This window comes from Notamacropus eugenii, chromosome 5 (genome assembly GCF_028372415.1).
Source record: "Notamacropus eugenii isolate mMacEug1 chromosome 5, mMacEug1.pri_v2, whole genome shotgun sequence".
Taxonomy (NCBI): Eukaryota; Metazoa; Chordata; class Mammalia; order Diprotodontia; family Macropodidae; genus Notamacropus; species Notamacropus eugenii.
The window spans coordinates 439,618,396-439,690,484 of record NC_092876.1 but is presented as its reverse complement, the minus strand read 5'-3'; positions in this window follow the sequence as shown (position 1 = coordinate 439,690,484).

Genomic DNA, 72,089 nt, shown 5'->3' with positions numbered 1-72,089 from the left:
GGATAACACAACGTCTAGCAGCTTCTACATTAAGGGATTGAAGGGCATGGAATAGGATATTCCAGAAGTCAAAGGAACTAGGACTAAAACCAAGAATCACCTACCCAGCAAAACTGAGTATAATACTTCAGGGGAAAAATGGTCTTTAAATGAAATTGAGGACTTTCAAGCATTCTTGATGAAAAGACCAGAGCTGAAAAGAAAATTTGACTTTCAAACACAAGAATCAAGAGGAACATGAAAAGGTAAACAGCAAAGAGAAATCATAAGGGACTTACTAAAGTTGAACTGCTTACATTCCTACATGGAAAGACAATATTTGTAACTCTTGAAATTTTTTTCAGTATCTGGGTAGTTGGTGGAATTACACACACACACACACACAGAGCACAGGGTGAATTGAATAGGATGGGATCATATCTTAAAAAAATGAAATTAAACTGTGAGAGAGAAATATATTGTTGTTACCGTGTACAATAGTTTGTTTTTGTTTTTGTTTTTTTGTATTTTGCTTTGTATAAATTCATATAACACTTACTGGCCTTTTTTTTTTTCCTGAAACCATCCTGCTCCTCATTTCTTCTAGAAAAATAGTATTTCTATACAATCAGGATAACACAAGATCTAGCAGCTTCTACATTAAGGAATTGAAGGGCATGGAATATGATATTCCAGAAGTGAAAGGAACTAGGCCTAAAACCAAGAATCACCTACCCAGCAAAACTGAGTATAATACTTCAGGGGAAAAAATTGTCTTTAAATGAAATAGAGGACTTTCAAGCATTCTTGATGAAAAGACCAGAGCTGAAAAGAAAATTTGACTTTCAAACACAAGAATCAAGAGAAACATGAAAAGGTAAACAGCAAAGAGAAATCATAAGGGACTTACTAAAGTTGAACTGCTTACATTCCTACATGGAAAGACAATATTTGTAACTCTTGAAATTTTTTTCAGTATCTGGGTATTTGGTGGGATTACACACACACACACACACACACACACACACACACACAGAGCACCTCCCCCATTTTCCCTCCACTGCCAAAGCTTTTCCTTGCCTTTTTCATGTGAAACTGTTTGCCCCATTCTACTTCTCCCATTCTCCTCCCAAAACATACCTCTTTCACATCTTAGTGTTACTTTTTAGATATTATCCCTACATATTTAACTTACCTTAACTTCTCCTCTGTCTATATGTATATAATCCCTCCTACTACCCTAACACTGAGAAAAGTGTCAAAAGTTACAAATGTGATCCCTTATGCTTTCTCTTTCCTGTTTACCTTTTCTTTCCTGTTTACTAATTCTCTTGATTCTTGTGCTTGAAAGTCACATTTTCTATTCAACTCTGGTTATTTCAGCAAGAATATTGAAAGCCCTCTATTTCATTGAATGACCATTTTCCCTTGAAATATTATATTCAGTTTTTCTGGGTATGTGATTCTTTGTTTTAATCCTACTTGTTTTAGCTTCAAGTATATAATATTATATATATGTATATATATCAAATACATATATATATACATATGTATGTATACATATGTATATATGCATATATATAACCCAGTGATCCCAAACTAGATCTTGTGTTATTCTGATTGTATTTCCACAATACTCAAATTGTTTCTTTATGGCTGCTTGCAATATATTCTCCTTGACCTAGGAAATCTGTAATTTGGCTGCAATATTCCTAGGAGTTTTCCTTTTCGGGTCTATTTCAGGAGGTCATCAGTGAATTCTTTCTATTTCTATTTTAACTTGTGCTTCTAGAATAGCAGGGCAGTTTCCCTTGATAATTTCTTGAAAGATGATGTCTAGGCTATTTTTTCAGTCATGGCTTTCAAGTAGTCCGATAATTCTTAAATTTTCTCTCCTGGATCTACTTTCCAGGTCAGTTGTTTTCCCAATGTGATATTTCACATTTTCTTGTTTTTCTTTTAGTTATGTTTTATAATTTCTTGATTTTTCACAAAGTCATTAGCTTCCATCTGCTCCATTCTAATCTTTATGGGATTATTTCCTTCCATGAACTTTTGGACATCCTTTTTCATCTGGCCAGTTCTGCTTTATAGGACATTCTTCTCCTCATTGGCCTTTTGGATCACTTTTGCCATTTGAGTTAGGCTATTTTTTAAAGTATTATTTTTTTCAGCATTTTTGGGGGCTTCTTTAGTAAACACTTGACTCATTTTTCATGGTTTTCTTGCATCACTCTCATTTCTCTTCCCAATTTTTACTCTACTTCTCTAACTTGATTTTCAAAATCTTTTTTCAGCTCTTCCACCTCCTGATCCCAATTCATATTTTTCTTGGAGGCTACGGATGTAGAAATTTTGACTTTGTTGTTTTCTGTTTATTTACTTTGGTCTTCCTTCTTACCAAGGTAAGATTCTATAGTCTGATTCTTTTTCTGGGTTTTGCTCATTTTGCCAGCTATTTACTTGACTTTTATTCTCTTTGTCAAGGTATTTCTCTGCTTCCAATGCGGGTGGGGTGTGTACTGACAGCTGCTCAATTCCCCCCACAATCTATGTGAAGGAGATCCAGAAACAATTGCTGTCAATGGTGCTGCCCCTGCCTCTACCCCTGCAGCAGCAGAACTTCCTCACCAGGATCCTGCCCCACCTCCATTGCCCTGGGGTTGGGGCCTGACCACTCTACTCTCTACACAGGTCTCACAGGATTGTTCCATTGACCTTCCAATTTGTCCTTGGTGTTTGAAGTCTGGGAACCACACAGATGTTTGAGATTCTGTTCCCCCAAAGCCTTCTCAGGTTCCATCTCTGTGAGTGCATCCCACACTGAACTGCATTCTGTACCCTGTGGTGTAATAGATACCTTCCTGTGACCTTCCAGGCTATCTTGGGGTGGAGATTTACTTTATTCTCTCATTCTGTGGGTTCTGCAGCTCCAGAATTTATTTAGAGCCATTTTTTGTAGGTATTTGACTGAGCTTGGGGAGAGCTCTAGAAAGTCTGTGCTGTTATTCACCATCTTGGTTCTGCCCCCTTCGGTTCATTTTACAAATGAGAAAGCTTAGGCAAACAGGGTTAAGTGACTTGCCCAGGGCCACATAGTTGGTATGTGTCTGAAGTGATGTTTGATCTCAGGAAGATGAGTCTTCTTAACTTCAGACCTAGTACTTTTTCTACTGCACAGCATAGCTGTCTGTGGCCAATGGCTAATGTCTGCCAAAGGCTTTTCAGTTTTACTAGTTATTTCATCAAATATTGACTTCTTACCCCCAAATCATAGATCTTGGAGCTTATAAAGCTCTAGAAAAGTATGGCTATTTATTACTATGTATTGTGTACCTAACCTATTCTATTGATTCACCATTTCATTCCTTAGCCAATATCACATGGTTTTGTTGATTATAACTTTGTAATACATTTGGATATATGGAACTGCTAAGCTGCTTTCCTTAACCTTTTTGTTCATTGATTACCTTGGCATTCTTGACTTTTAATTTTCCAGATGGATTTTATTACTATTTTTTTTACTTCTATAAAATAATTTTGTGCCAGTGTGCTTGATATATCATTGAATAAGTAAATTAAGTTAGGTAGTTTTCTCATTTTTATTACATTGACTTGGCCTACCCATGAGCAATTAATTATTATTCTCCAATTTCATTTTCATGAATTGTTTTTAAGTTTGTTCATATAAGTGACCTATATATGAGTAATTAAATTTTTAGAGCTCTATGTGAAGAGAGTTTTGTAATTATTTTCACATCGTCCCTGAGATTATCTTGTCAGGTATACTGTCAAGTAGTGTTACTTATTGTCTTCACTTATTTTGAATAAGATTCTTCTTTTTATGTCTTCATACTGGGCCTTTCTTCTTTATCTTTTTGTTTGTGCTACATGGAAATGCTAATGATTCTTATGGTTGATTTTACGTACTGAAATTCCGCTCAGGTTTTTAATTACTTCACATATTTTAGCTGAATCTGTAGGGTTTTCTAAGTATACTATAATATGATTTGCAGAGCATGAGAGGTTTTTTCCTTCTTGTCTATTTTTATTACTTAAATTGTGGATTTCTAATACAATATTGAATAGTATGAGTGACAATGAACATCCATTCTTCTCTACTGATCTTATTGGGAAGGTTTCAAAATTATCTCCATTATAGATAATGCTTACTGATGGTTTTAAATAAATACTAGTTATCATTTTGTGTTTTCTAGTGTTTTAATAGGAATGGGTATTTTATTTAGTTAGATTATGTTGATGCAATCACATATTGTTATTATTATTATTAATGTGGTGACTTATACTGATAATTTTCCTAATTTTGAAAAAGCCCTGCTTTCCAGGCATAATTCCCACCTGATCATAGTTTTCAGTCCTTGTGATATACCTCTGTTACACTTTTACTGGTATTTTATTAATTTTTTGCATCAATATTTATTAAGGAAATTGATTTACACTTTCTTTCTATGTTTTTGCTCTCTTTCTTTCTATGTTTTTGTAGGGCTCACCTTTACTTGTTTTCTTCAAATAGTTTATGTAGTATTGTGATTAATTGTTCCTTAAATGTTTGTTAGAATTCACTTCTAAATGGATTTGGTCCTGGGAATTTAATCTTGTGAAGCACATTGATGACTCATTCAGATTATTTTTCCTAAGATAGAGTGATTTCAGTATTATATTTCCTCTTCTGTTAATGTGGACAATTTATATTTTTGTAAATATTAATACATTTCACTTAGATTAACAGCTTCATTTCCACTTGACTGGGCAAAATAACTAGTTCCTTTAGTTTCATCTTTGTTAATGGAACATTTACTCTTTTAATTATTGTTACTGGTAATTTGTTTCTCTTCTTTCTTTTTTTAACCAAACTAAACAATGGTTTATTTATGTTATGCTTTTTTTTCCGGTTAAACACTTCAATTTTTTAACTCATTCATTTTTTCCTTTCAATTTTATTAATCTGTCTTTAATTTTCAGAATTTTTATTTTGAAGCTTAATTGGATATTTTTGTTCCTTTCTTTTTCTAGGCTTTTCTTTTTAGTTTTAGGATATAAATTTTTCCCAAGTATTGCTTTGTCTACATTCCACTAATTTTGGAATATTGTCTCATTGTTGTCATTTTCATTAGTGAAATTATTGACTGTTTCTATGATTTCTTGTCTGACCCACTCATTCTTTAGAATTAGATAGGTAGTTATCAATTAACTTTTTATCTATGATTTCACGCTCATTTATTAAATGCAGTTTTATTGCATTATTATCTGAAAAAGGGGCCTTTAATTTTTCTGATTTTCTGTATTTGTTTTTGAGGTTTTTCTGTCTTCACACAAAATTCAATTTTTGTGAAGGTTCCATGCATACCTGAGGGGGTGGTGGGAATTAGATATAATCCTTTCTATTCCCATTCAGTTTTTTCCTGAAGTCTATTCTATCTTTTTAAAGATTGTTCTTTTTCTTGTTTATTTTTTGGTTAGATTTCTCTAGTTCTAAGAAGAGAATATTGCAGTCTTCTGTTAGAATAGTTTTACTGCCTAGTTCCTTTTGTAATTCACTTGACTTTTCTTATAAGAATTTAGAAGTTCTCTGTGCGATTCTTGTGAATTCACTTAACCTCAATTGCCTCCAAGAAAAATTGGAAGCTCTGCCATTGGGGAGGTATGTTTAGTATTAATATTATTTTATTGCCTATTATGCCTTTTTTTAAGATGACTCTTCCCTGCTCATCCCTTTAACTTAGGTCTATATTTGCTTTTGTTTTGTTTGAGAACATGATCGCTGTACTTGCCTTTTTTACTTCACCTGAAGTATAAAAGATTTTCCTCAAGGCCCTTATTTTAACACTGAGCATGTTTCTCTGTTTCAAGTATGTTTCTTGTAAACTACATATTATTCAGTTCTGGTTTCTAAGTCATTTTACTACCCACTTCCATTTTATGAGTCCATCCCATTCACAATCACAATTATGATTGCTAACTGTATTTGGCTCCAATCAATTTTCTTTTAAATTCTTCTCTCTCACTTTTTATCCAATCCCTCTTCTAAAGTCTATTTTTGTTTGACCATTGTCTTCTTTTATTTGTCCTCCCTATTCTCAGACACTCTCCTCATTTCTTTTATCCTCTTTCCCTCTTCCTTCCCAGTTGGGTAAGACAGATTTTTGTAACCAATTGAATATGCTTATATGCTTTCCCTTTTTAATAATTTAGATGTGATTGAGGTTAAATAATTGCCCATTTCCCCTACCATTTTCCTATCTAACATAAAACATCTTCCTTGTGTGCCTCTTAGCCTTTTATGTGAGATATATTCCTATTTTTATTCTCCCTCTCTTCTCTTATAGCATCTGTCTTTCTTCCAGACCCATGTGTGTATGTGTGTGTGACTACAATTCCATTGCAACTGAAAGAATCTCACCCTTTTTCTATGTATAATCCTTCTAGTTACCCTAATGATGAAAATATTCTTAGAAGATACATGCATCATCTTCCCAAAAAGAAAGATAAACACTTTAACCTCGCTTTATCCCTCATAATTTCACTTTCACATTTTTATGCTTCTCTTGACTCTTATGTTTGAAAGTCCATTTTTTTCTACTTCTCTGTTCTTTTCATCAGAAGTGATTGAAATACCTCCATTTCATTAAATATCTATTTTCCTTTTTACCTAACTACTCTTATTTGGTTTTGAAATAAACTTTTTAGCTTCTAGGAATTTTTGTTTGGCTTGTTTCCAATTCATTTTTTGAGGCTTTTTTGTAGTTCTTTTTTATTTCATTGTCTTCTGACTTTGTGTCTTGATCTTTCTTATCACCATAATAAACTTCATGCTCAGGTTCATTTTTTTTTTTTTGGATTACTCAGTTTTCTATCTTATTTCTTTGATTTGGAATTTTATGTTGATGTTGAGCTCTGTTCATGTTGTGGGGAGGTGGGGAGGGACATTGTATCAAGCTTCATGCTTTTTTGCACTACTGTTTTCAAAGCTGGTCCTGGGGATTTAACTGTTTTCATTGCTTCCAGGTAGTGTGATCTGGGTAGATGTATGGTCACAGTTTCTTTCATCTAAATTCTGATCCTAACTCAGTAAAGTTCCCTAATCATTTGAGATAACAAGGGATGCTACTCCTTGGGGCCTTTCCTTCTTTGGGGAAAGAAGTCATATTGTCATTCAGGATTTCTACTCCCTCTTGACCAAAAGTGCTCCTTTTTGCACTTGAACTATGATCCTAAGTGGATATAGGTAATATAATTTTCAAATAGTTGCCTTTAGTGCTCCTATTTCCTCTTGACAAAAATTGCTCCTCTCTGCCCTTAAATTATGACACAAAACTGAATATAAATGGAATTGCCAAACAATATCCATTCCTATGGCCATGTTAGCATAGGGGCATCCTGTAATGTATTTTTGATCAGTTACCAGGTCTGCTAATCATCTCTGACTTGTGAGCTGTTGAAACTGCTGATGCTTCTGTCACCACCACCTAATTCCATCACTGGTATTTCATTCATATGGTGTCAGCCCAGCCTATTCCCCTGTATCATAAATCTCTCTTTCCAACCTCCTTTGTTGTCTTGGGCTAGACAATGGTCTTTCTCTGACCTTTTGGTAGCTATGCTATTCCAGAATTCAATTGGGAGTGTTAATTTAAAGTTGTTTGGAGAGGAATGCTGGGACAGCTCAATTAAGTGCTTCCTCTACTCTGCCAACTTAGCTCTACCCCCACAAGTCTATGAACACGTAACAAAGTATTTTGATAGCTGTATTTCATGTACTTGGTCTCCTTCCTAATCATATGGGTTTTATTTTATTCATTAAACACATTCTAAGAAGGGATCTTTAATCTTTGCCAGACTACATGCAGACTTTCAGAATCCTCATTCTGGTAGAAAAACCACTTTCTTGAGTACTATTGTCGAATTTACTACTAATTAACCACCTGACCTTGACAAATCCCTTAACTTCTCTGGACTTGTTCCCTGCACATGGGTAAAGAACATTTTATTATTGAAGTTCTAACATTCTTTGATATCTATGAAACAAATCATGAAGTTGATATTACTTGTGACAAGATGATCACAGTCTATGAATCTGTATGATATTATCAGGTTAACATTCCTTAGCCATGATATGTTTTTGCAAAGTTATAATATGAAATAGTTTTCATAACCTGATTATTTAGTTTAATATGACTAAGTCATGCAGCAACACTGTATTTGGTATATCAATTGGAATTCAAATTTTTGATTTGATAATTCCTTTTAATATATATTTTCACTCTGAAATTATCAGCTGCACATCACATTAAGAAATTTTTCATGTTATATTGACTGAATTTGGAGAAAATATTAATAACAAAGTATAAAATATTTTGGATGGTTATATGTTGAGACAGATATAACCTTAATCTTCTTTGTGGAGTCACTAATTTCCTTATCTTTCAAAATGAGGGAATCAGATTAGATTCCATTCAATTAACAAGGAAATTTAAAAGATATTATCTTATCTGATTTTTACAAGGACGATATGAGGTAGATACTTATTCCTTTTTTTTGCATGTAGATGAGTCAAGGCTTGTCCAAGAATGATCACCTTTACCAGAATTAAAAACAAACAAAACAAAACTATCACAATGTATACTAGAATGCATCTAGATTTGGAGTCAGGGGAGACCTTTGTTCAAGTATTGCCTCTCATTCTTACTAGCTTGAGTTTTACTTGCTCTGAAATTCAGCGCTATACAATGTAACCTATGAATAAGGCTTTATCTACAAATATCAGCATTTTCTTCATTTTAACTGAATTGAATAATTTATTGTGGCAGTTCAATCACTTAAACAGCTGGTCCCTAAACTTTGTTATTCTTCCCATAATCAGTTATTAGTCAGTTGTCTTGTATCAGGCTGACCTCAGATGGATATGTCAATGGCCCAGAGCCAGTATGAACAGAGCTTGGTCATGTTCCAATCTGAAAATTCAGCCAGAGAGGTCAGCCTGATATACAGAAGGATGGGGGTGGGGTCTAGGGTTAATTTTCATTGGAGAAGAGAGAGTCTAGATCAAATTAGTTGCAGAAGAAACAAACAGGAAACAGCAGTAAGTGTGTGTCAGAGATAACTAAAAGACAATTTGTTTTCTTATGGTTTCACCACAAGCTGTCCATTTAAAAATGTGCGCTGCCTATGAAGGGCCAAACTTTGCTAATAGTCTCCAGAGTGACAACCATTGTCGATATCAGTCAATTTAGTTAAAATAACCCCTTTTGTGTATACAGAGCCAGGGTACCTAAATATTAAATTTACATGGATCTTCACTAGCAAATAGTAGTATACTTTTTATATAAATATGAAGTAAGAACAGACATGATACCTACCATACCTAGTGTACAGATGATACTATCATTCAGTATTTCAAAAATCAATTAACTCATTAGTACAAGCATTCTCACCAGTGGTATAGAACACAACTTGCCTTTGCCCTCCCAAAAATCCTCTATAAAAGCTCTACTAATCAGTATGAAGATCTTCCTCTTTGAGAGGGGTTCTGAACATTTTTTCTTAGAACTTATACCCTTTTGAAAGTGTGGCAAAACCCATGGACCCCTCATAATAATGTTACAAAGTGCCACAAATGAAACTCATCATATTGAAATGTTATCCTAATATTTAAAAAAATCATGGGCTGTACTCCAGGTTAAGAAAACTTGCCCCATCTATTTACTATTCCATGGGTACCAGTATTCAGTTTTCTCATCTATAAAATAGATGTACTAATAGCACCCATCTCCCAGGGTTGTTTTGAGGTGAAAAATAATATTTGCAAAATGCTTTGCAAACCTTAAAGCATAATTAGTTGCCGGATGTTGTTATTTTCAGTTCAGCAATAGAGACAGCCATCTTCTTCCTATTAGTTACTCTTCATACATGATTATCCTACTTGTCGACTCATTTATTTCCTGATATATTTTACATTATTTCTTGGTGAATAAAAGATGCATGACATGAATATGAGGTGAAAACATACTTTTAATGAGAACTTAAACCTCATATCTTTACTTTTTGCCTCTTTTAATATTGATAGAATATGTTGAGCCAAGTATATTGATCAAGCAGTCTTTCAGGATCTTACCATATGCCTAGGAGTCCTTGCATTGGAGGAAGACTGGTAAGATTCCATTTTGCCCTACCCTAAGTTATTATTTTTAATATAAAGGAAAATATTGTGCTATAGAAGTGGCCAAATGAAGAGCAAGAGAATTATACATGGGTAGCAGTTCACAAAATTTTATTACTACCAGAAGGGATAGAGAAGAAATGGCAACAAAGGAGAGTCTTTTTGTTTAGCTTCCCTAGTTGATGGCAGCGCACAGTGAAGTGGCTTGCAAGCATGGAACTATTTAATGGCTTCTGCACTTCTGGCAAATAATAAACATTTATTAAATACCCACTATATGCTAGGCATTATGCCAAGTGTTGAGGACACAAAGAAAAAGAGACAACTCTTCCCTCAAGGTGTTTACAATCTGATGAGGAAAGACAACATCTGAAAGGAAATTAAAAATTGGGGAGGGGTGGGGGGAACCAGATGGGTACCCATTAATGGGAGATTTTTTTTCTTCCTTACAATAGAAGGCAAGTGGAACTGCTTATGGAGAGTGAAACTCCCAGGAAAGCTGTCAGCCCTTTCTAAATGAAAGCTTTGGGATGACTTAAATGCTCCACCCTCCAGTATTCCAATCAAAGTGAAGAGGCAACTCAGGGTGAGTTGAAAGGGTATAGATCATCGAAACTGAGTCATTCTTCATAATAATAAGAATTCAAGTGATCAGCTTATACTGGAAGAGGTGGAAGTGGTTATGAGGAGGATGTGTTATATTATAGAAGAGAAGTCAAGAACTGCTGACAGAGAATTCTCTTGAAATTGTATGGATACCAATGGAGAATTTGGGCTCTTTTGTGTTAGTCTTTGTGCCTGCCATGTGACTGGTCTATCTTTCTTTTCTTCTTTTCTTCAGATTCACATTTCAGATTATCATGAAAAATTTAGTGTTGGAAGGGATCTTTGAGGTCATCTAGTACAACCCTCTCATGTTACAAGGATGAAAATTAAAACCTATTGAGGCTAAATAACTCACATGAAGACACATACTTATAAAGTATCAGAGACAAGACTCAAACATGAGTGCTCTGGACCTCAAATCTGACATTCTTTCCACTCTAATATGCAGCAGTTCCATTAGTAATATCTATTTTTCTGCTACTTTTGCACAATTAATTGTACATAGTATGTTGCAACTTTTCCACACCCAGCAGAACTGTCTCCACTACCCTCCAGATTATCTTGAAGGACAGTTATTCAGAGATGCTAGTATTCCATGAATCTTAACTATATATTTAATTCATGGGAGAATACTTTTCTCTAAAAGATTTTTCTTTCAGGTGGAAGCTCAAGATCATTAAAAGAATTGATCATACTATAAGTTTTCCAAAGGCAATCCAACCTACCCCCTCTTCTTTTTCAATTCTGACACTAACTCATTATACATTTAAAGTCTTTGTCCACGATATAAATGCTGAGATGCAAGCTCGTCAGATCATCCACTGAAAGTATATCATAGTCTGAATGACAGACACTTTTCATAAACTTTCCTTTTCCTAAATGTATAATTAAAAGGCTTTACAATGTAGCAAGCCTGGACACCACCAGTTTAGTGATATCTGAAAGCACCTGTCAGATCTCACTATCTACAGGGAAATTATTTTTGACTTGGATCCTGTACTGGATGTCCATGTTAGTAGCAAGCATATTGGCTCCTGTTACATTTCATTTCTCCTTTCAATCAATTTTGCAATTCTAAAGACATGATGTACCATGAAATATCATTTGTTAGAGCCTCTCTATTCCCTTCTATTGCCTTTACAAAAAATGACAGAAGACGGTGGAGTAGAAGGTTGGACCTGCTCTACCTCTCCCCACTTAACTCCTAGGAATATTGTATCCAAATTCCAGAGTTGAACTTTTTACATTCATACATGGAAAGATGTTATTTGTCAGTCAGGAGATCTTTTTCAATATTAAGGTAGTTAGTGGGAATATATATTATACATGAATATATGTATGTGAGTATTGGTGTGGGTACATATGTATATATTTGCAAATTATATATGTGTAGGTATGTATATGAACATGTGTGTATGTGTATATATGTATACATATATACACCCATATACACAGATACATAGACAGAGGGTACAGAGTGAGCTAAATATGAAGGAAGAATACAGAAAAAAATAAAATTTACTGTTGAATGGAATGTCCTAGGTATAAGAGAAAGGGAGGGGTAGAATGTAGCCAACTATCTCACATAAAAGAGGTAAGAAAGAATTTTTTCAATAGAGGGGAAGAGGCAGGAAATGAAAGGAAATAAGTGAACCTTACTCTCATCAGATTTGACTTAAGGAGGAAATAACACAGACTCAGTTGGGTAAAGAAATCTATTTTACCCTGCAGGAAGTCAAGGGGATAGGAGAGGGAAGATAATAGAAAGACCAGGAAATTGGGGAAAAGAATCATCAGAAGTAAACATTATTGTGGGAGGACAGGTCAAGGGAGAGTGTGGAATAAATGGAGGACAGGATAGGTGAGAGGGAAACGTGGTTAGTCTTTCATAATATAACTATTATGGAAGCGTTTTGCATTGCTACACATGTATGATCTATATTGAATTGTTTGTTTTCTCAATGAGGGTGGGCAGGGTTGGAGAAAGGGAGAGCATATGGAACTCAGAGCTTTAAAAAATGAATGTTAAAAATTGTTTCAGCATACATGCAAGTGGACAATAAAATATACAGGCAATAGGGTATAGAAATATGTTTTGCCCTACAGAAAATAGAGGGGAGGTGAATGGAAGAAGGAAGTGGTACTAGAAGGGAGAACAGACTGGAGGAAGGAGTGGATGGGGTGCATGCTCTCCTGGGGTGAGGGTGGGGAAATATGGGGAGAAAAAGTTTTAATTCATTTTCTTGTGGAAGTGAATGTTGAGAACTGAAAATGAATAGATAATATATTCAAAAAAAGAAAAATGTCAATTACTAAAATCATAATTTATTTATATAAAAAGTCAACATTCATATGCTCTTATGTAAGTTTGTCAGAAGTGTTGTGTATTATGAAATGTACTATTATGCACACAAATACATGCAAGCATTTATATACACAGGTGTATATACACTTACACATATGTATATATGTATGTGTATGTATATGCATATGTGTGTATATGTAAGCATGTATATGTATATGAATATGTATATCTCAAGCCTCCTCTCAAAACAAAGTCAAGTGCAAGTCATGCCACTATTTCTCTGATTTCAAGGTCCTCTTCTAAAAACAAAGGATGAACACAAAAACTATATATATATATATATATATATATATATATATATATATATATATATATATATATATGCACACACATATATATGCACATATATATATATATATTCCAATAACAAATTATAAGGATTCATTATTTTAACATTTTGTTCAGTCTCTTTGTTTCATGAATTACATTGAACTGAACAACTGCACTCCATACACAAACAAAAAAGAGAAAAAAAAATGAAAGGGCATATATTCTTAAATCTCATGATATTGAAATTTTCCATAAAACATACAATATAACATATCACAATGTACCTTGATCTTTCTCCCAAATCTATGCTGCTTACATCTGCTACCCAGGGAATCAGTGCTTCACTGGCTTTGAAACTCATATTATGGAATACCATGAGTCTGGAATAATCTCCTGACCTTTCAAACTAATAGATTCAGAGACTTTAAACCCTTTCACCTAAAACTGAAAAAGAAAAAAAACAAACAAACACAGAGGCCAGGGACTAAGGCCTGCTTCTCAAAGGGAAATGGTCTCAAGGAATGGTCTCTCAGACACTGGATGTGAAGATATCACTGAGTGGAATAAGTTTAGTGAAGACTTCTCAGATTGTAAGTCTTCTCCCAGGGGTGAGGTAAGACAGAGAGGCTCAAGGTTACAATATTTTTAGAGTTGAATAATTCCACATAAGAATATAAAACTGTGTAGTACATTAGGGTCTCAGTGATTGGATGAAACTTACACAATTCTTCGATGTCTTCATTTCAAAAAGGATTGGTTAGATTTCGTGTCTAGAACGTAAGATCATATTCTCAGCCAATGAGGATAATGGTCAGTGGAGGGAGGTGGGTCTTGCATTAGGGTCTAGAAATATCACTGCTTCTCCTTTGTCTTTGGCTTTTCCTGCTCCAGGTGAACTGGTACAGGATTGCCCCGCTTCTGGAGAATCAAATGAATATACATTCGGTCATCACTTTGAGAGGCCTCTGAGTAATTAATTAGGTAGGGATCCGAGCCATCCCTCACATTACTGAATGAAGTGAAGAGAGATGTTTGAAGCTTGCTCAAAACTTTGTGAAGATGCCTTCAGTTGTCACTATGTAGCATATTGCAATGGTCTCTTTCCAATAATATGGCTAACAATGGAAACATTGTTACAGTTACAGGATGTCTATAAATGTTCCATGGTTTTTCTATGCCACTTTCCTTATATGCCTTCATGAATCACATTTAAGCAGGTTTGCCCCTATATCTATGTGAAGTAGCTGCATCTGCCAAATAAACTAATGTGTCTGTGTGAATGCTCCAAACCCTCACAGCAAATGAAAATAAAACAACACAAAATAAATATAAAAAGCTACAATATGATTTCATGCCAGGCTTAATTAAGGAGATTAAATCAGTTTGCAGAAATTGTAGTGTAAGCAGACAACTCAAAACTTTCCATGTACAAATCGAAACAATTTATTGAGAACTTGGTAGTATTATCACACAGAGTCTTTTGTCTTTGTAAAAATAAATTACAGCACCTTCTTCCACACCTGTGGAGGAGCAGTATCCATGTGCTTCATAAATGGTAGTCTGTTTTATTGTACAAAATAAAACAATCATAACAATAACAATAATAAAATATTGTGATTATTTTGTAATGGTAAATAGTTATAACAATTTTAGTAATAATGAAAAGAATGGGAATTTATATAGCAATTTAAAATTGGTAAAGTGCTTAGTATGTTATTTTATTTGATCATATCCTTTTTGCCATCTCTTGTGGACTTCCAGGATATTTTGAAAATTATGCAAATTTTCTCAATAAGCTTAACATGTAGCTTAGTACTACTCTTGAATCCCAACCCTTTCACCATCTTTGGTAACTTTAATTTTCACAGAGATAATCCCATCCCCTTTCCTTACCTTCTCAACTTCCATGACCTCTATTATTCTTCAATTTCAGGTACCATGAGGTACCTGAATAGGGGACATAACTTACGCCTCCCTATCCCTAGCAAAAGAAGTTTACCTACAGCCTTTGTACAGACCCAGCCTAGCTGCCAGAAGAGTGCATGGGTGGAAAATGTAACTATCAGAGTTGGGAAATAAAACAATGCAATGGAGAGAGATTTCTCAGCCAGAAGCTCACTCAGTACTAAGGTACAAATAGGAGAACCAAATAGGGAATACAGTGGTTAGGGAGATAATTAAAGATTTTACTCAGCAGGAAATCACAGATATTTTGAGTTGGTTTACCCAAATGATGGGAAAATCGTTAACATCTTGGATGGTGAGAATCAGTGATGAAGGGGCCATAGGAATATCTAAAAATGGTGTGGATTGTTTGAAATGTGTAAGTATCAGAATCATTTTGTACAATAAGTTTTTAGAGATTACAATATGGAAGAAAATTAAAATGTGACTAATCTGTTAGATTTAGCTGCAGAAGGTTGCAGTAAGAAGTGTTGTACTGATTCTTTGTGACGTAATGAGAATAAACCCTGATACTCATCAGGGACTATATAAGAAAGTTGAAAGAAGAGGGAATGAAGACTGCCATAATGATTTTAAATGCAGATGCATACTATGATACTCCCTTAGCAGCTGGCTATAGGAATATAACAGGGAAGATGTCTCCTTAATTGGGGAAATATGACATGCTGTTTCAGAGGCTCTGGACAAGATTTCACAGTTAAGTGACTTAGGAGACTAGAGAAAGGTAAATTTCCTCAATAGAGAAGAGTAAATAGCTATCTGTAATGGTAATTTAAATGAGGAGATCTTTCATATTCATTAATATGCCCATGTGACCTGTCTGGGCCACATCGAAGTCTCAATCACATGGAGCCTGAGGTGGGAGGAGTTTGCTGAATGGATGGAACAGGAATAGGTGGAAGTGGAGCAGAACTGAGAGGAAATTAGTGAGAGAGCAGTCAGAAGTGAAGGATAGAGGCAAACCTGCAGCTTTATGTGAGTATGAGGAGGGCATATTGTTTAAGGGAAGCCTATTTGTGGTTTGTTTAATGGAAGCCAGTTTGTGATTTGCTTGAAGGATCTAGTTTGTGGGAAGCCTAGCAGGGAGAAGACTTAAGAATGTTGTTGTTCTCTGCATTGTTAATATGTATAGATTTCTGTTATTATGATAGATTTGACTTTCTGGTGTCTGTTTCAGTATTTTGGTTCTGTCTTCCATGTGCAAAGTCTGCTGCAGTTCACAATTCAGAATTGTACTTGGATGCTCAGGGCTGCCATAGGCGCTGTGAATATCTCATTGGCAGTAAAAATGGTGATGAGAATGGGACTGCAAAATATCAGCTCTCTATTTAGAGCCAGAAAGATAGAGGAGACAGAGGGAAAAATGGATGTCCCAGGGTGGGAGAATTTTTTCGAGGGTGTAATGATGAGGTAGTAATGCCCAAGTCCCACCCTAACACATTGTTTTATATACTCATTTTGTGTGATCCCTGTTAAATTGTTTTAATGTTCTGTTGACACTAATTGCCTAAGATATTATTTCATATGCTTATTTTTTGTTATCCTTGTTAAAGTTCTGTTGATACCAGTAGCCCCACCTACCAGCCTATGTAATGAATATGAAAGATCTTGTAATCACATGTCATGATAATTTAAATGGGAAGATCTTTTCCATTTATTAAAAGGCCCTTGTCTAAATCTAAGTCACATGTGGTGAGAGGAATTTTGAGAACAGGTGGAACAGGAAGAATGGAGCAGAACTGAGAGGAAGTTTGTCAGGCTATTCAGAGGTGGGAAGCACACAAGTAGGCTTGTGAGTTTTTGTTTGTGGGAAGGCCCTAGTGGGGTTGATGAGTGGGGGGAAGACTTGTAAATGCCTTTCTCCTCTGAAGTACTAATGTGCTTTGACTTCTTGGTTACTATGATAGATTTGGCTTTCTGGTGCTGGGATTTAGCTTTCTTATGTCTGAATAAATGTTTTTCTTCTGCCTTCTATATGGATAGTCTGTTATACTTTGTGATTCAGAATTATGCTGACATATTCATAGTCAACCTCAGTACTGTGAATATTTCCTGGGTAATACAATTTGCAGACAGAGTGTGGCAGATTTCCAGGCCAGGCCAGCCTGAAAGGTTGAGAGGAAGGATCTCTTACACTAGGCTGTGGGAGTACAGAGTACACAGGAGGCACCACCAAAGATATGACCATAACAGAGCAGGAATGGCCCAGTGCAGGCTTTATCACCAATGGGAATTCAGGCTCTCAAACCATTAAGCACAGGATAGGAGTCCAGAAAAACTGGGGGAGAAAGAAGCACAGGGATTTTGGCAGATGCAGCAGCTGTTCATGGCTCTGTTAGCCCACATGTTTGAAAGTCACCTACTTAAACTTCTGGGAGTCAAGATGGTGGATTAAACTGTAAGGGCTCTCACCCTCCCTTGTTAACCTTGAAAAAAACAAAGAATATCATCACAGGAAAAATCCTGGGATAGTGGAGCCAGCAGAGGAGATACAGCAGTTTTAGCTCAGGAAGCTAGGAAGACCACCTAGAAGAGTCCCTCTTGCTGTGGATGAAGGTAACCAGTGCAGGACCAGAAGCATCACAGCAATCCCCACCTGAGTGGACCAACAGGAAATTCTGACCAGAAGGGGAGGGTTTGGAGCTGATAACCATCAACACCAGGGCCTCAGGAGTGTCTTAGCATAGTTAGAGGCACTGGGCAGACACCAGTACAGAGGGGATGAGTGCATCCCTAGGGGAGGAGGAGACATCCCACAGTTAGACCACCCTGACACTAGGGCAACAGCAGCCACTGCAGCAGCAGCAACCACTTTTTAGCCCTCAATCTAAAGACCCTGGGGAAATTGAGCAATGATCTGTACCTCAGGTCTGAGTGGCTGTTCTGGGGTGAGGAAGAGAGCTGGTGTGGTGGAGCTGGTGTAGGATCTGGAGTGGGAATCCTACTCATATATCCTGGATAGAAAGGCATACTTGTGGTTGCTCATAAACCAGAGCACAAGCCAGAGAAGGAGGAAACTCCTCTTGCTTGATTGTGCCACTTTGGAGAAACTGAGAACTTACAGATCTTTAGAGTATACCCTCAACTTGATATAGGACTCAAAAAATCAAGTAATTGGCTGAGAAAATGCTCCCAAAAAAGAAAAAAAATAAGACTACAGAAGGTTAATTTATTGGTGAACAGGTATTTTCTTCCATCCTTTCCAGAGAGGAAGAGAAAAACATACCATCAGAGGAAGACAGCAAGGTCAAGATTTCCCCATTGAAAGCCTCCAAAAAAATACAACGGTCTCAGGACATGGAAGAACTCAAAAAGGATATGGAAAATCAAGTAAGAGAGGTGGAGGAAAAATTGGAAAGAGAAATGAGAACAATGCAAGAAAACCATGAAATATCAGTCAACCACTTGCAGAAGGAGACCCAAAAAATGTTGAAGAAAATAACACCTTGTGGGCAGTTTTCCTTGATAATTTCATGAAAGATGTCTAGGCTCTGTTTTTGATATCTTTCAGGTAATCCCATGATTTTGAAATTGTCTCTCCTGGATCTGTTTTGGAGGTCAGTTGCTTTTCCAATGAGATATTTCACATTATCTTTTATTTTTTTTCATTTTTTTGGTTTTGTTTTACAATTTCTTGGTTTCTCATAAACTCATTAGCTTCCATCTGTTCCATTCTGATTTTTAAAGAATTGTTTTCTTCAATGAGCTTTTGATCCTCCTTTTCCACGTGGATCATCCTGCTGTTTAAGGCATTCTTCTCCTCATTGGCTTTCTGGGCCTCTTTTGTCATTTGAGTTAATCTATTTTTTTAAGGTGTTAATTTCTTTAGCATTTTTTGGGTCTCTTTCAGCAAGCTGTTAACTTGCATTGCTCTCATTTCTTTTCCCAATTTTTCCTCCACCTCTCTTATTTGATTTTCAAAATCCTTTTTGAGCTCTTCCATAGCCTGATACCATTGCATAATTAATTTGGAGGTTTTCCCTGTAGAAGTCTTGACTTTTAAGTCTTCCTCTGAAGACCTAAATTATTCCTCTTCATCCAAAAGGAAGGAATGAAATACCTGCTAGCCAAGAAAGGAAACTTCTATTGTCTTATCCTTTTTCCCTTTTGGGGGCATTTGCCCAACCTCGACTTTTGAGTCCTTTGTCAGGGCTGAGCTCAGTGCTGAGATACAGATCAGTGGCTCAGTGACCCCAGGGGCTTTAGGCAGAGGTCACCCAGGGCTGCCACTCAGGGCTGAAATTCAGATCACCTGACATTTTCAAAGAAAAGGGCCCTGATATTCTAGATCCAGAGGGCAAAATAAATATTGAAAGAATACACTCATCACCTCCTGAAATAGATTCAAAAAAGAGAAACTCCTAGGGATATTGTAGCCAAACTCCAGGTCAAGGAGAAAATATTGTAAGCAGTTAGAAAGAAAGAATTCAAGTAATCTGGAAATAAAATCAGGATAATACAGGATCAGGCAACTTCTACGTTAAGGGATCAAAGGGCTTGAAAAATGATATTCCAGAAGTCAAAGGAACTAGAATCAAAATCACAAATCACCTACCCAGCAAAGCTGAGTATAATACTTCAGGGGGAAAAATGGTCATTCATTGATATAGAAGACTTTCAAGCATTCTTGATGAAAAGACCAGTCAAAAGAAAATTTGACTTACCAACACAAGAATCAAGAGAAGCATGAAAAGGTAAATAGGAAAGAGAAATCATAAAGGACTTTCTAAAGCTGAATTGTTTACATTCCTACATGGAAAGACAGTATTTGAAACTCTTGAGCCTTTTCTCGATATTTGAGTAGTTGTAGGCATTAAACACACACACACACACACACACACACACACACACACACACACGGAGAGCACAGGGAGAGTTGATTAAGAAGGGATGATATCTAAAGAATAAAATTAAAAGGTTGGAGAGGAATATGTTGGAATATATTAGGAGGAGAAAGGAAGAAATGGAATGGGGAAAATAATCTCTCATAAAAGAGACAAGTGTAAGCTTATTAAGTGGAGGAGAAAAGGGAGGAAGTGAGAGGGAAAAAGTGAAGCTTGCTCTCTTCACATTTGGCTTAAGGAGGGAATAACATGCTCACTCAGTTTGGTATGAAAATCTATATTATATTACAGGAAAGTAGGGGATAAAGGGACAAGTGAGGTGAGTTTGATGATAGAAGAGGGGACAAATGAGAAAAGGGGGCAATTAGAAGTAAACAGTTGTAGGGAGGGACAAGGCCAAAAGAGGAAATAGAATAAATAGGGGGGCAGCATAAGATGGAGGGAAATATAGTTAGTCTTACACAACATGACTATTATGTAAGTCTTTGCAAAACTACTCATATATAGCCCATACTGATTTGCTGGCCTTTTCAGTGGAGATGGGTAGTGAGGGAGGAAGGGAGAGAAGTTAGAGTTCAATGTATTAGGAGCAAATGTTGAGAAATGTTTTTGCATATAACAGGGAAATAAGAAATAAATTCAATGGTGCACAGAAATCTATCTTGCCCTACAAGAAAAGAGAGAAGATGGGGATAAGGGAAGGGAGGGGTGTGAAAGAAGGAAGGACATATTGAGGGAAAGAGTAATCAGAATGCAAGATGTTATGGACTGGGGGAGGAGAGAGATGGGGAGAATATTTGGAACTCAAAATTTTGTGGAAATGGAAGTTGAAAATTAAAAATTCATAAATAAACACTTAAAATTTAAAAAAAAAACACTTTTAAAAATAGACTAACCCAAATGGCAAAAGAGATACAAATAAGCAATGAGGAGAAGAGTGCTTTTAAAAGAAGAATGGGCAAAATGGAAAATGAGATTCAGAAGTTCATTGAAGAAAAGGCTTTTTAAAAATTAGAATGGAGCAGATAGAAGCTAATGACTTTATGAGAAACCAAGTAATTGCAAAACAAAGCCAAAAGAATGAAAAAAATAGAAGATAATGTGAAATATTTCATTGGATAAATAATTTAACTGGAAAATAGATCCAGGAAAGACTATGTACCTGAAAGCCAAGATCAAAAAAAGACCCTAGATAGCATCTCTCATGACATTATCAAGGAAAACTGCCTTGATATTGTAGAACCAGAAGGTTAAATGAATATTGAAAGAATCCACTGATCACCTCCTGAAAGATATCTAAAAACAAAAAATTCTTAGAATGCTAAAGTCAAATTCCAGAATTCCCAGCTCAAGGAGAAAATGTTGCAAGCAGCCAAAAAGAAACAATTCTGGAATTCTCGAAATACATTCAGGATAATCCAAGATCCAACAGCTTCTACACTAAGGGTTTGAAGGGCTTGAATTATGATATTCCAGAAGTCAAAGGAACTAGGATTAAAATCAAGAATCGCCTACCCAGCAAAACTGAGTATAATACTTCAAGGGAAGAAATGGTCATTCAATGAAATAGAGAACTTTCAAACATTTTTGATGAAAAGGGAAGAGCTGAAAAGAAAATTTGACTTTCAAACACAGGAACCAAGAGAAGCATGAAAAGTTAAACAGGAAAGAGAAATAGTGGGACTTACTAAATTTGAACTATTTATATTCCTACATGGAAAGATAATATTTGTAACTCTTGAGCCTTTTCTCAGTATTTGGGTATTTGGAGTGATTATATACGTATGGACAGAGGGCACATGGTGAAGTGAATAGGAAGGGATGATATCTAAAAACATAAAGGGCTGAGACAGGAATATATTTGGAGGAGAAAAGGAGAAATGGAATGAGGTAAATTATCTCTCATAAAAGTGACAAGAAAAAGATTTTTCAATGGAGGGGAAAAGGGTGGAGATGAGAGGAAAAAGTGAAGTTTATTCTCTTAACATTTGGCTTAAGGAGGGAAAAACATGAACACTCTTTGGTATGAAAATTTATCTTCCATTATAGGAAATTAGGGAAGAAGATGATAAGTGGGGTGTGGGAGAGATGAGAGAAGGGAGGGCAAATGGGAGGAGTGAATTGTTAGAACTAAATACTTTTGGGGAGGAACATGGTCAAAAGAGAGAGTAGAATAAATCAGGGGCATGATTGGATGAAGAGAAACAACTCTGAGGTACCACATCACACCTATAAGACTGGCAAACATGACAGAACAAGAAAATGATAAATGCTGGAGAGGATGTGGGAGAGTTGGAACACTAATTCATTGTTGGTGGAGCTGTGAGCGCATCCAACCATTCTGGAGAGCAATTTGGAACTATGCCCAAAGGGCTACAAAAATGTGCATACCCTTTGACCCAGCAATATCGCTACTAGGACTATATCCCCAAGAGATCATAAAAATGGGAAAGGGTCCCACATGTACAAAAATATTTATAGCAGCACTCTATGTAGTTGCCAAAAACTGGAAGTCAAGGGGATGTCCATCAATTGGGGAATGGCTAAATAAATTATGGTATATGAATGTAATGGAGTACTATTGTGCCATAAGAAATGATGAACAAGAAGACTTCAGAGAGGCCTGGAAGGACTTATATGACCTGATGCTGAGTGAAAGGAGCAGAACCAGGAGAACTTTATGCACAGCAACAACCACAGTGTGTGAGAGTTTTTTCTGGTAGACTTAGATTTTTGTAATAACACAAGAACTTCTGAAAAAAAAAAAAAATCCCAATGGTGGACCTCAAGGCAAAATGCCTTCCACACTCAGAGAGAGAAATATGGAAGTCACTCACATAATGTAGCAGATCATGTTTCTGTATGTGTATCTGTTTGTGTATCATGTTCTGATTTGTTATACGGATTCTTTCATTTATATTAGTCTGACTACATAGCATGACTATAGTGAAAATATACTCAATAGGAAAGTATATGTAGAATCTATACAGAATTGTATGCAGTCGTGGGGAGGGAGGGAGGTAGTGGGGGGTGGGTGGGGAGGGATAAAATCGCAATTGTATGGCAGTGATTGTTAAACATTAAAAAAATAAAAAAATTAATTAAAAAAAAAAAAGAAATATATTTAGTCTTTCGCACCATGACTATTATGGACATCTTTTGCATACCTACACACATATAGCCTATATTGAATTGCTTGCCTTCTCAGTGGAGATGGGGAGGGAGGGAGGAAGGGAGAGAAGTTGGAACTCAAAAGTTTTAGGAAATAATACTGAGAATCGTTTTAGCAGGCAACTGGGAAATAAAAAATACAAGTAGTGGGGTATAGAAATATATCTTTCCCTACAAGAAAATAGAGAAGATGGGGATAAGGGAAGGTAGAGTTGTGATAGAAGGAAGGACAGACTGGGGGAAAGGATCATCAGAATCCTTAGTGTTTGGGGGGTTAGGGGAGAGATGGGGAGAAAATGTGGAAGTCAAAATCCTGTGGAAATGAATGTTGAAAACTAAAAATAAGTAATTTTTTTTTTAAAAAAGAGCTTAAGAAAAGAATGTACAAAAGGAAACTGAAGAAAACAACGCATTATATATTAGATTTGGGCGTAAAGAACCTAATGATTCTATGAGGCATCGATAATCAGTCAAACACAATCTAAAAGAAAAAAGAATATAATAGAAGAAAATGTAGAATATCTCATTGGAAAAACAATTCACTTGGAAAATAGATTCAGGAGAGAAAATCTAAGAATAATTGGTTTACTGGAAAGCTATAATGAAAAAAAGAAACCTATATAGTAGCTTCCAATAAGTTTTCAAGTAAAACTTCCCTGACATCCTTGATCCAGAGGGTAAAATCATCATTGGATGAATCCATCTATCACTTCCTGAAATAGATCAAAAATCAAAAATTCCCAGGAATATTATTGCCAAATTCCATAATTATCAGCGCAAGGAAAAATACAAGAAATAACTGTAAAGGTATATTTTAAATATCGAGGGAGTACAGCTGGGATCACACAATACGTTGCACCTTCTACTTGAAAAGACTGGAGAGGGGACAGAGCCAAGACTGCAAAGTAAACAGACATATGTGTTCTAACTCCACTCCCCCCCTCCCCCGCATAATCTTTAAAATACCTGCAAAAATGACTCTAAACAAATTCTAGAGTAGCAGAAGCAACCACATGAGAGAGTGAAATAGATTTTCAGCCCAGAACAGCCTGGAAGACTGGGAGGATGGGTCTACCACACCAGGCATAGAGCAAAGCACAGAATAGATTGGGCCACACTGCACAGACAGGACTGGAGAAAGCTTTAGGGCACTAAATCACTTGTGGCTGCTGTGGGTTGGCAGATTTCTCAACTCACAATGGCCAAAGACAGCTTCAAATATCAGTAAGAAAGTTCTTTCACCTAGGTGAGAAGGGAGTGTAATCGGGATCTCCCTGTGGCCCCAGGGTGGCATCAGCCACTGAAATAGCAGAGGCAACATTTGGACACTTCGGGCCAAAAGACTCTTGGGAAATCAAGTAATTCATCTGGGTTTCAGTCCTGAGTGTTGGTCCTATGGTGAGGAGAAGCACTGATATGGTGGAGCTGGTGGTGGCAGTGGAGAGGGAGTCCTACTCACAGTTCCAGGGCAGAAAAGACTGCTGTTGGCTCCTCACAACCAGAGTGCAGACAAGGAGAGTAGTAAGTTCCTCTCCCTTCATTGTGTCATCTTGGAGGAACTGAGAACTTATAGGTCCCTAGAGATATCTCAGAGAACAGCGGCACAAAACCTCTGAAACCTAGGATAGTATACCCTCCAACTGACAAAGGACTCAAAAGTAACTGGCTGGGAAAATGCACCAAAAGGGAGAAAAGTAACACTATAGAAGATGACTGTCTTGGTGAAAAAATGTTTTCTTTCATCCCTTCATCTGAGGAAGAGAAAAGCATACCATCAGGGGAAGACAACAAGGTCAAAGCTTCTCCTTTGAAAGCCTCCAAAAAAAAATGTAATGGTCTCAGGTCATGGGAGAGCTCAATAAAGATTTTGAAAATCAAGTAAGAGAGGTGGAGGAAAAGTTGGTTAAAGAAATGAGAGTGATGCAAGAAAATCATGAAAAGCGAGTAAACAACTTGCCAAAGATGACCCTCAAAATGTGGAAAAATAAAACACCTTTAAAAATAGACTAACCAAAATGGCAAAAGAGGTCCAAAGAGTCAGTTAGGAGAAGAATGCTTTAAAAAGACAATTGGTCAAATGAAAAAGGAAGTTCAAAAGCTCACTGAAGAAAATAGTTCTTTAAAAATTAGAATGCAGCAGATGGAAGCTAATGACTTCATGAGAAACCAAGAAATTATAAAATAAAACCAAAAGAAAGAAAACATAGAAGACAATATAAAATATCTCATTAAAAAAAACTGACCTGAAAAACAGATCCATGAGGGATAATTTAAAAACTATTGGTCTACCTGAAAACCATGATCAAGAAAATAGTCTAGACATCATCTTCTAAGAAATTATCAAGGAAAACTGCCCTGATAATCTAGAACCAGAAGGTAAAACAGAAATTGAAAGAATCAGCCAATTACCTCCTGAAAGAGAGCCCCAAAAGAAAACTCCTAGGAAAATTGTGTCCAAATTCCAGAGTTCCCTGGTCAAGGAGAAAATATTACCAGCAGCCACAAAGAAACAATTCAAGTATTGTGGAAATACAATCAGGATAACACAAGATTTAGCAACTTCTAGACTAAAAGATTGAAGGGCTTGGAAGATGATGTTCCAGAGGTCAAAGGAGATAGGATTCAAACCAAGAACCACCTACCCAGCAAAACTGAGTATAATATTTCAAAGGGATTCTTGATTCAATAAACCATCCATATCCATAGAAAGAATTATGGAGTCAGAACACAGAATGATTCACAGTATTTTCTCTGTTGTTATGTTGGGTTTTGTTTAGTTTTCTCATTCTTTCTCCAATTTGTTTTACCTCTTCTACGCAACATGAATAATGTGAAAATGTGTTTCATAAAAATGTGCAGTGTTCATAGAACACTGCATGCATTCATGGGGAGGGAACACGGTGGGAAGGGGAGAAAATTTTAAACTTATGGTTGTGATTGTTGAAAAGTGAAAAAAAAAGAATAAATAAATTTTGGGAGAAAGGAATAATACAGGTATATTTAATCAATATAAAATGTCATTAGTGGATTTATGCACAAAAAATCTGATATAAAGATAAACTCTTTACTATGAAACCTAGCTCCCCATTGTTATGAATTTTTGGAAATGTGGGTTTGTTTCTATAGAGACTATATTAGCTTAGTTTTGACAAGCATGACATGGTATATTAATTTCTTCACATAGCTCCCAGTTCAACTTACTATTCTCATTTCTTTGTAAATACAAATGGCCTTACATATTAAAATGTGTGCATTTTTTCTATTAATTTTTACACGTTTGAAGGTAAAGTGTACTCTAATTGAAACTGTGTGTGATGGAGATTAATGCTACATGATCAATATCTGGTTATATTCACCTGATTGCAAACATCCTAAAACAAGACAAGAAGAAAAAAAAAACCGGTAAAACTATGCTTGATTTTCTAAAAGTAATAATAACTACTTTCACTTTCATGTATTGTTTGATGTTTGTATTTAATCACTGTGAAGTGCATTCTTAATCCTTTTGTACATAATTTAATGTGTCAGATTCATTGGTATAACTTATTTTACATTTGATTGACAGATTATAGATAGATATGTGTGTATATGTATGTATATATGTATGTGTATATATACATACACACTTACACATATATACACATATATGCATACATGTATTTATGTATGTGTGCATTTATGAATATTTCCCTCATTTTTGCTAATATAAGGGGATTAATCAAGGGTGTGTCTCATTAACTTCAAAGTCCCCTAATCAATTTAATGGGGTTATAAGGAGTGGTGATATCTGAGAGAAACTTTCCCATAAAATTTTATATGACCACTGGTACTTCCTAACTCAATGGGCCAATGATTGGCTAACTGATACTCAGGAGGCAGACTCTTTTTAAAGATACCTATTCCTCCATGGTCTAAAGTTAAGTGAAAAGCTTGATCTCTGTCCCTTGTTGTTCAACTGTCCCTTTTCCCTTTACCCATGTGCCTTCTTCTATAATATAGCAAACATAGAGAAATATCAGTACCTGAAGCAGAAGCATATAACGAGCAGCATGTCCCTGCCTAACCAGCCTAAGTTTGGCTTAATTTTATCTTAAGTTCATGGCCAATGGTTTTATTTCTTCCTTCCTTTCTTCTTCCTTTCAATCTTTCTTTTCTTTTCTTTCTTCCTTCCTTTCTTTGTTTTTATTTTTTTCTGAGCCCAGTATGTGGTAGCAGTTATGGCAATAAATTCATACACATTATGTACAATTTTCATTACCACAATTCCTGTGAGGAAGAGCAGAGTTCGGGGCTTTCATAAAGGTAACACAAATAGAAAAGTATAAATGTGAAAGATGTCTATTGCTTGCTGAATAAAATAGTTATAAGAAAGAAAACATCTGTGGGGGAGCTTTCTCTTGATGACATCAAAAAAGAGGCATTAAATTATTCTAAGGACCAATAATCAAAAGTAGATATAGCTGATAGAAAATAAGGATTGTGGTCCAAGAAATTTGCTGCATTCTTGCTATCTAATAGGACTGAAGTCTTCTTGCTCTTCGTTTTCTAACCCTTCTTTTATTTTGTCCTATTTAATCTTCATACTTAGGTTATGTTTACATTGCTAAAGGACCTTTAAAAAATTTAACCCCTTAGAAGATTAAATATTCTCTGTGGATTAGTTAGCTGCTTTAGATTTGGTTTTTCTTCTTAGTACCCTATCAGTTCTTATTCATGTTCAACTTCACCTAGGAGTTATTGAATCAGTTTCTTAACAAGGAGCTGGCTCACACTTGCTGTTCTTAAATATATCTTTCTTGTTGGGTGAAGTTCTTTCATATCAAGATGATTTACTTGTCTCTTTACTTCATTTGGATATTAATAGAACTCATAGCTATCAAAGGATTTAGTACTGGAAAAGACCTCTGAAATGAACTACTTTAGACCACTCAGGCAAGGATACTGAACATGCAGTATCCATGTGTCCATGCAGAATTCTGTAACTGCAAATTCTAAATGGCATATGCCAGATATGTTCACTGTTGTAGCTCGACTGCTCTAGTGTTGTTCTGTTTAGAATGACCACAGAATGAAAACCACATGAAGTTTTAAACTTTGAACTTTATGTGGTGGACAAGAGTTGTCTTCTCTTTTTTATTTCCTATATGAGCTTTATGAAGGTAATATCTTGTTTTTTTAATTAATTTATTTATTTTGAGTTTTCAACATTCATTTCCACAAAATTTTGAGTTACAAATTTTCTCCCCACCTTTCCCCTTCCCCCACCCCAAAACTCTGAGCTTTTTAAGTACCCCTACCACCAATCTTCCCTCTTTTCCCTTATTCCCATCTTCTCTTTTGTCCTGCAGGGCAAGATAAATTTCTATACCTCATTACCTCTATTTCTTATTTCGCATTTTTATGCAAGAACAACACTCAACAGTTGTTCCTAAAACTTTGGGTTCCAACTTCTCTTCTTTCCTCCCTTTCTACCCATCCCCACTGGAAAGGCAAGCAATTCAATATAGGCTATATATGTATAGTTTTGCAAATGACTTCCATAATAGTCATGTCCTGCCCCCCCATTCCTTCTGTTCTCTCTTTTGACCTTCTCTCTCCAAGAGTGTTGACTTCTAATTGTTCCCTCCTCCCATTGCTTTCGCTTTCATCATTCCCTCCACCCTGCTTATCCTATTCTCCCTCACTTTCCTGTATTGTAAGGTAGGTTTCCATACCAAAATGAGTGTGCATTTTACTCCTTCCTTGAGTCAAACGTGATGAGAGTAAGCTTCATGTTTTCCTTCTCACCTCCCCCCTTTTTCCCTCCATTTGAAAGTCTTTTTCTGGCTTCTTTTATGAGAGATAATTTGCCCCATTCCATTTCTCCCTATCTCCTCCCAATATATTCCTCTTTCACCTCTTAATTTTATTTTTTTAGATATGATCCCTTCCTATTCAACTCACCCTATGCTCTCTCTCTCTCTCTCTCTCTCTCTCTCTCTCTCGTTTTTTGAATCTCTCTCATTTTTCTTCCCAATTTTTCCTCCACTTCTCTTACTTGATTTTCAAAATCGTTTTTGAGCTCTTCCATGGCCTAAGACCACTGAATATGTATTTTGGATGTCTGTGATACAGAAGCCTTGACTTTTATGTCTTTCCCTGATGGTAAGCATTGGTCTTCCTCATCTGAAAGGATGGGAGAAGATATCTGTTCACCAAGAAAGCAATGTTCTATAATCTTCTTTTTTTTTCCCTCTTTGGGCATTTTCCCAACCAGTTACTTGACTTTTGGGTCCTTTGTCAAGAGTATGGTGTACTCTGGGGATCTATAAGATCTTAGTTCCTCCAAGGTGGCACAATTAAGCATGTACACTGGTCTGGTAGCAACAAGAAGCTTTTGTGTCCAGCGTCTGTGAGTAGTAGTTTCCTCTCCACAACCACTTGGCCTCCAGTTCTACCAAGCCAGCACTGCATGCTGATTCAGATAAGCTACCCAATTCTCCCAGGAGCATTAGGTAGGGGCAGGGCTTCCACCCAGGGCTCAGGTAAGAATCACCTGATCAGTTCCCCCAGGGATTTTATGATCCAACAATGGATGCACGCTGCTGTGGGAGCTGCTGCCAGATGCAGCCTCTGCCACTGCCACCTGAGATTGGAGTTATGGTAAGATCTTGCTCCCTTCCTGGCCAGTTGAAAAGACCCTCTCACTGATCTTTGGCACCTATGAGTTGAGGGATCTGCTAACCACTGGTACTGCTGCTGAAGATTCCACCCGCAAAACCTGCTAGCATCCTCCTCCTGGTGCCATGCAACACAGCCAAGTTTGGGATGGGTTCTCTTCTGAGTCTGTTGTGAAAGATCTTTCCCATTGGCCTTTCAGGTCTCCCTGAGTTGGAAATCTCATCTACTCCATTGTTCTGTGGCTTCTACTGCTCTAGAATTTGTTGAGACTTTCTTTACAGGTATTTATGAGCTGTGGGGAAAGAGCTAGTGTATATGCATATTTCTACTCCACTATCTTGGCTCTGTCCCTTCAAGGTAACATCTTTATTTATTCTTGTGAACTTAGACGTTCACAGAGAAGTATTTTATAAGAATGTAAAACCCAGTTCTCAATAGTTTCTTGCAGTTTCCTTGTCTATACATGTGCTGTGAATAAATGTTTATGAAATGACTTGTAAATTAGACCTTCAGGTAGATCTTCTTAGATCAAGATTTACATAATTAGAACTTTTTATGAATTATGACAATATGATAAAATCCATCTGACCTTAAAAGAAGAGACAGATTATTATAAGTCAAAGGACAGCGCTTTATTTTAGCATTAAGAAACTAGGTAAATTCAGTCCTGTTTGAAGTATGAAAGTAAGGAGAACATTAAAGGGATGCTGCCTGAATTCTGTCAATATGAATTCATCAGTCTTTGTGTACTCAGCACCTTACTAACACCAGATAATGTGTTCAATTCATTGGTTATTCTTTAGAGCAAGAAACTTTTTGGAACAAATGCTTCATCTCCCCAGTGATTTCTGGATTTTCCTATGATATTTTTGAGTCTATTATGTATAGTTTCAATAATTTTTTTTCCATTTAGTTCTCTCTCTTTTGTCTACTTTTTCAAATTATATTCCAAATTAATTAAATTGATTGTTTTCTTCTTCCACTTTGTTGCCATATCCCTAAGATTCCTGCTACCATTAACTAAATCATCATCTACAAAAATAAGTACAATCAAGCAAAAACATAAAAACATACTGAACATGTCCAAAAATATGTTCATTTTGAACCCACTGTCCACTGCCTCTTTGCCAATAGGCATTCCTCACCATCATCCTCACAATTTATAATACTCATTACAATACAAATTCTGTTGTTCAACTAGAAGTATTCATATACAACATGTACATTTTCCTAAAAACAACAACACCAAACTAAACGCTGCCAGAAGACATAATTGCATATTATTCCCTGGATGTCTGTCCTCCCCTCTTTAGCTTGGCTTCAGGTCCTGTGAACTTTTTGATACTTGTTTTATGTGAATAAATCACACTTTCACATTACAAATCTTAGTTAAATATCTCTCCTGGATGGGGTGGCAAACATTTAGACTGAAGCAAACAAGGGGCTGAAGAAATTCAATGATTAAACAGGAATAAAGAAGGGTTGAGGTGAAAATCATAGCTTTTTAAAATTTTTTAATATATCATTGATATTGTATTAAATCTACAGGTTAATTTCGAGTATTTTCGTCTTATTCTCTTAACCTAGCTAAACCATGAACATTGTATGGATTTCTTGGTTTAAGTGGACACCTTGAACCAGTTTTAACTATTGAGATTTCATTCATCTGACACAGCCCTCTCCATTGAGAATGCTAAGAAACATTTTACATGCCTCCAATATTTAAAGCATGGAGCTAGATACTGAGGCAGATGAAAAAAAAATCAAGCCAAGATTCCTTCTCAAAAGGAGTTTATAACTCAGAAGGAGGGAAGCAACTGCATTTACAGAAAGCACTATATTGCAAATTAGAAAAAGTCAAATGCATAAAAGTGGTTATCAAAAACGTAATGTGAAAATTATGAGAAAGGAAAAATCGCTTGATATCTAGATAATTCAGGAAGTGTTTGATAGAGAAGGAAAACTGCATTTAAGCTCAGTAGTGAGGTAAAGGTAAAATTTAAGGAGGTAGGGATTCAAAGGGGAAGTTGTTAATGAAAAGTGAATGGTAAGAGCAAAATCGGAATGGGGGGAAAGGGAAGATCATTTTTTAAGGAAATGTGGTGAGGTTCGCAATTTGGCAAAATCAGAAGGACAATAGCAAAAAGTAAACTAGAAAACTAATTAGAGATAATGTTCTGCAGGACCTTAAAGGATAGGCTATGAAATTTGGAATTTATTTGAAAGCCACTGAAGACTCACATGATCAGAACCATGAATTAGAAAAAAAAATAATCTGGAATAAATAGGGAAGAATGATAAAATGATGAAGATGAAAATACCAGTGAAAAAGCTATTGAAATAATCTAGATAGGGGATTGAATGGGAATGATACTTGGACTCATATGGATATACTTTGTTTCAAACTCAATATGATAAATAGATCAGCAGGATTAATGGATTCATTTTGGCTTCTTTGAAGATTAAATGGATTAGCAAGAATTTATTAAATACCTCCTATAGTATACTCCAGAATTTGTTGTACGTCCTGTGAATATAAATATAAAAAGTGGGCAATCATCTCTGGCCATCAAGGAGTTTACATTACAACTCAGGGATATAATATATTTACAGATAACTAAATAGAAGATATAGAAAGATCTAAAGATAAATAAATATACATAGAAAGATAGACAGAGAGGTAGATAGATAGATAGATAGAAAGATAGATGATAGATAGATAGATAGATAGATAGATAGATAGATAGATAGATAGATAGATAGATAGATAGATAGATATGGGGCACTAACAACTAGGGGAATCAAGAGAGGCCACTCTCCAGTTGGTAAAGGTTCAAAGGATGTAAGTAGATAATTTTTAAGAGGCAATCTAAACGATCAGCAACTAAATGAAATATTCCAAATCACTGACAATTAAAAAAATGAAAATTAAGAAAACTGTTAGATTTCATTTCACATACAGAGGACTGGCAAAATTCACAAAAAATAGAAAATGATAGATGTTGGTGAGGTTGCAAGAACAAAAACATTAAATGCATTGTTGATAGAACTGTAAACTGGTTCAGACATTTTGGAAAAAAAAATTAGAAATATGCCTAAAATTTACTAATCTACACAGTCATATTCACTGTAATTCTTATATGCCTAAAACTTTTAAGACATAAGGAAAAGGACTCTTGTGTAAAATAATGTTCACTGTAACTTGTTTTTGTAATGGTGAAAAACAAACTAAGGCACTGTTCTTCATTGAGAAATGAGTGAATCAATTATGATAAAAGAATGTTTTTCAATACTATAAAGTATATGAGTGTAATAGAACACTATAGTGTTGTAACAAATTACAAAAGAGATGTTTTCAGAAAAAAAGACCTAGGAAGACTTCTATGAAGTGATGAAAAATGAAATGAGTATAGACAGGTGAACCATTTACACAAAAAACAAATGTAAAGACAAAAGACTGAAATATTTGAGAACTCCAATCAATTTATCTTGAATCTACTATCTCTCTTTTAGGAAATAGGTAACTTGTTCATCATGATTCCTCTGGAAATCAGTGGCTTTTCAAACATTTTGATCCGTCCTCAAATGTCCCATGGCACTTCCCCCCACTTCTAATCTGAGAAATTTGCCTTGTATTTCACTAGTAGAAAACAAGTTATTTTTCAAGGGTTTCCTCTTGTTTTCCTCATATTACATTACTCAAATATCTTCTGCCACCATTTCTTTTTTCATCTGTATCTTATATGAAAAGTAATCCCTCTCCTTGCTGTGACCTATCTTTCTATATCCACAACTTATCCTATTCCATCCTGCTTTCTCCAGTAGATTACCCATCTAACATCTTTACTCTCTCATTCATCTTCAGTGTCTCTCAGTATACTTGTTGCAAGCAGTTACTACTATTTCCAAGCATACCTATACCACCTCCATCCTTCCAAATCACGCATTTTACTTTTCTCCACTATTGTTACATATTTCTTTTTAGTATGGCTGCACTCCTAGAGAACACTATTTTTAATCAATGCCTCTATTTCCTTTCCTCTTATTTTCTTGTTAACTGTTTATGGTCTGGTTCACCTCTCATCATTCAATGAGAACTTCCCTCTCTTAAATTCCCATTGTTCACCTGAATAACACATCTATTGAGGTATTACATCCAGTTCAGAGTAGATCTTTGAGAGGATTCTACTAAAAAACAAATAACTTTCTTGCCCCTTAGCACCAGAACAGTAATAGTAAGAGCCTCGTATGTTACCTAAATGTATACATCTCTACCACTGAGATCTATGTTAATGCCCACTTCACTTGTAAAGTGTGTATGTGTGTGTGCGTGTGTGCATGCATGCGTGTGTGTGTGTGTATGATGCTGGGAGGATTATTTTGTATCTATAATTAAACTGATATCTTGGTATAGTAAACACATTTTCAAAACAGTAAATTGCATCTATGAGCTTATTCTTAGTGTAAGCACACTGATGGAAGCTTATCATTTATGTTCTTTAGAGTGCAAACCCGCAAGATTAGTCCTGAACCTTTTTTGCATAGTTGTCACCTTCTGAGAAAGTAAATTAGAACAGATGCTACAAAAGTAAGAGACAGATTTGAGGGATTTTATGGCAAGAGAACTGACAAGACTTGACAATCCACTAATTAATGAAAGTTGAGGCATCAAAGGCGAACTGAAAGTTTCAAACATTAGTGATTATGAGAACAGTGGGGATTTATTTCTTTTAAAGGGAAGAGAATTAATCACAAATTGTATGCATGGTCTGATTCTACAACAGAAATAATAAAATTATTTAATTAAATATCAACTTTCAAGCTAAAATGATACCTTCTATAGGAGACCTGAACTTGTCATCCCAGCAGCAAGAGTTTCCCCTTACAAAGTTATCTTTCATGTATTCTGTATGTATCTTATATGCATGATTTATATAGCCTCATTAGAATGTAAGTTCCTTGAAAGCAAGGATTAATGTAACCTTTATTTGCATCATAGTACCTGTAACATAACAAGTCATAAGAAAAGTTGATTGATTGATACCAAAATCCCAACATGGGGATTTATTTCTGATATAATTGCATTCAGTTGGGCTAATGTATTGGTTGTCTGTTATAAAAATACAAGCCAATAATTCAGCAACTTCAAATCAGTCCAGCCACATTAACAGAAACCAAGATTAAAATCAATCCATTTAATCAAATTCATAAAGCATTTATTAGAAAGTAAGAAACAGGGGAAGTAATTACAGCAAATTTCTCTAATACAGGTCTCATTTTTCAAACAGACACACAAATATATATATATATATATGTATATATATGTGTGTGTGTGTTCATTCATATATGTATCTATCTATCTATCTATATATACACATACATACATACATATACACAAAAACACACACATATGTATGGAACTGAGTCAAATTTATAAAAATTAGGGTCATTTCCAAATTGATAAATAACTAAAGGATGTGAATAGTTTTCAGAAGAAGAAATTATCACTATCAATAGCCACATTTTTAAAAATGCTGCAAATTACTATTGATTAGAAAAATGCAAATGCTAACAACTCTGAGGTACCAACTCCTAAAAGATTGGCTAATGTATGAAAAAAGAAGGGGGGAATGTAAAGGGGATATGTTAATATTGATACAGTAATACATTATTGGTGGAGTTGTGAACTAATATAACCATTGTGAAACTATGCTCAAAGAATTATAAAACAGTGACCTTTTGACTCCACAGTACCACTGTCAAGTCTGGATTCCAAAGAGATGAAAGAAAAGGGAAAATGGAAATGTTGATACAAAAATATTTATCACAGATTTTTTTGTTTTGTTTTCTTTTGGCGAAGAATCAGAAATCAAGAGAATACTCATCAATTGGGGGATAACTTAACAAGTTGTGATACATAATTTTTAGAATACTGTTGTGCTATGAAGAAAAGATGAGCAGCATTGTTTCAGAAAAATCTGGGAAGACTTATATGGACTGGTGCAAAGTGAAATGAGTAGAACCAGAACATTGTACACGGTAATAGCACTATTGTAATCATGATCAACTGTGAAAGATTTGGCTACTCTGATCAAAACAACAATCTAATAGAATTTCAAAGGACCCCTAATGCAAAATGTCCACTTCCAGAGAAAGATCTGATGATTCTAAATGCAGATTGAAACGTTCTACTTTAAAAACATACTTTTTAACTCTTCATTTTGTCATTATTTTGCAACATGACCAAGATTTACATGATTTCACATGTATAATTGATGACACATTACTTGCCTTCTCAGTAGGTAGAGTAGCATTTGGAAGGAGAGAGAGAGAAAATTCAGAACTCAAAACTTTAAAAAAGAATATTTAAAAAAATGCAAAATAAATTAACTCCCAATGGACCTCATAATGAAAATGTGAGAAAGAAATAGCTGTTGCCCTCAAGCAGTTTATGTTCTACTAGGCTGTTATGAAAGTAATATTTAAAGAGACACACAGAATGGTTTTAAAGGTAATGGAAGCACTGGAATAATTAATTTTAGTTAAGTCATTATCAAAATTAGAATTTTTAAAAGATCCGTTTTCTTTATTGAAATGTCAGTGATATCTAGGTATGAATTCATGCTTGGGGATTATTGCTTCTATATTTCCCTAATAGTTTGTATCACTTTTTTTTCTCTCTCTAAATGCACTTTGTTTCAAAACAAATGTCTAATTGATAAATGGAATGATATTTTCTCAAATCAGCAATACAGTTAAGACACTTTTTCACTCTGAGCCATTCAAGATTAGTTTGCAAATAATGTTATAATGGGGAAACTAATGCTGCCAGGAAAATTAAATGAGGATATACATTATGAATACATAAAGGGCAATGAGTCAACTAGGAGCCTTTCCATTTGTGTTCACCACTAGGGAACAGAGACCTTGATCTCACAATCACCCAGAGGCTTCTACTGTTATCTTAAAGTTGTGCATCATCTCCTTAATGAGAATCAAACAGAGAGTAAGTAACCATGGATCTGTCTTTGGTGAAAGAATAGCGTCAAAATGAACTTATTTTCTCTCATCTCAAACTTCCTGGCAATATAAATATCCCCTTTGATGTATCAAGTTATTAACAACAACAGCTTTACTCACACCAGTTACGCATGGGAGTTGTATCTAAGGATCAGAGATAGATGTAGGATGCTTCCAGAAATCCGAAGTGGAATGGATGAAAGTCTCAGTACAAGTGCTATGTCTCTTTCTCCTGTAGACAGAAATTTCCAGTTTTATTGTTTACACCAGTACTGTCAAATTCAAATAAAAAAAGGAATCACTAAAGCACATGTAAGGAGACCCTCAGGTACATATTTGCTTTGAAAAGCACATATTAATATTGTCTATGATTTGTTCTATTTTTACTTATTTTATTTTTAGTAATATTTATTTCTCAATTACACTTAATCTGATTTAGGGTGAGGTTGCTATCTAAGACATTAATTTTAGATGCCTTTGAGGTCTATACTATTCATAATAATGATATAATAATTTTCAAAGTTATACTACGCTTTCTGGGTCTATAGACACATAGATTCACCTAAGCACTTTAAGTTACTCATCTTTGTAGTGTAAAGTACGTACATTTTCAGAAAGTAAACGAAGAAAGATTATTGCCTTTACATCAAACTGTCATGTAAAGCAGTAGGATGTCTTCCCTGAATTATTCATGTTGACTATTAAAACAAAATAAACAAACTCCCACTTGCCATAAATCAATCAGAAAAGGCAATGCCTCAGGAAAATATTAAAAGTTATCAATGAGAGAAAACACTTTTCTCCACGCCCCATTTTATCATTTTTTTTCTTCTATACTTGAGCTACAGATTTCAAAATAAGTTCCCTGATATGGATTTTGGACCACAAAGTTTATTTACAAAATTCAAATCCAAATGTCTGTGCTTTATTCCTATGCACTTTGCTACATAATACTTTTAGATTTGCATGGCACTTTTTATATATTATCTCATTTGATCACTTGTGAGACAGAGGCTATTTGTATCCCCATTTCACAGAGAAGGAAACTGAAGCCAAGAGAAATCAAATACTTTTTCTAGGTTCGCACAACTTCTCAAAGTCTGAAGCAGGACTCTTACTCTCAAAATCAGCACCATCCCCTGTAACACATTGTCTCATTTATCTCTCAAGAAATATAATTTGAAGTAAAGGAAGGGGAATGAAGAGAGAGGTCAGTCATTGCAAGCAAGTATTTTGCAGTTCATATTATAGGGCACAGTAACATGTTATGTTCTAGGCATTTTATAGCTATGTCAATGCCAGCCACTTTACATCTCTCTGTTTCTTTTCTTTTATCTCTGCCTCTCTGTCTCCCTCTGTCACTCAATAACTCTTTTTCTTTGTGTTTTTCTTTGGCTCTTTTGGCTCTACCACACACATACACACGCACACACACACACACACAGTAACCCCTTTTACATCTCATCCCATAATGTTTATAGAAGTAAAATCTAGTTCAAATGAATTTGGTAAAGGCAGAGCATAATACCTTGATGGTGTAGTAGGAAAGAAAAAATCTGTCACAGTAACAAAATATCAGAGAAGAATTGATAGCTGTATTCAAGCATTTGAGGAGCTGTCATATTAAGAAGGGATTATATTTATCCTGTTTGATCTCAAAGGGCAGAACTAGTGCCCTCTTAGCAAAGGGTACACATGTCAAAGAAACAACTTTTGGTTCAATATCCTGAAAAAATCTTCCTATCAATTATAGTTGTCCCAAATGCAATGTCCAAGCTTAAAAGATGGCCTGTTCACTATCCTTGGAGGTCTTCAAATAGGGTCCAAATGGCAACTTCTCTGTTACATTGGAGTATGGATTCCTTTTGTATGTTGATTGGATTATATGGACATTGAATTGCAGTCTCTTCTGGCTCTCAAATATTTTGACTATCTGAAGCCTTAGGATCATAGGACCAAAGGGAAAGTGGAAGGGACTCTAGAGACTATTAAATTCAATACTTTCATTTGACAGCTAAGGAAAATGAGTCAAAGAGAAGTTAAGTAAATTCCCCAAGGTCAGGCGGTAAGTGTCTGGACCCAGGTTTCTTGACTCCAAGTCCAATGATCTATCCATTATTTCATGTGACTAAATAGAAAAAAAACAACCCCAGTTATGCCTTAATATATTTTTGGAGACAAATACCTCAGCGATGATTTTATTAGTGAATTAGAAATATTGAAGTGCCAACTTTGCCACTGCATAATTCTAGCCTTCTAGTTCTCCCAAGAGGTTACACTTGTCTAAAATATGATGACCAGTTCAATCACCTTGAATTGTTTTACTCTAAAGAAAAGTCTTATTGTAGGCTTAGAGCAAATGTCCTCGTGATCCACACCCTAACATAATAACAAGTTATATACAGAACTCTAACCTTTCTTAGGTTGAAGATAAATTAGCCATATATGAAATTCCAACAGAGAGGAGGCAATATTCAATGTTTATATGATCCCACAAGCATAACAAATGTGAAATCCTACACACTGTAATTTTACAGTCCCTCAAAGAGCCTGGCTGCTCTAAATCATTTCCTTAATGACAGTTGAATAGCATTCCACTTGTACTTAGTTTGTTATTGAAGGAATTAGAATCTCTTTTAGGGGAATTTCTAGAAGGTCACAATTAAAATACTCACATGCTACCGGGGAAACATGAAAGTTGGAGAGGATACGGCTGTTGCTCCTGTGAATATATTAAGAGCCATTAAGCAGGTCGATGGATTAGGATTCCAGATTTAATAGCATCTCATTAAAAAATCAGAGACAGCTGTCCTTGGGGGATATCCCAGAGCAAATAAGTTTGTCTGGTACTTTGAGGAGAATACCAGGAACACTAATTGCTACCCAAGATTCAGAAGAAGTGTAATAATGAGTGATGAGAGAGAAGAAATGGGAAAAACATGAGGTGGAGGAGGTCAAATATAGATGAGATTGTCAGACCCTGCAGTTTCTAAAATATACATGTTACCTACTAAAGAATTTTAGCTGAAGTTTCCACTGTCAAATATTTATTATATGTCTCCTCATATTCCCTTCAATAATCTATCATGCCAGAAATTGACCATCCTCATTCTGATCTTTCAAAATTCTTAGGTCTTCACAAGTTTTAGCAGCCTCTCTGGACAAATAAGTTTTTTTTTTCTGTTCATTTTCTTTCTCTCCATTAATTTTCTTGTATTTACTCATATAAACACATGGCACTTCACTCCCATTCATAACTCCACTGGAAATAAAATGTGAGGGAAGAGACTATCTCATCCTTGTCATTATATCCTTGTTACATAGCCTATCACTTTGAACACAGTAGGAGTTTGATAAATGTTTCTTGAGTTGTCAAATAGTTAACAGATATAGCTCTTAAAGTATTGTACTATAAATGTAAGGAACACTTCAGTGTTCCTTGCTCATTTTTTGAAAATTTAATTAATTCAGTCACTTTCAGTTTTCAACATAAGTTCCATGAGTTTTAAATTTTCTCACCTCTCCCTTTTCCCTCCCTCTCTGAGATGGTTTGCTATCTTAGGTGGGTTCCACATATACATTTTTATTAAACAAATTTTCACATTAATCATGTGGCATAGAAGAATTTAAACAAATGGGAGAAACCATTGAAAACAAAGCAAAGCAAAACAAAACATAACATAAGAGAAAATAGTGTGCTTCTTTTGTGTTCTAACTCCATAATTCTTTCTCTAGATGTGGGTGGTATTTTGCCTCAACAGTCCTTTGGGAATTTCTTAGGTCCTCCCACGGTTGTGAAGGGCATAGTCGATCTGAAACAGTCCTTGCACACTGTGACTGTTACTATGTACAATATTGCCCTGGTTCTGCTCATTTCACTCAGCATCAGTTCATATAAGTCTTTCCAGGTTTTTCTGAAGTCTGACTGTTCATCATTTCTTATAGCACAATACTATTCCATTACATTCATATGCCACAACTTCCTCAGCCATTCCCCAATTGATGGGTATTCCCTTGATTTCCACTTTTTGGCTACGACAAAAACACTGCCATAAATATTTTTGTATATGTGGGACCTCTTCCCATTTTTTTGATCTTTTTGGGATACAATCCTAGAAGTGATATTTCTGGTCAAAGGATATGCACATTTTGAAACCCTTTAGGCATAGTTCCAAATTGCTTTCCAGAATAATTGGATCAGCTCACAACTCCATTAAAAATGAATTAGTTTTCCAGTTATCCCACATCTCCAACATTTATCGTCTTCCTGTTTTGTTATGTTAGTCAATATGATAGGTATGATATGTTACCTCAGAGTTGTTTTGATTTGTATCTCTCTGATCAATACTGATTTAGAACATATTTTCATATTACAGATAGCTTTCATTTCTTTCTCTGAAAACTGTCTATTCACATCCTTTCACCATCTATTGACTGGGGCATGATTTTTTTTCTTGTGAATTTGATGCTATTCTCTATATATTTTGGAATGAAAGTTTTATCACAGACAATGATTGTAAAAAAATCTGACCCAAGGGAGTAGAAGAAAGGAAATATAGAAAGTCTCCAGCATAGCCCATAAAATACCTGTAAAAAATGACTCAAAATCAATTCTAGAGCAACAGAAGGCAAAAACTGAAGGAGTGAAACAGATTTTCACCCCAAGTCAGTTTGCCAGGCTGACAGGCAAGGTCTATTGCACCAGACTCAGAACCAAACACAGCCTATCATGGATCAAGAGGCATGGAGAGGACTGGAGCAGGCTTCAGGGTACAGAATCATGGGTAGCAGCTGTGGTTCCCAGATTTCTCAAACCACAAATGCCAAAGACAGCTTCAGAGGTCAGTAATAAAGCACTTTCACCTGGGCGACAGTGTAGCATGGTCTGGCCTCAGTCCCAGCCTCAGGGTGGTAGCAGCAACTGCTGCAGCAGTGACCACTTTTGAACCTGTCAGCCAAAAGACCTGGCAAAATCAAGCAGCTGATCTGGATCACAGCCCTGAATGGCAGTCCTGGAGTGAGGAAGAGAGCTGCCATGGAAAGCAGGTGGCAGCTGTGGAGAGGGAATCCTACTCACAGTTCCAGGGCAGAAAACAGTGCTTGTGGTGGTTTAGAGACCAGAGCACAGGCCGTGAGAGAAGTTAGCCCATCTCACTTGATTGTGCCACCTTGGAGGACGTGAGAACTTACAGTTCCCTAGAGATGTCTCAGAGAAGAGTTTCACAAATCCTCTGAAGAATAGGGTAGTATGCCCTCCACTTTTTGAAAAAGGTCTCAAAAATCAAGTAACTAGCAGAGAAAATGCCCAAAAAAGGGAAAAAAATAAGATTATAGAAGGTTACTTTCATGGTAAAAAGATATTTTCTTCCATCCTTTCAAATGAGGAAGAACAAAGCATAACATCAAATGAAGATATCAAAGTTAAGGCTTCTACATTCAAAAACATATGCAAGGGTCTCAGGACATGGAAGAGTTCAAAAAGATTTTGAAAATCAAGTAAGATAGGTGGAGGGAAAATTGCGAAGAGAAATGGGAATGATGCAAGAAAATCATGAAAAGTCAGTCAACAGCCTGTTAAAGGAGAACCAAAGAAATGCTCATGAAAATAACACCTTTAAAAATAGGCTAACCCAAATGGCAAAAAGGTCCAGAAAGTCAATTAGGGGAAGAATGCTTTGAAATGAAAATTGGCCAAATGTTAAAGGAGCTTCAAAACCTCACTGAAGAAAATAGTTATTTAAAAATTACAATGGAGGTGGAGCCAAGATGGTAGAGTAGAAAGATGCACATACAGTAACTCTTACCTCACAGCCCGTAAAATACCTGTAAAGGAGAACTCTCAACAAATTCTAGAGCAGCAGAAGCCATAAAACAACAGAGTGGGGGAGATTTCTAGCCCAGAATGACCTGAAAGACCAATGGGAAAGGTCTGTCCCACTGGACTGGGAACATAGTCCATCCCAGCCTTGGCCACATGGCACTGAGAGGAAGAGATCTGAGCAGGCTTCAGGGACAGAATCTCCAGCAGCAGTGCAGATTCCTAAATGCACAGGCACCAAAGGTCAATGAGAGGGTATTTTTGGCTGGCCAAGAAGGGAGCAGGGTTTCCCCATAACCCGGGTCTCCTCAGGGGCCAGTAGTACAGGCAGCAGCAGACAGGGCTCCCAAACCAGGCAGTAGACCACATCCATTGTTGAAGGTCTCAGCACAAACTCCCTGAGGGAATTGAGCCTTGTGTGGTGTCCCTGACCCCTCCTGAGCAGCTGATCTTAACCTCACATTGAATAACAGCCCTGCCCCTGCCTAAAGCCACTGAGGATTTGGAGCAATACATCTGAATCTCAGCCTCCACTGTTGGCTTGGTAGAACTGGAGGCAAAGTGGTTGTGGAGAGGAAATTCAGAAGTCAAGTAACTGGCTGGGAAAATGCCTAAAAAAGGGAAAAAAATAGGACCATAGAAGGTTATTTTCTTGGGGAACAGGTGTCTCCCCCTACTCTTTTAGATGAGGAAGAACAAGGCATACTGTCAGAGGAAGTCTAGGCCTCTGCCTCCAGGGCCTCCAAAGAGAACTTAAACTGGGTCCAGGCAATAGAAGACCTTAAAAAACAAGTTAGCAGCTTACTAAAGGAGAACCAAGAAAATGCTGAGGAAAATAACAGCCTTAAAAAGAGGCTAACTCAACTGGAAAAAGAGGTCCAAAACGTCAATGACGAGAAGGAGGCTTTAGAAAATAGAATTAGCCAAATGGAGGAGAAGCTTCAAAAGTTCACTGAACAAAATAATTCGTTGAAAGAGAGAATTGAGTTCAGGGAAATGAATAACTATGAGCTAAACCAAGCAGTTAGTAAACAAAACAAAAAATTTGAAAAAATAGAAGATAATGTGAAACATCTCACTTGAAAAACAAGTGACCTGGAAAATAGATCAAGGAGAAACAGTTTAAAAATTATGGGACTACCTGAAAGCCATGATCAAAAAAGACCCTAGACATTATCTTCCATGAAATCATCAAAGAAAACTGCCCTGATATTCTGGAACCAGAGGGCAAAACAAATATTGAAAGAGTCCACTGATCATCTCTGGAAAGAGACCTGAACAGAGAAACTCCTAGGAATATTGTGGCCAAATTTCAGAGTTCCCAGATCAAGGAGAAAATACTGCAAGCAGCTCAAAAGAAACAATTTGAGTATTGTGGAAATACAATCAGGATAACACAGGATCTGTCAGCTTCAACATTAAGGAATCAAAGGGCTTGGAATAGGGTATTTCAGAGGTCAAAGGAACTGGGATTGAAACCAAGAATCATCTACCCAGCACATCTGAGTATAATACTTCAAGGGAATAAAAGGTCATTCAATGATATAGGGAACTTCAATCATTCATATTGAGGAAAAAGACAGATCTGTATAGAAAATTTGACTTCCCAAGGCAAGAATCAAGAGAAGCATGAAAAGGTAAACAAGAAAGAAAAATCTTAAGAGACTCTCTAAAGCTGCTGAACTGTTTACATTACTACATGGAAAGAAAATATTTATAACTCTTGAATCTTTTCTCAGTATTTAGGTAGATGCAGAGATTGTACATACACATACACACACATGCACATCTATAGATAGAGAATACAGGGTGTGGTGAATCAGAAGAGATGATATCCACATAAAAAAAATAAAATAAAATAAAAATTAAGGGGTGAAGGAGGAAAATACTGGGAAGGAAAAGGGAGAAATGGAATGGGGCAGGCCATAATTCATAAAAGAGATAAGAAAAATCTTTTTCAGTGGAGGAGAAAAGGGAGGAGGAGAGAGGGAAAAAATGAAGCTACTCTCTCCATGTGTGGCTGAAGGAGGGAATAACATGCTCACTAAATTTGATATGAAAATTTATATCACACCACAGGAAAGTAGGAGAGCAAGCTACAAGTGGGGTGAGGGGAATGTTAGAAGGGAGGGCAAATGGGAGAAGGGAGTCACTAGAAATAAACACTTTCAAGAAGGGACAAGGTCAATTCTGGGGGAAAAATAAGGAGGGATAGAATAGGACAGAGGGCGATATAATTAGTATTACACAACATGATTATTATGGAAGTCTTTTGCAAAAGAACATATATTTAGTCTGTATTGAATTACTTGCCTTCTCAGTGGGTCTGGGGAGGGAGGGGGGCAGGGAGTGAAACTGGAATTCAAAGTATTAGCAACGAATATTGAGAATTTTTATTGCATATAATAGGGAAATAAGAAATACAGTGAATGAGTTATAGAAATGTATCTTGCCCTACAAGAAAAGAGAGAAGATGGGAATAAAGGAAGGATGGGGTGTGATAGAAGGGAGGGTACATTGAGGGAAGGGGTAATCAGAATGCAAGATATTAGGAAGCAGGGGGAAGAGAGTGATGGGCAGAAAAATTGGACATGTTACAAAGTGAGGTAAAAGCAATTAGTATTAAAACAATTGACTGAATTAATTACTGAGCATAAATCAATGACATCTTTAATTTGGAGGATAGAATTTTAGTCTAAATTTCCTAGAGGAAAGTAACCTCGCGTAACATTTGGCATTGATGGAAAAGTTAAGGTTTTAATGGTAAATTTGATTTTATGATTATTACTTAATCAGGAACTAGAACTTGTATAGAAAGCCATGTAAACCACTTAACCCTTTCCTCAAAAGATGTTCCTTAGCCTAAGTGAAATTATAATCATATTTGAAACCTGGGTACTTGAACTTGCCATTTTTAGATGCTATGGGACTATTAAGTGACTGTTTTTCTGAGTCTAACTCCAGGTATGGATAGCAAGAAAGGTGGTCTGAACCTCCAATCCATGGTGCCAGTAAGTCGGTGAGATGATGGTATGAACTGCAAAAGGTGATTTCATGGGAAGGGAAGGAGAGTGACTGTTCAGCTTGGGCTGAGTAGGATTCTCCTGACTCAGTTTTCCCACTGACATCTGCAAACTTTAAGCCTGACTGAATACAAGTGGACAAACTAATCCTGCCTGGAACTGTCATAAAGTTGGGGAGATATTGTATCCCTGCAATGTCCCTACTCTTGGTGGAAATTTCCTATAGTCAAAATGTTTGTAAGCTTAATATCAGATCTATTAAATTATAGATTATTGGTAAAGGAACATCTTAGCTTAAGTCTAAAATTAAGCTATTAGGCATAGGACTTTATACCAACAACAATAAGTTAGAGTCCTTTAATTCTTAGTAATACTGTGGAGACAATTAGGTCAAGAGCTTGTGAAGTTAGCAACATAAATATTATTTGTGTCTCAGTTGGTTAATATTTTTAAAAAATTCTTTTGTCATCCATATTGCAAATGCTTTAAAAAGAAGTACCACTTGACCAAAAGTTTAAATTGTTTTATCTATTATAAACTGTGTTAAAAATGAAAAATAAAATTTAAAAAAAGAAAAAAATTTAAAAACAGTTACTGCCTAAAAAAAATTACAATGGAGCAGATTGAATCTAATGATTTTATGAGAAACAAAAAAACTGTAAAGCAAAACCAAAAGAATGAAAAAATAGAAGACAATGTGTAATATCTCATTGCAAAAACAATTACCTGGAAAACAGATCCAGAAGAGATAATTTAAAAATTATGGGACTACCTGAAAACCCTGTTTAAAAAAAAAAAAACAGCCTAGACATCATCTTCCAAGAAATTATAAAGGAAAACTGACCTGATATTCTAGAGCCAGAGGGTAAAGTAAATATTGAAAGGTATCTCAAAATATTACAAATTCAAGAATTCCCAGGTCAAGGGGAAAATATTAGAAGCAGGAAGAAAGAAACAATTCAAGCATTGTGGGAATACAATCAGGATAACACAAGATTTATCAGTTTTTACACTCAGGGATCAAACAGTTTATAATATGATATTTCAGAGGTCAAATGAAATAATATTCAAGCCAAGAATCACCTACACAGCAAAACTGATCATAACACTTCAAGAGAAAAATGAAATTTCATTGAAATAGAGGACTCCCAAGGATTCTTGTTGAAAAGACCACAGATGAATAAAACATTTGAGTTTCAAATACAAGAGTCAGGAGAAACATGAAAAGGTAAACAAGAAAGAGAAGCTTTAAGGAATTAAACTAAATTAAAGTTGAACTGTTTACATTCCTCCATGAAAAGATGCTGTTTGTAACTTGAGACTTTTGGATGTTTTAAAGTCATTAGATGGAATGCATATACATACATACATACATACATACATACATACATACATACATACACGCATATATATGCACACATATACACACATATATGTATATATACATACATTTTTATGTCTATATGACACATATTTATGTGTAGCTATGTATATGTACATTGCTGTTTCTGTGTATGCATATGTGTGTATATATTTGCATGTGTGTGTATACATAAACAGAGGGCATAGACCGAGCTGACTATGAAGGGAAAATACCTGAAAAAATAAAATTTATCGTTGAGTGGAATTTACTAGAAGCAAGAGAAAGGGAGAGGTGAAATGTAACAAGTCATGTCATATAAAAGAGGTAAGAGCTTTAACAATGGATATGAAAGGAAATAAGTGGGCCTTACTTTCATAAGATTTGGTTTGAGGGAAAAGCATGCATCCAACTGAATATGGAAATCTATTTTTCTCTATAGGAAGACAAGAGGGAGGGGATAGGAGATGGAATATGATAGAAGGGACGGTAAATTGAGGAAAGGGATAATCAGAAGCAAACACTATTATGGGAGTGCAGGTCAAGGGAGTGAATGGAATAAATGGAGGGCAGGATAGGATAGAGGGAAATGTGGTTATTCTTTTACAACATAAGTATTATGTAAGTGCTTTGCATTTTTACACATGAATTAACTATATTGAATTGATGCTTTTCTCAATGAGGGTAGGTGGGGAGGGAGGAAGGAAGAGAATATGGAACTCAAATATTTAATAATGAATTTTATAGTTTTAGTATGCAACTGGAAATTAAGATATACAAGCAATGGAGTATAGAAATCTATTTTGCCCCACAGGAAAATAGAGAGGAAGGAGTATGGAAGGAGGGATAGACTGGAGGAAGGGATGAATGGAGTGCATGCTGTCCCAGAGTGGAGGGTAGGGAAATATGGGGAGAAAATTTTGAATTCAAATTCTTGTGGAAGTGAATGTTGAGAACTAAAAATAAATGTTATAGAAAAAATTTAATTATCAGTTTTCTGCTTCCCTCCTGATCTTGGTTGCATTTCCTTTGTTTGTGCAATAACTCTTCAATTTCATGTAATCAAAATTATCCATTTTGCTCTGCATATTGTTCTCTATCTGTTGTTTGGTCATAATTTTCTCCATTCTCCCTAAATCTGACAACTGCACTATCCCTTGCTCTCTTATTTGCTTTATAGTGTCAGCCTTTATACCTAGATCATGTACTCATTCAGACTTTATTCTTGTGTATGTCAGAGATTGGTCCATGCTCAGTTTCCACCAAACTATTATCCAGTGTTCCCAGAAAGTTTTTGTCAAAGAGTGAGTTCTTATATGAGAAACTTGGGTCCTTGAGTTAATCAAAGAGTAGACTGCTATATTCCTTCACTATTTTGTCTTCAGAACTTAAGCTATTCCACTGATCTAGCCCTCTATTCCTTAACTAGTACCAAGTGGTTTTGATGATTGCTGCTTTATAATACAATTTGAGATCTGGTGTGGCAGGGCCACCTTTCATTAATTTCCTTGATATTCTGGACATTTGGTTCTTCCAGATGAATTTTGATATTACTTTTCTAGCTCTAGAAAATAATTGTGTAGTAATTTGATTGTGTGTGTTCATCCTTTGTTGCTGAAGAAGACCATGCCATCAGAGAAATAATGACATGACTTGCACTTGACATTGCTTTGAGTGAGTGAGGGCTGTGCAGGTCACCAGCCTCACTTCTCCTCCAGAGCCATCTGAATCCAGTGATCAAATATTCATCAGGATGACTGGAGATGACCCAGGATGAGGGAATTGGGGTTAAGTGACTTGTCCAAGGTCACACAGCTAGTAAGTGTCAAGTGTCTGAGGTGAGATTTGAACTCAGGTCCTCTTGACTACTGCACTGTTGCTCTATCCATTGCATCACCTAGCTGTCCCTGGTAATTTGATTGGTATGGCATTGAATAAGTAAACTAATTTAGGTAGAATTGTCGTTTTTTATTACTTTACCTTGACCTCAGCATGAGCAACTGATGCTTTTCCACTTGCTTAGATCTGGTTTTATTTGTGGGAAAAGTTTTTAGTAATTTTGTTCATATAGTCCATGGGTTTTTTTTGGCAGGTAGTCTCCCAAGTGTTTTATAATGTCTAATATAAAATTAAATGGAATTTCTGTTTCCATCTCTTGCTTTTGGGCTCTGTTACTAATATATAAAAATGCAGATGATTCATGTGGGTTTATTTTGTAACCTGAAACTTTGCCAGTTGTTTATTATTTCAGGTTTTGCTTGATTCTCTAAGTATAGCATCACATCATTTGTAAACCATGATAACTTAGTTTCTTCTTGACTTATTCTATTTCCTTCAATTTCTTTTTCTTCACTTAACACGCTAAAATTTCTAGTACCATATGGAATAATTGTGGTCATTACGAACATCCTTGTTTCACTCCTGATCCCACTGGAAATGCATCTAGCTTGTCCCCATTGCATATAATGCTTGCTGATGGTTTTAGGTAGATACTACTTATTACTTTAAGGAAGGTTCAATCCATTTCCTTTCTCATTCTCATAGAATTATTGAGATTTGTGCTCTTCACATAAATCAATATATTGCATAAATCTTTTAGGGCAATAGAGAATCTCAAAATTTATCCAATTTTATCTAAACATTTATTAAATTGTATCTAATTTTTAATTGTAACAAATTATGTAGATGTATATATATGTATATTTACACACACATACATGTATGTATATATTAGAAATAGGTATTACTGGTAACGTTTTCTTCAATTGATTAGCACTTTTCAGCATAAATATATTGGAAGAACACAGGACTCTTGACTGAAAAATGGGTTTCAAATACACATGCTCAGCACAGCAGCCTAACTCCTTAAAGTAAAAGACTTAGATCTAGGTCAAATACAAAGGATTTCATTGTCTTTCTTCCTGGAATATAATGTATGATTCAGTTGCCTGTAGAACAAATGCTCTTTTCTACTTGAAACCTCATGTCATTTTCTAATGAGAAAAATTATCTAAGAAGTAAAAAGGTATTCTATTTGTCTTCATAGGTAAATAGGGGTTAAATATATATTCCACATCTGACCACCCTAGTTCTGTCTCAGGAAGGTACTGTTCATTAAATCAAAAAGCTGAAATGAGACAAGGGAGGATAGGGTTCACTTTTCAGCCACCAGAAACTTGAATACAAGTGCAGGAACATGACTAGATAGTAGGATAAGAAAAGCAAAATTTTCTTTTCGGGGCTTGTTTTGCATTTGTTATTTGTTTGATTGTTTTTTAACTTATTGCCCCTTTAACAGTAGAAGTGAGCTATCTATAACCAAAATTATAAATGAGAAAATACTTGCTTTTGGAGCTCCCACAATCACTAAGGGATCCTCCTAAATCTGCGTCATATGCCACAAGTGGGAAGTAGCTTCCTGAAATGAAGTAGCTTTCTTTTTATAGTTATTGGACAAATTGAATGCCATGAATCAAATATAAGTAGTGAATTGTTCTGCAATTTTCACACTTCCTTTCCTATCTGCACACAAATTACCACAGAGGGGGTTGACAATGAACTGGACATTTATTGAAATCTTTGTGTAAGAGCATTCCTACTCAGTGGTGAGACACAGCCTGTGCATGTATACAGCTTGGGAAGGTATACTCCCTCCTCTTTGTGACCACCTCCTCTACAACATATTAATTGTTCCTCTAGTTTTGTCATTTATACTTTACTTCCCTGTCCATTTTTGGAACTATGAACCATGACATAATCATTTCTGCCACTGTTCCTGAACTAGTTCAATCAATTTACTCCACTGTGGCCATGCTCATTTGCCATGCACTTCCTACACCAAAGTATCCCATCTTCCCTAGTGCTCTATTGTGACATTATTTTCTCTATAATAATGTTAGATCTTTGAAAGCAGAAATTATTTTTGTTTTCCATATTTGCAGTGATTAGCAAATAGCACTTAAAATGATTATTCATTCATTTACATTTGTGAATATTTTTTGTTTATTTCATATTTTTAGATATATTCAACTTCATGGGTGTCACTGTGATACCAGGGAGATTGACACTCATTGTTAAAATATGATTTTGGAAAGATATATTTAAAGGATTAGAGAAAAAGAGTAATAGATTCATAGTTCTGTTTATCAAGAAGAACTGTTGAAACAACTAAATCCACATATAGAGGGGAAGAGCTTTTGACAGAAAGCAATTAGACAAAGTGTGCTGAAATTACCCTGCAGGCTTTCTACTCCAAACAGGGAAGTGAGTATACATTGAGTTTTGGAAGCAAATCACAAACGTGGCACAGTCCCATGATACACTTGTGTTCAGGGATTTTAACTATCCTGATTAATATATGTTAGAACTATCTCTTGGTTTAAAGAAAGGTTCATAAGACATATCATGACCTGCTCTGGTGATAATCGTATTTGCCAAATGTTAGAGGAGGCAATTAAGAGAACTATTAATCAAGACCTGGTTCTGATGAATTCTAAGAATAAACTGAGTATGTATAAAATGATGATAACCTTGAGAGGAAATGATCAAGCATTTTGAACATTATGATAAAGAAAGAGGAAATAAAGCTCATGAAGGTACGATTTGGGAACAGGCAACACAAAAGAAAACAGGTTAGTTACCAGGTAAGTGGTGAAGTGACTTGTCCAGGATAAAATACTTAATTGGAAAACAAATGGATTCAAACACAGAATTCTTGCTGATAAATTTTCTGCTTTCACAGTCTTTTACATGAACTCCAACTGAACTTAACGTAACTAAATGAGCTAATATTTTTAAAGTGCTTAGTGAAGTGCCAACACATAATAGGCATCCTCAATAAAAGCAATAGAGTATAATACGTATTAATACTAATCTGTGTACAATCTTAATATGAGAGGTCCAATGTAAGCTTTTCCTATATTTTTTATCTCTTTCATTCCAACTTTCTCTTTGAACCTACAGATCTCTATTCAACTCTCTGAGTAGTATTTCCTTGGGATCCCAAACACTTTCTTTCTATTTACAAGCAAGAGTTTGATGAATGACCTCATTTTGGAGAAGGTAATTTCTTTTTTTTTTGTCTGATAAATGTTTCATTATTAAATTGTATTTTTCATGTATGGGATAAAATAATTATTTCTATAACAATACAAAAAATGATTGCATGTATAACTGTAAATCTATTATGCACAAATAGTTATTACTTTCAAATATACTACAAAATAATCTTGGAAATTTTTATTTCCTTCCTATCTTCTGCCCTAGATAGGCCTACCATTTGACACAATTACATGTAAGTGTATGTGTGAGTGTATGTGTGTGTGTACACATACATATATTTGTGTGCATATATGTATATGCACATACATGTATATACACATACATATATAAAAGTATTATATACATGCTTCCATTTAAAATTATAGGTAATCTCTTCAAGAATCCAATGAGCTCACCCCAGTAGAATTCACTGTAAGTCTCCTGTCTTAATTTACTTCAGGCTTTGTGTGCTTCACTCCACAATATTACCATTAAATTTTCTTTATCATTTGTCTACTGCTCTTAGTTCTCCCTCCATGATTTGCTTGAAACAATTTTTGTTCCTTTACAATTCAATTTAATTTTCTCCTTTTATTTTATTCCCTCTTACCACTCACACTGAAAGAAAAAAAAAGCTTTAAAAAAGATCTGTAATCAAACAAAAGACTTCCCATATTATTGTTGTCCCAAAATGGATGTCTCATTCTGAATCTTGAGTCTAATTCATCACCTCTTTTTCAGGAGGTGTCAGCATCCATCATATTTTTGCAAGAGTAGCACACACTTCATCATCAGTCCACTGGAGTCATGATTCCTCCTTGGACTGATCAGAGTACCTAAATTATTCAGTGTTGCTTAGTTTTAAAATGTGGTTTTTACATGAATTTTTCTCTCACTTTTCTTCAGTTCATTCTGTATCAGTTCATATAAATCTTCCATGGATTCTCTTAAACCATTCCTATTGTCAAGTCTTTCAATGTAACAGTATCACATCCTATTAATATATCCTAATTGGTTCAAGTATGTATAGGGGTCCTTTTTCTTCTTTGCTCTTTTTCAAGTAAAGGCCTATGTTTATATACTGAATGTATATACAAATATATCTGTGTATCCTATCTATATGAATAAGATATGTTTGTATATGAGTATATATATATACATATATATATACATATTTATAAACACACATATATACAGGGTGTATGCATATGTGTGTATACATACACACACCTATATAAACAACATCTACATATCTCTGTATATATATATACATATATATATAAACATGCATTTTGTTTACATATACATATATGCACAAAATATGTGTGCATAGATTTCTCTGTATATGTACGTGTAATATCCTAAAATATGGGTAGTTTCAAAAGAATGATTCAGATCTTCAATTTCTTTTCTAACACAAAACTCATTTCTTTGATGACTGAGATTAGATTTAGAGATCTTTTTATTTTAGGATACTAGCAAATTTTTAGGGTGTTATCTACATTTTTTTTTTATTTACCTGAAACTCTTACTCTTCTAATGTTTTTCTTGAAATATTACTGTCTACAAAATTAATAGTTCTTTCAAGTTTAACTATCGTTCTTACTGGTGGAAAAATCTTGGGAATTCTTTTGGTTAGTGTTGTATGAATTCTCTCAATCTGTAGTTTATTTATTGCTTCAAATGTTTCTCTGCAATTTTTCTGCAAAGTTTTTAAACTATTTCTACGCATGATTTCTTCATCATTATAATTTTTGGGAAAATAGTACAGTCATGAAGTCATTTTTTTCAAATTGTACCTGCATAATGGTTACTCTTGTTTTATAGTTTCCTTCTGTGTTTCTCAAATCCTCCAGCTGTTCTTTCATACCTTTTCTTTTCTTTTTTTTTTGTCTTCACATTTTTAAGTATCGTATCAAATTATCTAGTCTCTTTCTCATTTTTTCCTTAAAAGGACAGATGACCATCTTTTTTTTTTTTTCCTTTAGTATTTTCATTTCTTTTTTAACTACTTTCTGGGGTTACTCTGGACTTCCCTGTGAAGTCATTGTTAAGCTTCAAGTAGGATCTTGCAAAATTATTTTATTACATTACTAAGATTATTTTTACTTCATTTACTTTATTTTATGTACTTATCTAATAAGATACCTAACCCTTCTACATGTTTACTCATTGCTATTTTCAGTCATCTCTGTATTTATCAATGACTGATTATTTCTTTTCATTATGTATGTTGCAAACAAGCATCTTAGCACTAATTATTTCCCTTATGAAGTTCCAGGACTATTGAGTTCTTTTCCTAGTGTCTTCTGCTATGAACAGGTTTGTTTTTTTTTTTAATATTCTGAAATCACAAAGTTTGGATAAGTTTTGTGTCCCACAAGGGTGTTTCTAATTAGTGCAGTCATACTGAAGGGGTGTAATAGCAAGATGTACATAAACCAATTCTCTACCTTCTCATTCTGAGTCAGATTTTCTTTAGTCCCTAGGTAGATCATTGGGGGCTGCTCATTTATGATTTGGCAAAGGATTATTAGGACTATGCTAGGGGGTGAAGTTCTTTCCAAAATCTTTCCAAATTAATCTCTATGCCTCATTTCTCTCACTCTTGCAGCCTGTTTGTTTCATTCTATGTTATATTAACTAGTTATATAACAAACGCTTCAATTTTGATCTCCTCCTCTAAAATATTGTCCCTGAAGCTTCATATTCTTCTGTACCTGTAATCTTGCTTTATTCTAAAACCGCAGGAAAATAGCCTCATTCATAGATCTCAGTACCTTATGGTAATATCTCCCCTCCACCATCTTCAAGGTAATATCAAAAGGTTAACTCCAAAAGTTAGTGTGTAAAACCAAAACAACCATAAAGAGCCCAAAAGCTGCCAGCCATTGGTAACCATTCTAGAAGAGACTAAATACCAACATTCTTTGGGATATTTTTTTAAAATTTATTTATTTAACTTCTAACATTAATTTTCACAAAATTTTGGGTTCCAAATTTTCTCCCCATTTGTCCCCTCCCCCACCACAAAACACCAAGCATTCTAATTACCCCTATCACCAATCTGCCCTCTCTTCTATCATCCCGCCCTTCCCTTGTCCCCATCTTCTCTTTTGTCCTGTAGGGCCAGATAACTTTCTATACCCCATTACCTGTATTTCTTTTTTCCTAGTAGCAAGAACAGTACTCAACAGTTGTTCCTACAACTTTGAGTTCCACCTTCTCTTCATCCCTCCCTCCCCACCCATTCCCTTTGGGAAGGCAAGCAATTCAATATAGGCCATATCTGTGCAGTTTTGCAAATGACTGCCATAATTGCAATGTTGTGTAAGACTAACTATATTTCCACTGGATATTCTGTCCCTGAAGCCTGCTTGGATCTGCTCCTCTTGGTGTTATATGGCCGAGGCAGGGCTAGACTCTGCTCTGGGTCCGGTGTGCAATGGACCTTTCGTGTCAGTTTTTCAGGTGTCTCTGGAACAGAAATCTCCTCCACTCCTTTGTTCTGTGGCTTCTGCCGCTCCAGAATTTGTTGGGAGTTCTTCTTTACAGGTATTTTATGGGTTGTGGGTTAGGAGCTAGCATATGTGTATCTTTCTACTCCACCATCTTGTCTCCTCCTCCCTTCTTTGGAATTCTAACAAGGCTTATAAGCAAGATCTAGTGTCTAAAATTGCAGTTGATAGCAAGAACACAGAATACACACACACACACACACACACACACACACACACACACACACACATCATAAATTTTCCCTGTGGGATAGGGAAAAGTTTAAGAGGTAAAAAAAAAAATGCTGGTCTTAAGCTGGTATTCACTTGTTTTTGGCTGTGAGAATTAAATGTGGTGATTTGTTGTTTTATTTTCACTTTTTATCTTACTGTCTTTGCTGAATTTGTTTTATGTAGGGATCATTTACTTGTTTGGCATTAAGAAGAACTAGCCCTGTGTTTAAATTATTGATGAGTTTACTCATCTTCCAGGATTTCTCACTTTCTTTTTCTTCCAGTCTTTTCTCTATGCATCCTATGCTATGAATTTTTAATGTTCTTAAATCACACTTTTATGCCTTCTCTAGAAAATACAATCCTCATCTATTCTATGTTGCAAAAAGACTAAACTTTTTTATCTAGTTTGAAAACTTTCCACAATATGGTCCCTGGCGAAGGACGGTAGGAAGGAAGGAAGAGATAAAGAAAGGAAGGAAGAAAAGAAGGATGGTAAGAAGGAAGGGCAGGAGGGAAGGGAAGGAAGGAGGAAGAATAGAAAGAAGAATTTTTTAATTACCTGTGAGATGCTTGGCACTGCACTATGCACTTTAAAGGTATTATTTCATTTGAATATATTATGCACAGTTAGAGACCATTTACAATACTAGTGGAAGCAGTAGACTTATCACAAAAGAATCCTCTTTTTGAATCCATATTTTCCCTTATTAGACATTTTATGTTGGAGAAGTCAATTCATCACTTACCTGGTTTCCTTATCTCTTAATTGAGGAAAATAATTATGAACTACTTTGCCAGGCTACTGAAAGATTAAATGGATGAAGTATGACCTGCTTTGTAATCACAAAACTATGTAAATATAAACTCTTTTTTTTCAGAATAGCCTACTTGGATGAGATGTAGAAAGAAATATGCATTCAGGTGGTAGGGCAATGTGTGGCTCCACTCCAATTCAGGATATAGCTGTCAAAAATAAAGACATTATTTGCGTTGATGCATTGTGATATGAGGGACAGTAGACTTTTTTTTTCCCTTTTCTCATATGGAATGGAGCTTCATGAATAATCTGTTTTTAAGTAAAAATATATTTGGGGAAATGAAGATTGATGTCTATAATGACTAGTATTACACTTTGTTTCTGTCACTGAACATTCAGGAGGGTAGCCTGAAGTTCATTTCTTTCCCTTGTGGAAAAGATGAAGGTTTATGACAGCAATACTTTGAAGCTTATGGAATAAAAGGAGAGATGTCCTTGAATTATGTTTATATATTTTCCATGATGAGAAAGTGGGATCAACAGGGAAAACAGTTAGCTTGGAGAAATGAGAGATGTGTCATTAGGATCTAAACACTGATACTTTTGGCATGAGTGAACAAAAGGCATATAATATAATCTAACTTTTCATTTATTCATCAACAAAATTAAGTTAACAAATTCTACAGCATCATGAGGTTGTTTTGAAGATAAAATGAAATGTTCTGGGAACTTTATCTGTATAAATGTTAATTAATTAAAGTTTGTTCGGGGTGATGTAGATAGGCTATGTCATCCTCCCAATAGATGTGTGATGAAACAATTATTGGTCAGGAGGAAAATAAATTGAATTCTAGTTTCCCTGAAATAAGTTTTAGTTTCACATTGTGTGTATATATTTTTAAAATCATAATAGAAATTAAATAATTGGAAGGAGCTCCAACTTTTCTATCTTTTAGAGGTGTACCAGTGTTATCTTGGTGAAACTCTATCAAGTATAAAGTTGTGGGGATACTAAAATTACTTTATATGTTATACCCAAGCATGCACGTTGAACTTGATGCAGTTCTGCGGAGACTGGGCATCTAATGAATGGGAAGTGAGGCTTCCTGTTCTCTCACACTTTGGCTCATTAAGTTGTCCATCCCTATGCCTCAGTGGCTATTTTCCACATGTCTCAGATTTTTCCTCAAAAGAGGAAGAAGGAGAAAAGTATTTCATTTACAAAAGAAGTCAGGTAAAATATAATTTGTTAACAAAACAATGTGAAACACAAAAAATTCACAAAAGAACTGACCCCCTCAGATTAAAATTGTATTCAGGAATTTAACCATCTTCTGGGAGGCTGATGCATAGATATTTTACATTTCACTTTATATGGTATTGTCAGGTTTGGGTAATTCTTTTTTCAGACTCTACATGCACTGATATTGAACTTTCCCTTACTCCCACCACTGCCATAAGTAGCTGATTCTTTACTGAAACGTAGTACCTTGAGACTTCTTAAACTCATGAGGTGACTTCTGAATCTGACCAAATCCTCTTTGAAACTGATGTCACTAAAAAAAACCCTGCTAATGTGTCCCAGGTACAAATTCATCTAGGTGATTCTGTCTTCCAGATGGGAATGTAAATACCGGTAAAATAATTGAGTACAAGAAGCTATTTCAAATCATTATAACCCGCCTCCCTTCCTTAATCTTTCCAAATCTTATAAAGCTAGGGTATTCTACTTGCCATATCAGAGAGGCTTACACAGAAGTTCAAGCCAGAATCAATCTCTTCTTTTAACTAAAGCATTATGCTATTTCCTGCTCTTATCATGGAGTGGGAGAGAAACAATAGACAACTCTGACTTTGCCACACCTTGCAAAACTTCAATATTCTTTCAATATTGTGTCACTGAAAGTATTTAAAAGTGGTTCAAAATTGTGTCACTTTCAACTGGAGCCAGGGATGGCATCTCCTAGTATGCTCTATGACACATCATTGTAACTATATCAAAAAAGAAAAGTTTGGAGACCACTGTCCTAGAGTATGTTCTGTTCCAAAGAATCTGAGTCCTGATAAGTTCATGCCTTCCCCTAAATTTCAGTCAAAGAACTGAATCAATGTTAAAGTCAATGTTAAATATAGGAAGAGCTTTGTCCTATAGATGAAGAGATTGAGACCAGGGATGGTAATGTGTCTTCTATGCAGCTTGTTAGAAGTTAAGACTGAAAACCAGGTCTTCTGACTTCGACGTCAAGATTTGTCCCATTACACCAAGTTGTTGTCGTTGTTTACTGTTGGACTTAGCGATCAAACAAAAGTGCTTGTAGAAAATTATATATACATACACAAAAACATATGCACATACATATACAGATACATATGTATGGCTGCTCATTTTGCTTTACTTAAATCTTCATAATCACTTTTTCATGCCTTTTTCCTCTTAAATGCCCATCTCCTACAATGTTTGGCAGGTATTTACTATTCTCTTCCTTCCTCTCCTTTCTTACCTACATCCTCCATGCTGATCTGATGTCATATTCTAATGACTAAGGGAGAATGTTCTTAGAACTTGTGCATACCTGTCAATGTATCACTTCTTTCAGCTATACTAAGCCATAATTCTTGCTGTAGCATATCTTAATAAAATGAATTTAAGTATTCAACATAATCCAGTTCAGTTATGATTTATTAAACTTCTACATTGTGGAAGACACTATTCTAAGTTCTGGAAATACAAAGACACTAACAAAATATTTCTCATACTCAGGGTACACACATATCTACCTATGCATGTGTCTATATACATATATGTATATGTGTGTGCATATATATACATATACACCCATATACACATACGTACATATACATGTATGTGTATATATATATATATGTAGAGGGAGGTTGTGTATGTGTAAGAGAGAGATAGAAAGAACAACACGTACACATAAATTCAAATAATATCAACATACAGTCAAAGCTAGAACGGACCTCATAGATCAATAAGTGCAGCCACATTCTGTGTATAGATAAGGAAACTGAGATTCAGAGTTGAAAAGAACTGTCCAGTCACTTTTAGTAAATGCCTAAGGGAAGATTCAAACATTATTCTTGAATTAAAATCAAACACTCTCTATACTGCTTCAAACTGTCTCAATAACCAAAGCTCTGCCCCTCTCTTTTTCAAAATATGTGTATATTTTAAAAATTATAATTAGCATTTTAATCATGTTTCCATGTTAGCTATAAAAATAATAAACATATTGTATTTCTGGGAAGAATTATTGATTGCCTAACTGCCTCATCTTTTCAATAATACTTTTATTTTACTCCAGCTGAGCACATAACAGTAGACCTTTTAGAAAATTATCAGAAATTACAGGCTTACAACCTACGTGGAAAGATAAGATCTATATACAAAGAGAAGAAAAATTACTAATGAAATTAAATTTACTCTTTGCACAGCCTCATATGCCAATTTAGTGCTCATTCCTCTATCCATCATTTTAGTAAATCAGTACAAAAACAAACAAACAAACAAAAAGACCTGTTATTCTTAGACCAAGCAGACAATATTGTTAGTGAAATTCACTTATTGGTATTTTAAGTCCCCTGATGGGCTAATTACCCATCTTTCAGTTTCTGATGTCAGAAAGACTTTATGCAAATATTACAACCAAAATATACAAGAGAATGTATACAGGATAAGGAAGAATTGCTTATTTTTTAAGAAAAAAAGTGTACTTTTGATAGGAATTTTTCAGAAATGTAACTATTCCATTCTGGGCCTAAGAAAAAGAGACAAATCATGTACCCAGTTCTCTACTAGTACTGCTCAGAAAGCAATGGTGGAGTTCTCCAAGGATAAAAACACAGTAGCAGATCCTTCCTACTGTGCACTTCATTGTGATGCTGGGAAGTGAGCAATTAAGTAGAAAAGAGAGCTTGTTATTTTTCCCTGAAAATTTGTTACACTCTCTTATTGTACTATCTATGCCTTTGGCAATGTCATTCATCTGATGTCCTATGGTTAAAACCTTCATGTTAACTTTAAATTGCCTTTCTGTTTTGCTTCATATTCAAATCGCTACCTTGCCCAAGAGAATGCAGTCATCAATCAAGTATTTATTAACATGTACTAAGTTCTAGGTAGGATGCTGGTCCTTAGGACACTAAGTCAAGAATCAAAGTTTCTATTCCCTTGGGGAATTCATATTCTAATGGTGGCAAGGAACATGTATACATTCATATACATATACAAATATATATGCATATTTATATGTATATGTGTATATGTATATATGCACACATGTGTATATGTATAGTGTGTATGTGTATATCTATATATGTGTGCATATATGTATGTATGTGAATATAGGGCTATATAGGTATAAATGCATATACATACATATACACAGTACATATATGTACATGTATATATCTATGTATATGTGCATATGTATATATATATAATCATTTTCTTTACCTTATCATCATAAAACTTATTTTTGTCATTATAATGTACTCTAATACTCCTAATCTTCCTTGTTCTCCCAGTCCATCAGCCTTGCTGTGGCCTTTCATGTCATATTTTCGAATCAGAAGTTCGAATACATGTTACTGTTCCTTCATAGATAAAGGAAAGGATGTTTTTTTTTTATGATTTTAAGTGCCTACTTAAGACACTAAGTGACAACTTATGCTAAAAGCACAAATTTTCTCATTTTAAAGTTCCCTATAGCAATGGAATCACCACTTTTGATTCCAATCCATTTCCAAGTTCACTGAACATTCTCTAACTTTGATCTTTATCAAGTATTTTTGTCTTAAATATCAGGTATAGAGTTCTGTGTTAGCCACTGAAGCATCCTTTAGAACACAGTTCCTAGATCACTATCCATGGATAGATTTCAGATAGCACATAAACCTGGAGAGTGAAAATTAAAATTTTATTTCAATATTGCATTTTACATTTTAAAATATGATTCTTAGACTTCTGGGAATTAGTAAGCAGTAAATCACCACAACTTTCCTGTAGTCACCTCTAAAGAACAATAAAATAATGCTCTCAAATAAATCCTGGAATAACAGAACTAGGAGAAGGATGAGTTAAGTCTTTGAGTCCAAGAAACATAGAAGATCACCAAGAAAGGTCTGTCTCAGTAACAACAACAACAACAACAACAACAAAGAAACAAACAAGAGAGCAAGAGAAAGAATGCAGTCCAGCACAGGAAACATATTTCTACACCAGTAGCCCACCCCACCTCAACAAAAAAGTGAGAGATCCTGAGTTCCAGTGTGGTGGAGAGGGCAAACCCCAGCTCTAGGACCCATCACATTTCTCAGCAAAACCAGGGAAACAGACAGTCTCCAGTTCTGAGAACCAGCACATATTTCAGGGTAGCCCTGGGCACAGAGGCAACATGTAGTAGCCAGACCTCCACATGCTTCAGCATAGCCTTGAGAGAAAAGGAAAACCTCCAGGAGACAGATCTCCATGTGCTTCACTGTAGACCTGAGAAAAAGCAGAAACACCCCATCTGCCTTAGCACACCCCGGGCACCACCATAAGGATCTTGGATCAGCACCAAGTAAGCTGCCAGACTCCTATGGTGATTCAAACAGCACCAGCTACCCCCTACCCTAGTCCTTGAGTGCAACACTAGACACAAGTGTACCCAGTGGGCCTCGGGGAAACATGAGGGCAGCACCAGGTAAACAGACAAGGCACTGCATTCACTGGCACAAGAAGCTTAAGTCAGTGACCCTTCCACCTTGGGAGCAGAGCTCAAATTTACAAGAAAGGAAAAAAGCAAAAAAAGATGAACAAAATAACAACAACAACCACAAAAACAAAAGAATATAACCATAGAAATGCATTATGGAGACAGGAAAGATCAAGACACAAACTGAGAAGAGGACAACGTCAAAACACCTACAGATAAAACCCTGAAGAAAAGTGGTCTACTGGCCTGAAAGAACTTGTGGAAGAGCTCAGAAAGGATCTTAGCAATTATATGAGAGGTAGAAGAAAAACTAGGAAAAGAAATTATAGTGATTCAACGGAATTATGAAAAAAAAATATGTAGTTTAGAAAATTATAACCACTGCCTAAAAAAGTACAACTGACCAAATGGATAAGGAGACGCAAAAATCCACTGAAGAAAACTCCTAAAAGAGTACAATTGGCTAAGGAAAGGAAGTACTAAAGCTAATCGAGGAAAACTACTCTGCTAAAGTTAGAATTGGGTAAGTAAAAGCTGTTGACTCTACAAGACATCAAGAATCAATCAAAAAATTCAAAATAATGAAAAGGTAGAAGAAAATATAAAGTCCTTCATCAGAAAAGCAACTAATCTAGAAAACAGATCCAGGACAGACAACATCAGAATCACTGGACAACCTCAAAGCCATAATCAAAAATCAGACCTGGACAGCATCTTTCAAGAAATTATCAAAGAAACCTTCCCTCATATCCTGAAAAATAGACATTTAAAGAAGCCACAGATCACCTCAGGAAAGAGATCTCCCCCCCACCAAATAAAACTCCAAGGAAAATTATAACAAAGTTATAGAATTGTCAGGTCAAGGAAAAAATACTGCAAGTAGCCAGAAAGAAACTGTTGAAATATTGAAGAGCCACAATCAGAATTATCCAGGACTTAGTAGATACAAGAAGAAAGGATCAAAGGTCATGAATCATAATATTCTGGTAAACAAAGAAGACAGGTGTACAACCAAGAATCACCTACCAGGTAAACTTAAGCATAATACTTCAAGGGGGGAAAATGATCATTTAAGGAAATAGAAGAATGTCAAGCTTTAATTAGAAGAAGACCAGAATTGAAGAACAACAATTAAAAAAAGACATAAAATATCAAGGCCCCCCAAAAAGCCTAAAATGGTAAAACAAGAGAAACAGAAAATTGAACAGATTCAATGGAGCTGAACCATTCACATCCATACATGGGAAGATGATAGTGATAATTGGTAAAAAACCATCCCACTAAGAGTACAGCTAGAAGGAATATGAATAGAACAAAAATACAAGGGGAATTTGAGGGAATAACATAAAAAACAACTAAGGGATGATAAAGAGGAGTGCATTGGGTACAGAAGGTAGGGAGATGTGTAATAAGCTAAATTATTTCACATGAAGAGGTGTGAAAAGTTATTGCAGTAGAGAGGAACATAGGAGGGTGAGTAATGTGTGGCAAATGAAACTTCCTGTCATTAGTATTAGATCAAAGAGGGAATAAAAAATGTCTTTTATCCAACAGAGGAGCAGGAAAAGAAGAGATTAAGTAAAGAGTTTTGAGCTGAAAGAAGGAAGGGCAGATCAGAAGAGGTTTTAGAGGGAAGCAAAACACTGGTGAGGAAGAAAAGGGTGAAAGAAGAGAGAAGACAAACAGGAGGATGAATAGATGGAGGGAATTAGAGAAGTAGTAATCATAACTCTGAATATGAATAGAATGAACTATTGCATAAAACAGAAACAGATACCAGAGTGAATCAAAAAACTATAATCCAAAAATATGAGTTCATAAGAAGCAAAGAAAAACACAGAGAACAAAGGAAAGGGACTGGAGCAGAATCTATTTTGCTTCAAAAGAAATTAAAAGAAAAAGCAGGGGTAAACAATACTGATCTTAGACAAAGTAAAAACAAAGATAGACCTAACTGAAAGAGATAAAGAAGGAAACTCCATCTTGCTAAGAGGTACCATTTTCAATGAAGCAATATCAATATTAAACACATTGAACATGCAACATAGCATCTAAGTTCTTTAAAAAGTTAAGCGACTTACAAATTCATGACCAAAGAAGAGATAGAGACCACTACAAATTGTGAAATAGACAATTTTGCTTATATTAAATAAAAAGGCTTTTGTACAAATAAAACCAATGCAACCAAGATTAGAAGAAAAGTCAAATGCTAGAAAACAATCTTTATAGCAAGTGTCTTTGATAAAAGCTTCATATCTCAAATATATAGACTACTTAGTTTATAAGAATAGAAGCCATTGCACAACTGATAACTGATCAAAAGATATGAATAGGCAGTTTTCAGATGAAGAAATGAAAGCTGTTTGTAGATATATGAAGAAGTACTCTAAATCACTTTTGATTAGAGAAATGCAAATCAAAACAACTCTGAAATACCACTGCACAATTATCACATTAGCTAAAATGACAAAAAAGGGAATATAATAAATGTTGAAGAAAATATTGGGAAATTGGGACACTAATGCACTCTGGGTGGAACTGTGAACAGACTCAATCATTCTGGAGAGCAATTTGGAACTATGTCCAAAGGACAACCAAACTGTACAAACCCTTTGATCCAACAACACTATTAGTAGGAATTTCCAGTTCCAGGAGCCAAGATGGAGCAGTGATCGATAATTGCTGTCTCCCTCCCCTTGCTGACCTTGACAAACCCAGAGGATATGTCCCCGGGAAAAACCCTGAAATAGTGGGAGCAGCAGAAGAGGTAAACAGATTCTTAGCTCATGAAACTAGAAAGATCATTAAGAAGGGTTCTTCTTGCTGTGGCCAAAGGCATCCAGTGCAGGATCAGAGCTGTCCCAGATAGCCCCACCTCAACAAACCGGTAAACGATCCTGACTCTCAGCGGGGTGAAGCTAGCAACCAAAAACACCAGGACTCCAGGCATGCCCCAGCATGCCAGGGGAATCAGGAAGACACTGGCACAGACAGCTGAGTTTGTCTGTGCCCTAACTCAGCAGAGGAGACCTTCTGTGTCCAGACCACTCCTCCCTCACACTTAATGAACTAGCTCCAGGGTAAGTGCAGGGAATCCCCAAAATACCTCACCTGGCCTATGTTTTCCAATACCAGCCAGATCAGCACCAAGTAAGCTGCAGCATTTTAGCTGAAAGAACCAGAAATCACAACACATAAAACCTCAAGTTTTAGGCGCAAGAACTATGGGACAGACCTCCCCATGCCATAGACGTAAAGATCTACTTTAAAAGGTGGGAAAAGGTTATTATCATGAGTAAGAAGCAAAACAGAAAAGAAAAGACCATAGAATCTTTCTATGGGGGCAAGGACCAAAATACAAATACCAAAGAGGTCAGCATTTTAAAGGGAATACAAACTGGGCTGAAGCACAAGAGCCTTCTTGGAAGAACTCAGGAAGAATTTTAAAACCCAAATTAGAGAAAAAGAAAAAAAAACAGAACAATGACTTTAAAAATATGAAAAAAAGAAATGAGAGAAGAGTTTAAAAGGACATTTGGACAAATGCAAAAGAAAGTACAAAACCTAACTGGAAAAAATAATTCCTTTAAAGAAATAATTGGACCAATGGAAAAGGAGATGAGAAATTAACTGAAGAAAACAATTAGATAAAAATTAGCATCAGGTATGTAGAAGCTAATGAATCTATGAGACATCAAGAATTAGTCAAACTGAATCTAAAGAATGAAAAAGATAGAATTAAATGTAAAACATCTCGTTGGAAAAACAACTGACCTGCAAAACAGATCCAGGAAAGAAAATATAAGGATTATTGTTCTACCAGAAAGCCACAATGAAAAAAAGACCCTGGACATTATCATCCAAGAAATCATCAAGGAAAATTTCTCAGAAATGCTAGATGCAGAGGACAGAAGATTTATCAAAAGAATCCACCATTCACCTTCTGAAAGAGATTCCAAACTAAAACCACAAGAAATAACATGGTGAAATTTCATAACTGTCAAGTGAAGGAGAAAATGCTGCAGGCAGCCAGAATGAAAAAAACTCAAATATTCAGGAGCTACAGTCAGGATCACTCAGGACCTTGCAGCTTCCACATTAAAAGATCAAAGGAACTGGAATATGATATTCTGTAAGGCAATGGAGCTCGGACTACGACCAAGGATTAGTTGCCAACAGAGTTGAGTATAATATTTGAGGCAAGGAGATGAACAGTCAGTGAAATAAAGCATTTCCAGACAGTCCTGATGAAAAGCATAGAACACAATGAAAAATTTGATCTTTTAATGCAGGTCTCAATGGCGGCATAAAAAGGTATACAGGGAAAAAACACTTGTTACGCAATATGGGCAAACTGTTTACATCCCTATAAGGGAAGATGATACTTGTTAATCTTGAGAATTGCACATTGATGATGAAATGTATAAAAGGATTTGCATAGATAGGAGTGGGTAGAAATTAAATGATGTGATGATAACAAATGTGATTTAAGAGCGTGAAGGGACTGGAATGGGAGATGTGAAAAGAAGGAGGCAGAAAAAAATAAATTCCATTACAGGAAGAGGCGTAAAAATATATTATGCCTTTCTCTCTATAGTAGGGAGAAAGAGGTGAAGGAGATGCACATTGCTTAAGAGGTACTTTCATGTGATTAGATTCAAGGAGGGTGCAACAAACTCAGTTAAGTATAGAAATACAATTAGATGTACAGGTAGTAGGAGGGGAAGGGGGAAAGAAAGGGAAGGGAGGCTACAAGGGAGGGAAGAAGTAGTAAGGGAAAAGTGGATTAAAGGGGAAGGGGACTGAAAGAAGGGAGGAAAGATTGCGGGAGGCAATGGTCAAATATTAAAACTCTATTGGGAAGAGGAAAGGTGAAGTGAGAATTGAAACTGTAAACAAAGAGAAAGGGGATGGAGGGAAAGACATAGGCAGTTATCATAAATGTGTATGTGGATGGAATGAGCTCTCCCATAAAATTGAGATGGATAATAGAAAGGATTAAAAACAATAATCCAGCACATTTGAAATAGGTACATACACATAGCGTAAAGGTAAAAGGTTGGAGCAGAATATTTAATGCTTCAGCTGGTGTAAAAAAAGGAGGGGTAGCAATCCTAATCTCACACAAAGCAAAAGTAGAAATAGATCTAATCAAAGAGATAAGGAAGGAAACTATATCTCCTAAAAGTCACCATAGACAATGAAGCAATTTCATTACTAAACATATATGCTCCAAGTGGCATAGCATCCATTCTCAGAGGAGAAGTTACAGGAGTTGTAGGAAGAAACGGACAGCAAATCTCAACCAACTGCTCTCTGAAATTGACAAATATAACTTCAAAATAAACAAGAAAGAAGGTAAGGAGGTGAATAGAACTCTGGATGAGGTAGATATGATAGATATATGGAGATAATTAAATAGGGTTAGAAAAGAATATACCTTTTTTTCAATGGTACATGGCACTTTTACAAAAACTGACCATGTACTAGGCCATAAAATCCCCACAATCCAGTACAAAAAGGAGGAGATAGTCAAGCATCCTGCTCAGATCATACTGCAATAAAAGTTATATGTTATAAAAGGACATGGAAATATAAACCAAATACTAATTGGAAACTAAGCAATCTAATCCTTAAGAATGAATGGGTTAAACAACAAAGTATAGCAACAACCAACAACTTCATTCAAGAGAATGACAACAATGACACAACCTACCAAATCAAATGGGATATTGCAAAAGCAGTTCTTAGGGGAAGTTTTATATTTTGGAATGCCTACATGAATAAAATGGAGAAAGAAGATATCAATGAATTGGGCATGCAGCTGAAAAAGCTTTTAAAAGAACAAATTGAAAATCCCCAAGTAAATACCAAATTAGAAATACTGAAAACCAAAGAAGAGATTAATAAAATTTAAATTAAGAAAATTACTCAACTAATAAATAAAACTAAAAGTGATTTTATGAAAAATCCAATAAAATTGGTAAACATTTGGTCAATATGATTAAAAAAAGAAAGAAGAAAACCAAATTATCAGTATCAAAAATGGAAAGGGTGAACTTACCTCCAATGAGCAGGAAATTAAAACAATGATAAGAGATTACTTTGCCCAACTGTATGGCCCTAAATTTGACAATCTATATGAGACAGATGACTATATTAAAAGATATAAATTGTTCAGATTAACAGAAGAGGAAATTGAACACTTAAATAACCCCATCTCAGAAAAAGAACTTGAACAAGCAATCCATGAACTCCCTAGGGAAAAATCTCCAGGGTCAGATGGATTCACAAGTGAATTCTATCAAACATTTAAAGAAGTGTTAATTCCAATATTATGTAGACTATTTGGGAAAATTGGGGAAGAAGGAGACCTCAAAAATTCTTTTTATGACACAAATATAGTTTTGATACCTAAATCTGGAAGAGCCTAAACAGAGAAAGAAAATTATGGACCAATATCTTTAATGAATATAGAGGCAAAAATTTTAAGTAAGATTTTAGCAAAAAGAATACAGTAACTTAACAAGAGAATGAAATGTTATGATGAGGTAGGGTTTATACCAGGAATTCAGGTTCAATATTTGGAAAACTATTAACATTATTGATCATATCAACAGCAAAACTAACAGACATCCCATGGTTGTCTCAATAGATGCAGAAAAAGCTTTTGACAAAATATGATACTCATTTCTATTGAAAGCACTGTAGAACATAGGAATAAAAGGAACTTTCCATAAAATAATAAGCAGTATCTACCTAAAACCTTCAACAAGCATTTTATGCAATGGGGATATGCTAGATATATTTCCAATAATATCAAGGGTGAAATAAGGATGTTCTTTATCACCACTATTATTTAATATGGTACTAGAAATATTAGCTGTAACAATAAAAGAAAAAAAGAAACTGAAGTAATTAGAACAGGCAAAGGAGAAACTGAGTTATCTTTCTTTGCAGATGTTATGATGATATACTTAGAGAATCCCAGGGAATAAAGAAAAAAACTACTTGAAATAATAAACAACTTTGTGAAAATTTCAGGTTACAAAACAAACCCACACAAATCTTCTGCATTTCTGTATACTCCTAACAAAGCCCAACAGCAAGAGATAGAAAAAGAAATCCTATTTAAAGCTACTGTAGACATAATGAAATATTTGGGAGTCTTTCTGACAAAATTTTCCCAGAGAATCTATGGAAACAATTACAAAACACTTTTAACACAAGTAAAGTGAGATCTAAGTAAGTGGAAAAACATCAGTTGCTCATGGTTGATACAAGTCAATACAATAAAAATGATAATTATTCCTAAATTAATTTATTTATTCAGTGCCATACCAATCATACAATCTGGTAATTATTTTTCAGAGGTAAAAAAAAAAATAGTATCAAAATTCATCTGAAAAAACAAAAGGTCCAGAATATCAAGGGAACTAATGAAAAGAAATGCTAGGGAAGTTCGCCTTGCCCTACCAGATCTCAAATAGTATTATAAAGCAGCAATTATCAAAACCACTTGTTACTGGCTAAGACACACAAGGGTAGACCAGTGGAATATGTTAGGTACTCAAGACACAGTAGTAAATGAATATAGCAATCTACTGTTTGATAAATCCAAGGATCCCAGCTTCTGGGTTAAGAACTTACTGTTTGACAAAAATTCCTGGGAAAACCTGGATAACAGTGTGACTGAAACTAAGCATAGACCAATGCCTGACACCGAACACAAGAACAAAGTCCAGATGGGTACATGATCTAGGAATAAAGACTGATACTATAAATAAATTAGTGGATCAAGGAATAATGTATTTATCAGATTTATGGAGAAGGGAAAAAATTTCAACTAAACAAGAGACAGAAAACATTATGAAGTGCAAAACTGATAATTTTGAATACATTAAACTGAAAAGTTTTTACACAAACAAATCAATGCAACCAAGATTCCGAGGGAAGTAGAAAACTGGGAAAGAATTTTTGCAACTAGTGTCTGTGATAAAGGTCTCGTTTCTAAAATATATAGAGAATTGAGTCAAATGTATAAGTGTACAAATCATTCCCCAATTGATAAATGGTCAAAGGATATGAACAGGCAGTTTTCAGAGGAAGAAATTAAAGCTATCCATAGTTATATTAAAAAAAAATTCTGTAAATCACCATTTATTGGAGAGATGGAAATCAAAACAGCTCTGAGATACCACATCACATCTATGAGACTGGCTAACATGACAAAACAGAATGATTATAAATTTTGGAGGCACATACACATAGCTCTGAACCCACAACCCATAGAATGGCTACAGGGAAGTAACTCACGGCGAATTCCGCACCCAGAGGCCACGGAACATAGGAGCGAGGGAGATTTCTGTTCCAGAGAGACCTGCAAACCTCTCGCGGGGGGTCCTTCGCGCTGCGGACTGGGCGCCGGGACTGGGAGCTGAGCGCAGCCCTGCCGCGGCCGCGGCACCGAGAGGAAAAGATCCGAGCAGGCTTCACAGACAGGATCTCCAGCGGCCACGCGGGTCCCTCCACCCACAGAGGGATCTGCAAACCTCTCGCAAAAGGTCCGTCGCGCTTCAGACACAAAGCCCAGCCCAGACCTGCTGCGGCCACGGCTGCGGCACCGAGAGAAACAGATCCGAGCAGGCTTCAGGGACGGGATCTCCAGCGGCCGCACAAGTCCCTCCACCCACAGGTGACAGGGGTGGGTGAGAGAGTCTCTTTGGCGGGTCGAGAGGGGAGTGGGGTGCCCCCATAATTCAGGCCCCCCCCCCCCCCCCCCCCCCCGAGGTAGAAGCTGAGAGGCGGCTGCAGACAGGGGCTCCCCAAGCGGGCGGGAGCCTGAATCTGAATCTATTGCGGAAGGTCTGCGCATAAACCCCCTGAGGGAACTGAGCCTGAGAGGTGGCCCCGCCCCGATCTCAGCACCAGATCATAATCTCATACTGAATAGCAGCCCTGCCCCCGCCAAAAGCCCTGAGGCTGGAAGCAGCATTTGAATCTCAGACCACAAACACGGGCTGGGAGGATCAGGAGGTGAGGTGGGTGTGAGGAAAATATTCAGAGGTCAAGTCACTGGCTGGGAAAATGCCCAGAAAAGGGAAAAGAAATAAGACTATAGAAGGTTACTTTCTTGGCGAACAGGCATTTCCTCCCTTCCTTTCTGATGAGGAAGAACAATGCTTACCATCAGGCAAAGACACAGAAATCAAGGCTTCTGTGTCCCAGCCCACCCAATGGGCTCAGGCCATGGAAGAGCTCAAAAAGAATTTTGAAAATCAAGTTAGAGAGGTGGAGGAAAAGCTGGGAAGAGAAATGAGAGACATGAAGTCAAAGCATGAACAGCAGATCAGCTCCCTGCTAAGGGAGACCCAAAAAAATGTTGAAGAAATTAACACCTTGAAAACTAGCCTAACTCAATTGGCAAAAGAGGTTCAAAAAGCCAATGAGGAGAAGAATGCTTTCAAAAGCAGAATTAGCCAAATGGAAAAGGAGATTCAAAAGCTCACTGAAGAAAATAGTTCTTTCAAAATTAGAATGGCACAGATGGAGGCTAATGACTTTATGCAAAACCAAGAAA